General features: G+C 32.5%; 3 protein-coding genes across 5 annotated transcripts; all 3 read right to left on the reverse strand.

The window, feature by feature from the left end:
* Window positions 1-1,683: 1,683 nt before the first annotated feature.
* Window positions 1,684-22,153, reverse strand: LOC143057395 (uncharacterized). Its single transcript, XM_076230700.1, has 13 exons — window positions 22,049-22,153; window positions 19,552-21,273; window positions 18,305-18,361; window positions 17,484-17,564; window positions 16,964-17,091; window positions 16,270-16,342; window positions 14,318-14,391; window positions 9,968-10,049; window positions 9,017-9,106; window positions 7,119-7,255; window positions 3,473-3,557; window positions 2,587-2,682; window positions 1,684-1,691 (listed from the first exon to the last, which is right to left on the reverse strand). Exons 1-13 carry the CDS (start codon window positions 22,065-22,067, stop codon window positions 1,684-1,686), a joined length of 2,652 nt encoding a protein of 883 aa, XP_076086815.1. The 5' UTR covers window positions 22,068-22,153.
* Window positions 22,154-25,906: 3,753 nt separating this feature from the next.
* LOC143056381 (uncharacterized) lies at window positions 25,907-48,886 on the reverse strand. 3 transcript variants are annotated; one of them, XM_076229472.1, is made up of 8 exons: window positions 47,654-48,886; window positions 44,838-44,957; window positions 40,794-40,862; window positions 38,891-38,979; window positions 34,801-34,924; window positions 32,412-32,517; window positions 31,276-31,316; window positions 25,907-26,538 (listed from the first exon to the last, which is right to left on the reverse strand). In XM_076229472.1, exons 2-8 carry the CDS (start codon window positions 44,952-44,954, stop codon window positions 26,365-26,367), a joined length of 720 nt encoding a protein of 239 aa, XP_076085587.1. In that variant the 5' UTR covers window positions 44,955-44,957; window positions 47,654-48,886; the 3' UTR covers window positions 25,907-26,364. The 3 variants fall into 3 exon arrangements, 2 of the variants coding, with proteins under 2 accessions (XP_076085587.1, XP_076085588.1); XM_076229473.1 differs by lacking the exon at window positions 25,907-26,538 and adding an exon at window positions 29,872-30,220; XR_012972316.1 differs by lacking the exons at window positions 25,907-26,538; window positions 31,276-31,316; window positions 32,412-32,517; ... (3 more) ...; window positions 44,838-44,957; window positions 47,654-48,886 and adding exons at window positions 29,872-30,220; window positions 30,577-30,972.
* A 4,311-nt stretch (window positions 48,887-53,197) lies between these two features.
* On the reverse strand, window positions 53,198-59,241 carry LOC143057397 (N-lysine methyltransferase KMT5A-like). Its single transcript, XM_076230701.1, has 3 exons — window positions 59,089-59,241; window positions 54,672-54,873; window positions 53,198-53,278 (listed from the first exon to the last, which is right to left on the reverse strand). Exons 1-3 carry the CDS (start codon window positions 59,202-59,204, stop codon window positions 53,198-53,200), a joined length of 399 nt encoding a protein of 132 aa, XP_076086816.1. The 5' UTR covers window positions 59,205-59,241.
* Window positions 59,242-72,089: the final 12,848 nt, after the last annotated feature.

The following is a 72,089-nucleotide window of genomic DNA, read 5'->3' on the forward strand; positions in this document are numbered from 1 at the left end:
ACAAGACTGGCTGTTGGTGGAGAGATGATGATGCAGATTTAGTTAACATAAGACTGGCTGTTGGTGGAGAGGTGATGATGCAGATTCAGTTAACATAAGAAGAAAGGTGTTATCTGGAGGCATAGATGTTGGTGACAAAACTTTATCCTGTGTAACTGTCTATGTGAAGACAAATTGGAATTACATGAAGAAAGACATTATCTGGAGGCATACAGGTTGGTGAAAAAACTTTATCCTGTGCGACTGTCTGTGTGATAACAAATTGATATAACATGAAGAAAGACATTGCTTGCTGAACACTTGCTAGAGGTTTGTTTACCTGTTGTTGGTAACAAAAACATCCTGTTTGACTGTGTGCTGTAACAGCAAATTCAGCAAATTTTCAATTTATTGGCATAACTTGAGAACAACGAATGTGATGCTACTCAAATTTAAACCTGGTCTGTGTTAGGTGGTAATAAGCAATGTCTCACAAGTTTCTCTATATTTGATTAAGACCATTTTTATATGGCTGCACAAATAGGTGGCTGTAAAATGGTATTGCAATGCTGAATGAATCTCTATGAAATTGTTCTTCTCTATTCTTCCTTAATATCAAGTTCATTTCTAGAAGAAAAAGAAACACATACAAATTAATATATATATTCATATCCACTTCCTAACTAACTTAAGAATTTTAAGGATTAAGTGTGGAATCTACTTACAATTTCATGCATGCATATATCACATAGAAAATAAAACACATACATGTATTTGCTTCTCTTGGACTTACAAGTTGAGAAAAAGAACGAAAAAATTGTTGAAAAACTATAAATCCCCCCCCCACCTTTTTAAATGAATATAACCCCAAAACTTGGAATCCAAAATTAATTTAAAAAAAAAAAACTCATGTCAATAGATCTACACAATTCACTCAAATTGGTCAAAGGTATACCATAATATGTTCCCTCAACAGGCTTATAAAAAATAAGTGCAAAATATCAATCGAGAAACCCAATGTCAAAGAAATTGCAGAAATTATGTCTTTCAAAAATAAAAATTTCTCCTAAATCCCAATCTTTTGCGCCAATATACTTTCGCACCCTACACGTTCGCACCCTTCATGTTCGCGCCCGATTTGTATTTGTAGAAGATTTTAAGTGATTTGTGGTAACGAAATCCCTGACTTAATAATTTATCAGTACTTTTGCTTAGGATGCATAGCGTTCCTGAACAGGTCATGACTGGAAAATATGATTGTTTCCCCCAGCTACTTACATATTTGATCCATTTCAGTCCTTTCTCTATTTTTCTCTTCCTTTCCTTTTTCTCATTCATAATTTTAACTTTAACTTTTTTCCAGTCAAATTTTATTGATTGGTGGCTTGACAAAAACTTCTGAATATCCACTTTGCCTGAAAACATTTGCATAATTTTTGTCATATAAAATTACTGGTTATTGGCAATTGAGTAATGTTATAATAGCTTTAGGTAAGTGTTGTGCATCTGTTAATTTGGTTTACAATTTTAATCGTTATTTTTCTTCCATAAAAGCATATATTTTTTTAAACTCATGAGAAGTTTCCAAAATATCTCAGAGTATTATCGACTCTTGTTATACTGTCCCATAAAGACTCTTTGAATAATTCCATTATAGAAGGCGCACAACCTTAATAAGTTAATCTGAAAATTCTCTGTGAACTTTCAAAGATCTGGATTAAAAACAAAGATTGTACCAGTAATATGTAAATTAGTTCCAATGTCTAGAAAATAGGAGTCAAGAGCTTGCAAGCACTGACTGGTAAAGATTGCTTCAATTCAATTTATCAGTGAGAAGTAAAATTAATGTCGCATTGGTTGTACTTGATTAAACAACAATTCTAGACAATGCAAAGGAAGGCAACTCCAATTTTTAAAGATAGCTTTAACAATGATATAGTTTATTTTTCTAGAGCAGATAATAGATTCCTGTACCTTGCAAAAGTTATGTAATTTTCTTGAAAGTGTAACATCATTTTGTGCCTAGAATATCTGAGCATATATTACATTTATAAATTTCTGGAAATGTTCATGGACAGGGTGTATAGAATGTTATGATAAATGCACTATATTTTGTGTATCAAAGAGGTAGTGATAAGTCTTGGAAAATTTAGATATCAAGTCAGTCACATAAGGTTTTGATTGCATTTTATGCAATGTTTGTCTAAAAATTGTTCAAACAATTCTAAAATGGCAGTAGCAAAACTTCAATACGTGTGCAATCATTCTGTGTATTGTCATCAATCTTGATTGAAAAATATAGGAATTTTGATAAAAAATTACTTAAAGTTCCCATGTCTGAAAAAAGATAATAAAAATCTCCCACAATTCCATAATAGCACCCAAAAGGAAATGCACAACTTCAACATGTGTGAAATCTCTCAGTGAAGAATCTGGGTGGAAAACTGTTGAAGCAGTTAAATTTAAGGTATCCACTTTCCTGGTCACTTTAATAATCATTGTTGAAATTTGTTAGTACATTGTAATATCTCAAATCAAGATCTTTTAATGATCGAGGGGTTGTTGCATGAAGTATGACATTGTGAATATTATTGAAATATGACATACCAGGATATGGCTTTTCACATTTTTCTGTGATGTAATCTTTAAAATACTCCTGTACACATATTGTTTCTTCATCACTCCATCTTGAGTACTGACGTGCTAAAAGAATTAGAATGCATTTATTTTTTCAATAGAAAAGCAGGGATTTGCTCAAATATGATATTTCATTAGCACTCATTAGATTTATTAATCACTAGCACACATTCTATATTTCCTTCTTTGGTCTCTCAGGACTATTAAAATATCGTTTTACTCAAAAATCTTGCAGGTCAGACATTTATAAATAGATAGAAACTTGTGAATTAATTAAGACTTGAAGTTATTTATAATTTGTAACACAAAACAATTACATATGTTCCTTAAATAAGTGTTATCCTAATTCTTTCAAAGATGTATAAAATAACTTATTCAAGTAATAATTTGTCATTATTTTTAAAGTAACCCTTAATCTTTATTCTCCTCTTAAATCTAATAAATTCTTCATTTTATGATACAAAATGCTGTAAAAATTCACGAAAACTACAAATAATCCATGCTTCTATTGATATTTAAAATAACTCTATTAAAACAAAAATTACTTATATAAGTAACTAAGAAAAATTACTTGTTTAAGTAATGCCCCTGACTGAATATAGAATATTTAACACTTTTTATATGAAATATTGTGCAGCAAACAATATTTCAATGGGGACATTATTCATGTTACACTTACTGTTAGTTTTAAGTATGCAACACCTTTGTTATTAAAACATTCATAAGTGAATAAATTTATATCAAGTATAAGAAATGAGTCAAAATACTGATACCTTTTATAAAAAAATGCATTTTCATATAAAAAAAGTTAGATGAAAAATTCCTATAAACATAAATGTTTCCACAGAGAACTTACCTTTTGAGAATCCACTATTACCAACTTTGACGTTATCTTCATCACTTTCTACTTCCTCAACATATTTTCTTTTAACTGTAGGTATCTATATAATATTTAATTGGCACTTTTAAAATTTTGTCTAGAATCAACCCTTTTAGTCCTTAAACTTTGGAGTGAAAATATAACAAGTGAAACTGCGAGCTACTGCTCACTGATGATTATTCCCCAACCACAAGTTGACAATATATATAATAGTGTAAAATATGCAAATGTTAGGTAAACAGGAAGTTCTTGAGTGATGAATCTGAAAAAGCATCACACGGTATATAGATGACTTACATAAACCCTGAAACCAAATTTCAGAAATCCTTGTATTGTAGTTCTTGAGAAAAAACATGTACCAATTTTGTGTCAATAATGATTCATATGATTACTATATGGTTTCCTCTTGCTACTAAGTATTAGGGCATAAAAATTGGGATGAAAACACAAAAAAAAAATAATGAGCAGCTGGCTAAAATATTTTTTTGGAAGCCCTGTTTCATAGTATTAATACACCTGCTGTAAACGCTTGAGATAATTCATTAACTGAGCATATCTGGCACATAATTGGTGGTGACATGCGTGTAAGAGAGTTAAATGTTAGTTCAAAACTTCATGGATTTATCTAAATAAAGGCAACAGTAGTATACCGCTGTTTCGAAATTCATAAATCGATAGAGAAAAAACTTTGCAGAAAGGATGGCAAAGACTACATACAACAAATTCAACGCTTGATCCATGTAACGAAACATTCCACATAAATTCAGGAGAAGTGGTAAAATTGTAATCAAAATCAATGTTGAACATTATATTAAATTGAAGCTGATCCATTCTCATTTGTGTATATATCAAAATACTAATATGATGTCCTAATGTCCCCTTGTAAACAAAGCTAATTAGAAAAAAATATGCCTTATGCATGCATGCACACAAACTGACTGTTTACATTCTCGTTATTTCCCTTCTTTTCCAAGTAAATTATATATCTTTCAACTGCTTACATGAAAGGATAATAAATATTGTTATTAAATGACATGAGCAAATCAGCCCTAATACAGATAAATGCCTGTGTAATACTGATGACGTTCCACTGCCTTTATAAATCAAGAGTTCATAATTTGTTTTTTTGAACAAGGCCAATACTGAAAAAAACCTGCATTGGCCCATGACGTAATACTTGGGGTTCACTTTCAGTTTCAATTGTCTTATGTCTAACTTAACTTAAGACTTATATTTATACATAAACACATTTTGTAATGTACTTCATAACTTTAAATCATAGAATAACAAGAATGTGTCCCAAGAACACAGATGCCATACTTGCACTAACATTTTCTATGTTCAGTGGAGTGTGAAATTGGGATAAAAACTTTAATTTGGCATTCAAATTAGAAAGATCATATCATAGGGAACATGTGTACTTAGTTTCAAGTTGATTGGACTTTAAATTCATCAAAAACTACCTTGACTAAAAACTTTAACCTGAAGCGGGACGAACAAACAGACAGACAAACAAACAGAGGAACGAACGAACGAACAAACGAACAGACAGAGGAAAGGATCCACAGACCAGAAATCATAATGCCCCTCTACTATCATAAGTGGGGCATAAAAAGTTTGGAAGTCTTAAAACGGAAATATTTCTCAGCCTTTTCTGGTGAAGTACGACTTACAATTTTTGACATACTTTCATTTCCGTTGATAACTCACCATAATACACAGACTATCAAAGAGCATGAAAAGCTAAATTGTCTGATTTATTCTTCTTTGCTACTTAAAGGGGCTACGAGATATATAAAAAAATTTAAGTATGACTTTTTGTTTGTTCAATCATTAATGAATGGGAAATAGGGAAATAATAATTTGCTTTTATTAGCTAAAATGATTCAATTTTGTCAAATTAAGCTAATAAACATTGATAATACTTGCAAGTGAATAATTTGACCTCATTAAATTCATATTCATGTGAACTCCAATTTAACCCCGTAGAAAGTGATAGAATAGCGCATGCATTGTCCATGTACGGTTATTTAAAGGAAAAGAATATCAACATTGAAAGTGAAAAAAAGGTAAATAATTTGATTAACTGAATCGATCCAAAAAAAATCATTCTTATAAAGGTAAAAGCAACCATAAACACACATTTTTAATCATTAATACAAAATTTAATAGACCTATAAAAATATAATTGCAGGAGTTGCTAAATCTATTTATATCTGTGTTTATGCTTACATCCCTTATACATGGTCATAGAAGGTGAACTCCATAGTTAATTAGATGGCGTCTTGGCTTAATTTCAGACGAAATGAAGCTACATCTTATTGAGACCATGTCCTGTTAATTGTTTATTTTATACTTTCAAATTGATAATTTGGAAAAATGTTTTACATTGTTATATAATAAAATATGAGAATTTGACTCAAATCGTTGAACATGAATTTGTCAGCTAGTGCCCCTTTAATAATATTTGTGATGTAAAATATAATAAGATATGAAATTCTGTATTTTCTATAGATTCTGGATCAGCTGTGTTGGCTCTCGACTCTTCCAAGTCTTGGTTCCAATACAGCTAACCTCTAATCTATAACAGATCAAATACAGAAACAGCAAGCTAATAACACTATATTATTAAAACATCATATGTTTCAATGCTATTTATTGCGTGAACCCCTGAGGGTCTCACGCATATTTATAAGTTAGAAATATGGTCTATGGAGGAATATTCAGAAACTTTTTTTTTGTTCATTCGGAACATTTTTTCTTCTTATCTGTATAATATATAGCATCCTGCAATTAAGAGCACCTCCATACGGGGTATTCAATATATTTAAAACATGGCAATAAAGAACTTTACACTGATTGCTTACTGACTTATATGCTATATGATAATAAAATATATAGTTGAAAATCTATATAGAAAAAACCCGAAATAGCTATCCATACGTATAATTTTTAAATAATTTTCATAATGATTCAAAACATGGACACATGTACCTCAGTCTCCCAAACATTCATCAATTCATTTAGAAATAATTAATGAGGCATTGCGAACTGGTCAACTTAGTATGATACAATGTACATTAATTAATGTTCCTTATGACCGATCATCAATAGGTTTTACTCTCCTATCAGCAAGCCGGAGATTTCCCAATTTCGGCATTTAAGCAGGAGGGTTGGCAGGTATGTGCTCTAGGTTCATCATATTAAGGCTCAGTGTAAAATATCACCAAATTTAATGCATACCCATTTTTAAATGAGCATAGAGAATAACATGAAGAAATAATTTCTTAATTTAATTGTACTGTCAAATAGAAAACAATTTCCAGGCAGGTCTGAAACTTGCCATCCCATGGCACCTTAGCATTATAAAATACATGACCAAATGATTGATTTAATAAAATAATTTATTGCAAACAAGCCTCTCATAAGGCCAATTAAAATTAATTGATAGATTTTCATCCCTGCCCACCCTAATTTCTTTTTATTTGGAAAATTATGATTTCCAGATTTTGTTCATTTTGGTATTAGTGTAAGTGTTACTTGATTACTTGATCTGACATATTTCTAATGAGCATAACTTTCATTAAATTGCATAACTATAAAAAAATAATTTATTACTTACAGCATCAATATAACTGAGCTCCCTTTCAAGTTTTCTTTTTCTTTCTTTCTTTTCATTCATAACTTTCACCTTTATAACGTCAACATTACAAGTTATATCAGGATATTTTGCCTTGAAATTGTCAATTTCAGTTGCATCTGAAACCCCAAAAAAAATATTTTTTTTGCTTTCATCTAAACTTAAGCAGTAAGAGCACACTGCATAAGTGAAATTGTTAAATAGGTGAAATCTACGTTGTCAATAATCTTCAGACTAAAGGACAACTTATTGTTGGATTACTGTCAAACTTGTCTGAAAATTTCATCACAGATAGATCATGATCGACACATTTATCACTTTAAGGGAGTTCGCTTCTCAGTTTCAAAGTAATTAACTTTTCAAAGCACTAGTTTATATTGATAGGGAATTGATAAAGGAATCCAAAGAGCAAAAAAAATATATAGGTCACCGTGCTTGTTTTCGAGATATGAGCCATTGAAATTTTGGCGGGAAAAAAATCTCTCTTGACTTTTCATAGCTTTATAATTGACAAGTTGAAGTTCTCAAAAACTGTTAAAAAGTAATTAAAATTTTATAAGACTTTTACAGATGGCTTATCATTACACATGTAAAAGATTTCCAAAAAGAAAAATGGGGGTCACCGGGCAAATTTTTTAAAGGCATTCAAATGGATAAAACCAGAGGATTCCGAAAATCTGACAAAAAATCCAAAACATGACAAGCCAGCTTCCTTAACTCCCTTTCACTTTTGCTTTCACTGTTGAAGTTTTTGAGATAAAAGCCAAGGCCTTCTTTTGTCTTCTATGTTCTATTTTTAGTCATTGCAGCCCGATGATGTATGTTGGTTGATGAATCAAATCCTTCAAATACAATTTAAAAACAAAACACCATAAGGAACATCCAATTAAAGTTTGGAAGTTTTTGACCCAGTAGTTTCAGAGAAGAAGATTTTTGAAAAAGTAATAGACTTGCAAAAAGAATGAAAAATCTAAACATTTAAAGGGCAATAAATAATTAAGGAGTCAATTGACAAAGGAGTAGGTCCGGTAAGGACCGATTTTGGCCTCAAATTTCAGGTTCATCTTACGAAAGATTTTGACCACTTTTTAAACACTTAAGTGTCTATTTCATTTGAATCAATTAATTTATGTGAAAGATTTTAACTGATTTAGTCATTAAAAACGATCCGATTCAAGCTCAAATATGAAAAATCTACCAAATCTGCCGAAAAATGTCACTTTTCAGATGGTTTTTGTCAAAAATGAAAGTGGCCGCATCCGTGTTCATCCTCAACCTTTATATATGTTATGTATTATCATAAAATACAACTTACATTTCAATATTTAGGATGAACACGAAAACTGTCTAAAATTTAACTAAAATGCTAGAATTGTGAAGATTTCAATAATTTAGCATGACTTAATGGTGCTAGTACCCGATATATGTGCATTGTATTGTCAAAAACAGCCCATATTTATGTAGCAAAAGCATTCTACTGTCCAATAAATAACTAAAAGTTTACATTTTAACAATTTTGTAAAACTGCTATATTTTGGGGCCAAAAAGGGGTCTTACTGAACCTACTCCTTTGGTCATTGAAACAATTTTGAAGATCTGACTTTGCTGAACATTTCTGAACCCTGTTAGATTTGCTCTAAATGCTTTACTTTTTTCAGATATATCGTTGTCTACAATAATTATAGTCCCAATGATGGGATTTCTTTATGTGAAAACTGTTCGATTAAAGTTTCAAGATCATGTACAAATGACTTTAAATTTAGGGCTTTTCTAACCCAAATTTAGTTATCCTTTGAAATATATTCTAGATATTATCTTAACTTTTTGTAATGTAGGAATGGAAACTGCAGGAAGCAGTTTATATTGTCTATACACCTTACCTGGACTTGGCATCTGTGCAGAATCTGTTATATAATCTTGAAAATATTGTCTAACTTTTTCAGTATCCATTTGCTTCCATATGTTTCTCTCTTTAAAGAAAGCAGAAGCAAATAATTAAGTAGTTAACAATGTCACAGTTGCTTCTTGAAACTAAAAACAGTTATGTGAACGGCTTTGAGATTATCTTTTTTTTTTCAGTAAAAGATACCATGTTAATTATAACAAGGAGGTTATGTGAAAAGGAGAGGTGCTGAATGATAATTTTACACATAAAATGTTATCGCCTTGTCATGCATAATAAAGTTACAAATATTTTTTATATATAGATAAGACAGATGTTTTTTTCATTTAGAAAGGTTTTACACTAGTCATTTTTGGCACCTTTTATAGATTCCTGTTCAGCGTGAGCCAGGACTGTATCTTGATCTATAATGGATTTTTACAAATTATGACTTGGGTAAAGAGTTGTCTCATTGGCACACATACCACATCTTATTATAGCTATAAGTTTCCACTTCACAACAGACACGTTTTTTTCAAATGTCTATATAGACCTTATCATATGATTGAACCTTAAATAAATTTGTTTGAATGAGTTTTGCATGTGTAAATCTTTTAGGAAAGATTTATCATCACTTTCATTTAAAATAATGCTTAATATATCAGTCATGCTGCTCACGGGGAACCTTTCACTTTTGTTAGAATTTTATTTGTTATAATTAACTCCTTTAGCTAATTTTGGTCACTGCTATATCTAGTGCTTTTACGTTGGCCCTTTGTATCTTTTGTCTTTTTATCAGTTGTTGTTTGAGTCTAGCCCTTCTAAATCTGTTCTTATTTCGCAGTGGTGTCTTGCCTTTGGAAAGGTGAGCTAAAAACAGTTTACATCACTCAGGAGTATGAAAATAAATCACAAAATTAAAAGACTGATTAATACATTGTTTACTTACTATCTTCCATCAGCTTGTTTCTGGTCAGGCCTTCCAAATCTCTCCCATTTTTTTTATCATTTTCTTTTTTCATTATCTGCAGCTGAAATAGGCAACATATTTTGACAAAGTTATTAATGTAAAATAATAATAAAGATCTGTGCTATTAGGGCATAATACAGTCCTTTTAGCTTGTCTTTTTGTTTTTAATGATTTTTTTTCAACAATAAATTTACATATTATTTCCGAAATATAATCAGAAATTATGTAAAAAACAAAAGGGTACTTAGTTCATAAATATATAAAAAAAACTCACCATAGTTTCATCATAACCTGCTGATAGCATTTTTGATCTTTAGTAAAACTAGAGGCTCTAAAGAGCCTGTGTCGCTCACCTTGGGCTATGTGCATAATTCAACAAACAACAAAGATGGATTCATGACAAAATTGTGTTTTGGTGTTGATGATGTGTTTGTAGATCTTACTTTACTGAACAATCTTGCTACTTAAAATTATCTCTATCTATAATGCACTTGGCCCAAAAGTGACTGGAAAATATTTTGTAACAAGAATGTGTCCATAGTACACGGATGCCCCACTTGCACTATCATTTTCTGTGTTTAGTGGACCGTGAAATTGGGATAAAAACTCTAATTTGGCATTTAAATTAAAAAGATCATATCACAGGAAACATGTATACTAAGTTTCAAGTTGATCAGACTTCAACTTCATCAAAAACTACCTTGACCAAAAACTTTAACCTGAAGTTTGCACTTTCATTTTCTATGTTCAGTGAACCATGAAATTGGGGTAAAAACACTAATTTTGCATTAAAATAAGAAAGATCATATCATAGGGCACATGTGTACTTAGTTTCAAGTTGATTGGACTTCATCAACTTCATCAAAAACTAACTTGAACAAAAACTTAAACCTGAACAGACGGAAGGACGAACGGACGGAAGGATGAACGAACGAACGCACAGACCAGAAAACATAATGCCCCTCTTCTATCCTAGATGGGGCACAAAAATTAACAAACATTTACAAAATTTATGAAAATTGTTAAAAATTTACTATAAAGGGGAATAACTCCTTAGGGGATCAATTGACCACTTTCGTCATGTTGACTTATTTGTAGCTCTTACTTTAATGTGAAAAATGGTTAAAAATTGACTATAAAGGGCAATAACTCCTAAAGGGGTCAACTGACCATTTCGATCGTGTTGACTTATTTGTAAATCTTACTTTGCCGAACATTATTGCTGTTTACAATATATCTCTATCTATAATAATATTCAAGATAATAACCAAAAACAGTAAAATTTCCTTTAAATTACCAATTTAGGGGCAGCAACCCAACAACGGGTTGTCTGATTCATCTGAAAATTTCAGGACAGATAGATCTTGACCTGATAAAACAATTTTACCCCCCATGTCAGATTTGTTCTAAATGCTTTAGTTTTTGAGTTATAAGCCAAAAACTGCATTTTACCCCATGTTCTATTTTTTAGCCATGGGGGCCATCTTGGTTGGTTGGCCGGGTCACCGAACACATTTTTTAAACTAGATACCCTAATAATGATTGTGGTCAAGTTGAGTTAAATTTGGACCAGTTGTTTTAGAGGAGAAGATTTTTGTAAAAGTTAATGACGCCGGACAACGGATAGACGCTGGACGCCAAGTGAAGGGAAAAGCTCACGTGGCCCTTTGGGCCAGGTGAGCTAAAAACAGTAAAATTTCCATAAAATTACCAATTCAGGGGCAGCAACCCAACAACGGGTTGTCTGATTCATCTGAAAATTTCAGGGCAGATAGATCTGGACCTGATGAACTATTTACTCCTGTTAGATTTGATCTAAATGCTTTGGTTTTTGAGTTATAAACCAAAAACTGCATTTTACCCCTATGTTCTATTTTTAGCCATGGCGGCCAGCTTGGTTGGTTGGCCAAGTCATCGGACACATTTTTTAAACTAGATACCCCAATGATGATTGTGGACAAGTTTGATGTAATTTGGCCCAGTAGTTTCAGAGGAGAAGATTTTTGTAAAAGATTACTAAGATTTACGAACTAGAGGCTCTAAAGAGCCTGTGTCGCTCACCTAAGTATATGTGAAAATTTAAGAAAGGAAGCAGATGGATTCATGACAAAATTGTGTTTTGGTGATGGTGATGTGTTTGTACATCTTACTTTACTGAACATTCTTGCAATTTACAATGATCTCTATCTATAATGAACTTGGCCCAGTAGTTTCAGTGGAAAATGTTAGTAAAAAATTTACAAATTTTATGAAAATTGTTAAAAATTGACTATAAAGGACAATAACTCCTTAGGGGGTCAATTGACCATTTCGGTCATGTTCATCTATTTGCAAATCTTACTTTGCTGAACATTATTGCTGTTTACAGTTTATCTCTATCTATAATAATATTCAAGATAATAACCAAAAACAGCAAAATTTCCTTAAAATTACCAATTCAGGGGCAGCAACCCAGCAACGGTTGTCCGATTCATCTGAAAATTTCAGGGCAATTAAATCTTGACCTGATAAACAATTTTACCCCCCATGTCAGATTTGCTCTTAATGCTTTGGTTTTTGAATTATAAGCCAAAAACTGCATTTTACCCCTACGTTCTATTTTTACCTGTGGCGGCCATCTTGGTTAGATGGCCGGGTCACGTGACACATTTTTTAAACTAGAAACCCCAAAGATGATTGTTGTCAAGTCTGGATTAATTTGGCCCAGTAGTTTCAGAGGAGAAGATTTTTGTAAAAATTACTAAGAAGTACCAAAAATGGTTAAAAATTGACTATAAAGGGCAATAACTCCTAAAGGGGTCAACTGACCATTTCGGTCACGTTGACTTATTTGTAAATCTTACTTTGCTGAACATTATTGCTGTTTACAGTTTATCTCTATCTATAATAATATTCAAGATAATAACCAACAAGAATGTGTCCAAAGTACACGGATGCCCCACTCGCACTATCCTTTACCATGTTCCATGAAATTGGGTAATAATCTAATTTGGCATTAAAATTAAAAAGATTATACTATAGGGAACATATGTACTAAGTTTCAAGTTGATTGGACTTCAATTTTATCAAAAACTACCTTCACCAAAAACTTTAACCTGAAACTCCCACTTTCATTTTTTATGTTTAGTGGACCTTGAAATTGGGGTCAAAAGTCTAATTTGGCTTTAAAATTAAAATGATCATATCATAAGCAACAAGTTAACTAAGTGTCAAGTTGATTGGACTTCAGCTTCATCAAAAATTACCTTGACCAAAAACCTTAAACCTAAAACTCCCACTTTCATTTTCTATGTTCAGTGGACCATGAAATTGGGGTCAAAAGTCTAATTTGGCTTAAAATTAGAAAGATCATATCATAAGCAACAAGTGTACTAAGTTTCAAGTTGATTGGACTTCAGCTTCATCAAAAACTTTAACCTGAAACTCCCACTTTCATTTTCTATGTTCAGTGGACCGTGAAATTGGAGTCAAAAGTCTTATTTGGCTTTAAAATTAGAAAGATCATATCATAAGCAACAAGTGTACTAAGTTTCAAGTTGATTGGACTTCAGCTTCATCAAAAACTACCTTGACCAAAATCTTTAACCTGAAACTCCCACTTTCATTTTCTATGTTCAGTGGACCGTGAAATTGGGGTCAAAAGTCGAATTTGGCTTTAAAATTAAAAGATCATATCATAAGCAACAAGTGTACTAAGTTTCAAGTTGATTGGACTTCAGCTTCATCGAAAACCAAAAACTTAAACCTGAATGAACGAACGGACGCACAGACGGACGGAGCCACAGACCAGAAAACATAATGCCCCTCTACTATCGTAGGTGGGGCATAAAAACAGCAGAATTTCCTTAAAATTACCAATTCAGGGGCAGCAACCCAACAACAGGTTGCCCTATGTTCTATTTTTAGCCATGGCGGCCATCTTGGTTGGTTGGCTGGGTCAGCGGACACATTTTTTTAACTAGATACTCTAATGATGATTGTGGCTAAGTTTGGTTTAATTTGTCCCAGTTGTTTCAGAGGAGAAGATTTTTGTAAAAGTTAACGACGACAGACGACGGACGACAACAGATGACGACAGACGCCGGACGCAAACTGATGGGAAAAGCTCACTTGGCCCTTTGGGCCAGGAGAGCTAAAAAGGGCATAAACTATCCAACATAATGATTTCTTGTAAGCTTATAACTAATATGGTCTCATTGAGATCATAAATAGAATAGATATTGATATGAAAGAGTATTGGACTTTCATTTGTGATTTATTTTTGATTTATTTGTCACTAGCTAAATATTAAATAAATATAATTGACCCACAACTAATTAAAATACTCACTAGTTTTGTTCTTCTTGCTTCTCCATCTTTTAAAAGGATGTCTTCATTCAGTTCTATCAGAGGAATCTTTTCAACTTTTTTTTAAATAGTAAAAATGAGATAAACATGACAATAAATGGTATGTAAACCTAACATGTAAAGTAGCTTTTTTACTTTGTTAAAGTGTTCTTTGAGCTTGACACATTTAATATCCTTTTTAGAATTGTATATGCACTGAACATAATCGGGCATAATATTGTGGATTTCTTGGGACAATTCATTTTTAGATTTAATCATCCCAGTGTGTGTTTGAAGTTTTCTTTTTTTGTTAAAATAATAATAAACAAACATTTCTATAACATTCAATCAAGTCAAATCACTGTGCAGGCCAGCTCATTCTGTTAATTCTGTTCCAAGGTACAAACTCTTCGGTGGACTATGCACAATGGACAGGGGCAGTGTCATCTGTGGTGACTGTAAATTTTGATAAATTTTGTCATGATCAATACCAGGTTTTAAAATATGATTTTAAATGAATACTTTATTTCCAGCATGTCTGGTGGTCAATTGGCAACTTCATTTCAGAAGCTACTTTGAGGGCTGCGCCTCCCTGGAGGAGGGAAGAATCTCAGAAAAAACATCAAATAGCCTTGCAAGGCGTCTTAATTATTTGGACTTGGATTATAATGTATTCCCTATTTGATTTAATCTTCATATCCATTTTTAATTATTTCGATTCTGATTAGGACAATAAAGGTAATTTGTATGTCAACAAGTATAAGTGCAAAGCGTTTGTGTAGGCTCTTGTATGACCCACCTCCCTTTTTTGGCAAACGGCTGGCACTGTGGTTTTTCAGAGGGAGAACAGCCAGCATGAAAGGTTGTTGTATCTAGGTCAAATATGTCAATTTCAGAATGCAACCCATTAGTCATAATGAATGGAATTAGTAACATCATGTGCACCATTTAAGAGTTTGGAAGTGTTTTAAGTTAATGAAATATATTAAGTGCATGACAATTTGATAAAATTCACAATTCTACAGTAGTCAATATACCCATGTGCAACAATTTAAAAAAAAAATCTAGCGCATATGTTTGTTCACAAAGCAAAAGAAACACCTCATACTAAAATTTAAAACAAGAATGTGTCCAAAGAACACAAATACCCCATCTGCACTATCATTTTCTATGTTCAGTGGACCTTGAAAATGGGATAAAATCTCTAATTTGGCATTAAAATAAGAATGATCATATCATAGGAAACATGTTAAATAAGTTTCAAGTTGATTGGACTTCAACTACCTTGACCAAAAACTTTAACCTGAAATGTAATGATTCGATAGGTGAACGAAAGCAGACCAGAAAACATAATGCCCATAAATGGGACATAAAAATAGCAAATCTCCGATACAAGTGTATATTTTTACATTAACAATGTAATTAATGAGTTTTAAATTTGCTCTACCTTTGGCCTTCAGAATTTTGCTCTTTTGATCAAACCATCATGCAATTTAACACCACCTTAAAATGACTTCAAAATTTCCACTAGTTATATCAATTTCTCAGTAATTCTTCTGAATATTTCGTCTGCAAACTTTGGCTAAATTCTTCTGTTCAAACATGTGTGAACATTGAAAACAAGTTTTGTGCTCTATTGCACATGTCTGGGTTATTATAAGCATAATAGTCCCAGCACATGTTTACTGAATTATTTTGAATGCCCCCTCTGACGTGATTCTAAATAGACAAAACTCTAAACATAAATACAGAATGTTGTTTAAATTCATTTTCTTACTTTGTTTTTACTTTTTAAAACAGGACAATTTAAAAATCTTGTTGTTCTTTTTAATGTAAAAACAAAACGGTTAAGTCTTGGAAGGGAGTCAATGGTAAAAGTCTACAGATTGCCTGACAGCACTTGTATTCCAAAAACCTTTTACTACTTAATTATCATAAGGTATTACTAAACTTACTCTCATTCTCTGAATTGTCTTTTGATCCATCAACTTCTGGTTCTGTAAGTTTTTTGTTTTTAACTGGTTGCTTCTGAAATATGTACAGTAGCAATAAGGATGAAAGAGTGAAATTGTGAGCAGTACCCCATAACCACTGAAATCCTTGTAATGTAGCTCCTGAGAAAGAAGCGACAAAAAAAAACATTCATGTGACAACTGACGGATGGACAACATCATATTTTAACACATGGTATTGCCACATTGATTATGATACATATATTCAAAGAGCATATTGTTCTGAGGTTGAAGAAGAAGCATTTATATTTAACATGAATATCACATGATATCATGTGGCTTTATATACAACATTAATACCATGTGATGAAAGTTTATATCACATTGTGCTCATAACTGAATACTATGTTTCTACTCCTTTCTCATACTACTCACATGGTGTGGAGAACATTAATATCACATGATTCCTATATTAAAATCATGTTGGAAATTAATTGTCTGGCTTAAATTCAATTATTCCAAAAAAAATAAGACATTTAAGGCTTTAGAATGATTCAATTATTAATATGATGCAATCAATTAGGCAGTTAGTACCTGAGTAACAGAAGTGGAGGCAAAGTATTGAAATAGCTCACTAAATATTACAATGTTGGTGTCTTATGCTTTGCAAGACCATATACACAGCAATTATACTTACAATATCAACTAGGTCATAATCATCAAGCTCCAACTTTCTTTTACATCCTTTGTTCTTGTTCAAAACTGAATCTGAATTAAGCTCTTCGTCTGGATGTGGTTCAATGTGATATTCTAAGTCAGTATTATCTTTAAAAAAATAAAGCATAAGGTGAATTGATATTATCATGTACACTAAATAAACTGTTGACACAAAGATATGTTTCACATATGTAACGTCTGACAAAATGGGCCAAAAGCCGTTAAATGTTATTTTGACTTTGATGTTGCAAAGTTAACATCGACAAACTGAAGCACCTTCAAAGTATTCATTCTTTTTCTAAAAACAATATTACTTTATTGAAGAAGCTATTAACATAACAATGTGTTTAATAAACTGTATCATTTCAAGCCTTAAGTCATACCCATGCACTCTCCTTGTTTCATTGAAAGTCTTTATTCAAATGTTAGACTACAGTTCTTCCTTTATTTTATCATTATTCACTATATATTCAACTCTATATCTTTTTTGTAGTACCTACCTGACTCTGAAACATGATCAACCAAACTTTGAGGAATATCTAAGGAGGTATTGCTACTGTTTATACTGTCCACAGCTTCAGCTGAAAAATTAAAATATTACAACAATTTTAAAATAATTGTAACAGGTTGCTGTTTCCAAATCTCCCAAACAATGCTCCAATAATTTGTCATTATCCCATGGTTGCCTGTTATTGTCAAAAGTCCATTAAAAGTTGGTTATTATAGCTGACTATGCGGTATAGGCTTTGCTCATTGTTGAAGGCCGTAAGGTGACCTATAGTTGTTAATGTCTGTGTCATTTTGGTGTTTTGTGGATAGTTGTCTCATTGGCAATCATACCACATCTTCTTTTTTATAGTGGTCTAGTAAATTGATATGATTAAGTGACGAATAGTGATTGCTCGTATGGCATTCACTTCTTCTTCAAATGATGAACAGGAATTTATATGGCTAAGGGTGGGGATCTTGACTGTTTACAAGGTTTCAACTAGAGGCTCCATTAGGAACCTGTATCATATATAAATACACATAGACTTGTAGACAGAAATGTACCAATGACATGACAGATTCTATGACCTGTGAGCCAAGGTTATTAAACTAAGGTTTCAACTTCCTCAGGCAAAGTTGAACTTAGATAGATTTGGCTTTTATTTCGTATTTCAAATGTTTGGCTTTGAGCCTTCCTGATGAAGGTAAATCCAGAAAAGCACACTTTGGATGCATAAAAATTAATAAACATGTTGTTTTCAATTTTTTAGTATACTCCCGTCCATCAGAGTTTGAATACAAAAATCAAAGGAGAATTACAGAAAAATCTTACCTGTATAAATTTTACAGGGACTTGAACTGGTGTCTTGATGCTGTCTCAGGGCAAGTGCTGAAAATATTCAATACCATGTCTTAAATTCATCTGTGGAATTTAATTATGATAATAAAAAGAGACATCATCATGATCATAATTCTGTTCTGTAATTGAAAACAAAAAGATACCAAATTTAAACCAAAGTCCAAGGGACAATGATGTAAAATTCAAATGTCACCATATGGCCTTCAACAATAAACAAATCCATGTATAGTTAACTATAAAAGGCCTGTTGCATGGCATGCAAAAATATGAAATCATATAAAACAAGATGAAAATCATAACAGATACTTATAATATATTTGAGGCCTTATTTGTTTTAATATTGCTATGTATGCTTCGATTCCATTCAGTGGTTCTCTTAAAGGAGACATTTGTATTTATTTCCCATAGGGTCCTATGTCAAACTGTCCCCAACTGGCGGCCATCTTGGTTGATGGATCCGCTACATGGAAACAACACTTAGTCAGCACCTCATAAGAAACATTCATGCTATGTTTGGTTTATTTCATTTAGTGGTTCTCTAAAAGAAGACATTTGTATGTATTACTATTTCCCATAGGGTCCTATGTTAAACTGTCACCAACTGGCGGCCCTCTTGGATGATGGATCGGCTACATAGTAACAACACTTAGTCAGCACCTCATAAGAAACATTCATGCTATGTTTGGTTTCATTCTATTTAGTGGTTCTCTAAAAGAAGACATGTGTATGCATTTCCCATAGGGTCCTATGTTAAACTAAGTCCCCCACTGGCGGCCATCTTGGATGATGGATCAGCTACAAAGTAACAACACTTGGTCAGCACCTCATTTGGAACATTCATGCCATATTTGGTTCCATTTCACTAGGTGGTTCTCTAAAAGAAGTTCAAAATTATAACCGATTGTTGGTTGGTTGCTGTCAACCGATAGTAATAGATAATAGGTTAATAATTTCAACTGATTATCCAACACTACATATTAGGCCTTACCGAACATACTCTTTAAATCTAAATTCTTTGTCAAGTTCTGGAACATATTTGACTAGCTTCATCGTAGGGATGAAATTTTTATTTCTTTATCCTTTTTTTTCCAATCTGTTGTAGAACTTTGGAATAATAAGATTTTATACCTTTGATTAATGCTCAGTATTAATTAACAGGTATAACTGTTTAATTTAAAAAAAAGAAATGAGATATTATAATTTAAGACAAAATATTTTACCATTATCTATGTCTTTTAGGTGTTTGCCAACTTTCACAATCTCCATAACAGCTAAAGGAGCTTGGTAGGTTTGTTTGTTCATTTCCTCGGAATGACCCATATGTGTGTAGAAATAATGGCGCTCATTCTCTGGTATGTCCTTTGCAGCCATTTCAGTGCTGGTATAATGTCTAATTAAGGTGGCATTGATCTTCTTTGCCTCATCTTCTCTTATACCAGCATCACTTGCAACACGTTGCATAGCTGTGTAGCCGTTTACATATTCCAAAGAATTTTGAGTGTTAGCAAACACATACATGTTATTGGACAAAACTTCACCTTGCTGTCTAAGGTCATCATCATCTAATAAAACAGTTGCCGCCATTGTTTCTGGAGTGAACAAAACTGGTACCAGTTTATTCATCCCTTTGCCAGCCTCGTAGGCAATCTTCAATTCTTGTTGTAGCACATATGGATCATTCCTCCATTTTTTATTTACCCAATTGTCTTCAACAGCATCTTTGAATTCTGATCTTAGAAGTCTGCATGCTTCTCCACCACGCCGTCCATTAAACATTGTCAAGCGACATACCACAAGATTCCTCAACTTAACGAAGTCTGACCGTGTCCAGATTTTATATTCATTGTACATTTCTACTATTTTTTTAATGCTTTCAATGGTGTATTGTCTGATGGTAAACAATAAATCCTCATCTGGAATTCGATGTGGTTTCCTTAAATTAACCTGACGATTTTTTCTTATATTGAATAAAGCATCAGAAAAATATAAATTTTTGGTGGTTTCAAAAATATGCAAAAATTTTGTGACCTCCTCTGCTTTATCATCTGCAAATTTACTGAGATGTTCGGCCCTCAAAATCTCTGCTGACTTTTTTAAAACATAGTATAATGCATATTTTAGTCCATGTTTTAACTTGAAAGATGTCTCCCCATATTGATCACCTACTTCCGTATATTTACATACTGCCTCTTGCAGATCTTTGAAAAATATTCTATTAAACATATCAGCAGCAGTGTTTAAAAGTAAAGGATGATCCTTCTTGACTTCTTCTTTAAAAAAGTTGTATGCGTGAGCTAACCTCCTCATGTCATTCATCACACTCTTTCTGACTTGGGATAATTGGTCTACTTTTGTCCTATTTTTTAACCACAGTATACTTCCAACTTTTTTTACCAAATTATCAGATTGACAGATTTTACCAATGTCATCTTTGGTGAATTTTGTCAAGATGTTTTTGACAAAACTTTCAGATACATCATTATCTTTGTTCAAAAATTGCGCTGGAATGGCATTTATCTGTTTTGATGATCCTCCCTGGCATGTGGCTCTGTGTCTTGACATAGCTTTTTTGGTTAATATGGCATTGCAGTTATCACACATAACCTGCACAGAATCCTTTTGAGAAATTCTTTCCCTTTCAAGGACTGCATGACTATCTTTGCCAAGTTTTTCAATGTTGTTTAAATGAATTCCCTCTTTCTTAAATTGTGAAAACATTTTATTTTTTGTTCTTGGGGAAAACTTTAGGGCTGCCTTTACTCTGTCTTCTTCTTTATGTACCAGCTGTATGTGCCTACTAAGCTGAAGGCAATATTTGTCGCAAAATATGCAATACCGTGCTGGTTTAGTATTAGATTGGTTGCTTACAGTTGATGTTGCCTTGCTGTTTTTCTTATTACATAAAGTTGTTGATGCAGCTGCCTTTTTTCCTTTCTTTATTTCTGAAATTGGAGACAAGATACATAAATAATCGTTCCTGTCCTGTATTGCTTTTTGATTGCGTCAAGGCAACACAAAAATTAAAGATGATTGTAATTTAAATAAAAGAACAGAGTTTCAATTCCCAGCTTTGCATTTATGTCATATATCAAAGGGGTATAACTCTTTTGAAAAGAGTCAATCCTGAACCATTATAAAACTTGTCAAAGTATTGCTGATATTAACCTATAGTATAAGTTTTATAAAAATCTTGCAACAATTGTACTATGAGAGTGCTAATTAGACCTGACAGACGCCAGGTATTTTCATGTTCCCCACAACACCCTACACAGAAGACAATTAACATAATTTATTGACTAATACCAGATTGGTTTCATTTCATTCAATTGTTCTCTAAAAGTAAAGATGTGTATGTATTGTCTATAGGGTCCTGTGCCAAGTGAATTAAGTCCTCACTGGTTCCCATCTTGGATAAGGGACCAGCTGCAAAGGACAAACACTTGGTCAGCACCTTTTAAGGAACATTCATGCTATGTTTGGTTCCATTCCATTCAGTGGTTCTCTAGGAGAAGTTCAAAATGTAAAAAGTTTCATTCCACTTAATACTTTTCAAAATGTAAAAAGTTTCATTCCACTTAATACTTTTCAAAATGTAAAAGGTTTCATTCCACTTAATACTTTTCAAAATGTAAAAAGTTTATGATGATGTTGAAACTCTGGATTGTTGGTAAGAACATATTGAGCAGATGCAAACATACAACACTTTCATTTACTAACCTTTCAGATGTTTCTGCATATGATCAAGAAAATCTTGAAGATCTGTAAATTCATTACCACAAATAGCACATGGATATCTTACATTTCCCACATTGTCACCTGTAATTATATTTATTTGTTATGATCAATAAACATATATATTCTACATAGCTGGATATTTACAACTGTGTAATTTTTAAATATGTACTACTCAAGTTTGTACATTTTGATCAGGCTGGATTTATCTTACAGTCTACCCAACTTATTTGCACTATACCAGGGTTTCCAACAAAAATTCAAGCAAGCTGTACATTTTATATCTGATCCGTATTCAATTCTCTTAAGACTAAGTAACACAAAGGCAAATATGGTAATCAGTTGGTCAACCCAATGATTGACAATAATCAAAGCGCTGTAAGTGCTGAAGGCAATTAACCAAAAACCAATGCAAACGTAATTATGAAAAGTTGTGGCAATGTTGCTTCAACATTAAACATTCATATATAGTACAATTCATATATCAATGTATATTTTTTATGGTGAGTCTGCAGTGGTACATGTTTGCAATGACTTCAGTTGTTCTACTTGGTAGTTAACATTGGTTTTAGTTGACTGCTAGTAGTACAAATTGACCTGGTACAAACATGTAATAGTATGAATGGACTGGTTTCCCTGGAAAGAAAACTGAGTTTGTGTTCTATAGTACAAAAGTTATGAGACACGAATCAGACAAATGTTTACTACTTCAGGCCAATATAAATAATTATATAAAAGTATAGGGGGAGTCCCTGGGGTCACCCTACCCCCCCTGTTTGAGAACTTTGAAAATAATTCAGTTATGTTCAGTTACACATAGATCATGCAGCTTGGTCAATTGATTCCAAAACAAAGATTTGTATGTTTTTTTCGAGTTCTAGAAGACAAGGCTTCACTTTATATTCATGTTTTGTATTTCCTAAAATACTTTTAATAAGTATTTACGATTTCTACCGATGCAGTTATAACGTGCCCTTTTGTAATTTTCATGCCATAAATTAAAAAAGGAAACCCCATTTAAACTGGGTTGGTTTTACACCAGAAAACAGGGACGTTCCCTGTAAGCAGGGAATACATGTATCCCACACTTCCTGACTTGTGCCCAACCTGTTCAAAGACAAAGTAGATAGATTTTAAAGCACGAGTCCGACCATTTTTAATCAAAGTCTTTAAGATTTTATCCTTTAAATAGGAACAGATGTTAGACACAAAGCAAATCAAGATGCACTCAGCAGGTTGAAAGATGCTTCAGTTTTTTTTTTATTTTCAAAAAAGATCACCCTTGTACACAAACAAATCGTGTGGCAAAGCATTTTGTTTGTTTTCCTTGATTCCGAATCATGTAGACGCTTCAATGCAAACATACCTTGACTACAGCATCAGAAAGATATTACCAATAACCAACATATCAAAAAAAAATTGTGGACAAGAATGGCCAATAAAATTTTTCGGGTCGCAGTGATTTTACGGGGTCGGTCGGGTGAGGGGAAACAAACAATATTTTATTTTTGGCCTTGCAGTAATATGTTAACACTTTAAAAGCATCTCACATGCATTATCATCATTTATTACTGATAAAGAAAGTTTATACTGTGACCATGAACATATATATTGTTAGATATACTGTTCCCAGCTGTCACATTGTACTGGATTTTGAAATTAAAATTTGTCAAAAAGTAGTTTTGAGTTTCTGTATATAAAATATTTTCTGCTTTTTCTTTCTTTTACATATATCTTTTGGTTTACAATTCTAGTGTTTATATTCATTTTCCATGCATAGGTGTAAATTAGATGTATTTTTTCCCTGCTTGGATTTTTTTGTAGCTGATCGCCAAAACCCTGATTTACCTTATCGGCTTCCGGAATCGGATCCAATATTGCAAAATTTTGTCTTCACGGCAGCCATTGTTATTGTGTTTACAATGTTGTTTTTGTCAATCAGATACGATTTTACTCGAATTTACACATTATTTGTCGGCAATTTTCTGTATAATGCTAGCGGTTGAACAAAATGAACATCTCTGTCATAAATAATAATGATAAAAATAAGTTTTTATATCGTTTATTTGGAGACTTTGGTGAAAAAGTTTGCAAAGTTATTTCTTATTTTCTTACAAGTGAAAGGTGACTACGTCGGGGGTAGCTAGAAACCAACTGTGCAAGTTAAAATTACGCTTGCAAAAACGAAAGATCACTGACCTCGGACCACCACTTATTTGCACCCCTGCCTCCAAATTGAAAAGATTCCAAAATTTCGTCTTCTAATTTGAAATTGCCGCCAACAGCATAAACAGTAGAACTTATCATATAATAGACTACTGACCTAGTTATACTACGTATTGATGACAAACAATATTCCTACGACTTTTGTCATTTGGGAAATCTAAACTACTTGTCTTAAGTGATTTTCGTCGATTAAATATTTCATACAATTGTTCTTTTGACTTCTTAGCCAAAAGCATAATAAACTACACAAGAATTTCTAATGAGCACTACTTCCTATGTGTAACTTCAAAACTTTTGGATGATTTGACAATCATTTAAGGTTTTTCTGGTCATATTTTTTGTAATCCAGAATAAAAAGTATTAAAAAAGTGTTCAATTAGTTATATATAACATAGAAGCCAGCTAGATAATAACAATGGCAAGTATTTCAGCATTTATTGGGTAGAACATAAATCTAGGGTCCTCACATATTATGCAGCTTAACTGCATAAAAAACTAAAGGCTCTTAAGAGCCTGTGTTGCTCACCTTGGTCTGTGTGCACATTAAACAAAGGACACAGATGGATTCATGACAAAATTGTGTTTTGGTGATGGTGATGTGTTTGTAGATCTTACTTTACTGAACATTCTTGCTGCTTACAATTATCTCTATCTATATAAACTTGGCCAAGTAGTTACAGTGAAAATTGTTAAAAATTGACTATAAATGGCAATAACTTCTTAGGGGGTCAATTGACCATTTTGGTCTTTTGAATTATTTTTAGGTCTTTTTTTGCTGTACATTATTACTGTTTACAGTTTATCTCTATCTATAATAATATTCAAGATAATAACCAAAACAGGCCAAATTTCCTTAAAATTACCAACTCAGGGGCAGCAACCTAACAACGGGTTGTCTGATTCATCTGTAAATTTCAAGGCAGATAGATCTTGACCTTATAAATAATTTTACACCATGTCAGAATTGCTCTAAATGCTTTGGTTTTTGAGATATAAGCCAAAAACTGCATTTTACCCCTATGTTCTATTTTTAGCCATGGTGGCCATCTTTGTTGGTTGGCCGGGTCACTGGACACATTTTTTAAACTAGATACTCTAATGATGATTGTAGCGAAGTTTGATGTATTTTGGCCCAGTAGTTTCAGAGGAGAAGATTTTTGTAAAAGTTCACAAATGACGACGATGCTGGACGCAAAGTGATGAGAAAAGCTCACTTAGTTGGGCCAGGTGAGCTAAAAAGGTGAAACAATTCAAACCAGAAAACCAATACTTTTAATTGCAGTTTATTGAGCCCTGGATGTTGAGCTTTATGTATTTGATAACTACAACTAAATTTATCCAGGTTGTATCAAGTTTATATTACATCGTCAATTTTTTTCATGCTACCTAAGCTATATGTACAGGCCTCTACAATAACTTGTTTTCAACTTGTCCTGTAGGACAAGTACATACCACAATTTACTTGTCCAAATGAAATTGTTACTTGTCCAAAAAATTTCTATTAAAAATAACCCAGAATTTTATGTATTTCTTTTGAATGACGGTATTTATTATAAGCAACAGAATGAGGTAGCAAAATGAGGTACTGATTTGCCTTGGTCCCGAAATGTCTCCTGCCTTGTCAAACTGTCTATCAATCATGTCTACTAAATTTGTCTCATACGTTGCCAAATTGTCTATTAAACTTGTAGCTGAATCTTTCGAGGTGACGAACTTACTGTCCTGTAAAGTTACCTTATCTACAAAGCGCATCATTGATTCGGATTAATAAGACTGGTTTCCTAGAATAGTATACTTTTTACCTGTTAAAAAGTACTTGACTAAGAACCAGTTAAAAATTATCTACTGCAAGTAAACATGTTGAAGAAAAGGTTTTGCATTTGAATGAACAGAATCCAGAAACATGTCAAATTAATATTTGTTTTCTTGTTTTTTGTTTATAATTACTTTGTTCATCAAAATTGGATTAAATATATTTTCTGCAGAATAATTGCACTTGTCCCAACGGTCAAGCTTGATACAGCTTTTACTTGTCCGACCTTTTTTCCCTCTGGTACTGGACAATCAGACAAGCGTTATTGTCGAGGCCTGATGTATAAAACAATAGAAGTACCTAATGCAGAAGTAGTGTCTTCTAAGGTACTCTGTTCATCATCATCACAAATACTTTTGTCCACTGAAATTACGGTCTGTATATGCACATCTTCAGAGCTCCCAGTGTCAGTGGACATCTCACCAAACTGTTCCATCTTGAAAATAAATATTGTTCCTCATTCATTATGTACTAACCTTGTGTTCTGATTCTCAAAACCCTGGTAGCAAATCTCATGTTACAAATTCTGTTAATATGAATTAATAATAGTGTTCTTTATGATCCAGAAGATTAAAAGAGGGAATAAAGAATCGGCATCACTGAAAAATAGGAAATTTACAGAAAAGGTGGAGCAGCAGGCTATAAAGTTTTGTATAGACATTGGAAAAACGCAAACAGAAACACACAAAATTGTTTAAAGTCTGAAAAACATAGCAAAGTTAGTCGTTCATTGGTATTCAAGTGACACATGTTTGGGGACGGAAGAGACATTTGAAAGACAATGAGCCGGAAGGTATGCCATCTTTCAGGCAATTAAATGCCATACAAGATGAAGTTTTGAAAGTTATCAACATTGACCAGCGACTAACAGTTCGCAAAGATGCAGACAAATGTGACATTTCTTTGGACTCCAACACACCACATTTTAGCAAATGATTTAAATAATTTATGTATTGAGTATGTGACTTCTTACAGCAGAACATTAGATTAAAAAGAATGGAATTGTCAAATCAATTTATTAATTTTTTATCTCTTGAATACATACGATTTCTAGACAGCATATCAACAACCGACGAAAGCTGGTTTTATAACTACAATCCAGAATTTAAACAACAGTCACCAAGACAATGCACTGTCTGACTCTTCTCTAAAAAGTCATCAAGCAATTAATTTACTTGGATTTGAATGTCTGGAAAATCCTCTGTATATAGCCCTGACTTAGCGTCAATGGATTTTAAGGTATTCCACGCATATCTTTTCTCCGTGGACAAAGGTTCGATGATTTACCTGTACTAAGACAGGAAGTAATGAACATAATCTTTAAAATGAAAACAGAACCGTTTGAGAACATTTTTGATGACTGGTTAAAAAGATGTAATTAATATGTTGCTTTGAAAGGAGACTATATACGTAGAGAAATGTTGAAATGTTGAGGTTGTGGAAATAAATATAAATATATGTTTGGGTTCTCCAGCTGAGAGTTTCTTATGATTTTTAAATTGATGAAAATATGATTATTTAGGCAGATACTGAAATAAAATTTGTTATAGTTATTGACCAAGCAAGTCGGTATATGGGATTTAATCTGCACGGCTGTGTGACCCTATTTAACCTGAACGATGTAGTTTGGGTTAAAGGGTCACACGAGCCATGCAAATTAAATCCAATATACCGATTTGATTGGCCAATAACTGTTTAAACACATGATGCAATCAATTTACGTGAACCTTTTGGAAATGTGGACGATATTCCACAATCCATGTATCCTATGAAAGTCTCTTGAAGGGTAAAGAAAGGGAGAAATACGACTTTGGAAATTTTTAAATTAATAACTTTTTTTATATTTAGACTTATTCTAAAATTGCGATTAAAAAGTAGATTTTTTTTTTCATTTTTGTTATTAAAATTAATTCCCAATTTTTACTTAATTAGCCATGACGATTAAGACTTTAACAAATTGTGTAATTTGAAATCAGTGTATGAAAAAAAAATCATAATTGAAAGATTAATTGCTTTTGAAATTATTTCCCCGGCTCATTGATATGCTTAGAGAAAGATGAACCGAGAAAGATGTTATATCATCTGAATTTAAAATGTTACATAAACAGAAAATACGTTTCTATTTCCAATCTTTTACTCCCCTAACCCTACAAATTTCTTTTTTATCTACTGTATTAATTTTTAAGACACGTCCATCTAAATGAAGTCTAATTTTTCTCCAGCTAATCCCCCTGTTATGAAACAAACTTAAATATGATCCTCATTAATTTGTTTGAAATCACATTAAGGTTGCTCGAGTGTCTTCCTTCATCTTGGATTTTGAAGAAGCAGATAACTAAAATTGGTCTAGATATTTGATGAAATGTACAAAGGAGTAGGTCCGGTAAGGGCCGATTTTGGCCTCAAATTTTAGGTTCATCTGAAGAAAGATTTTGAACACCTTTTAAACACTTAAGTGTCTATTTCAATTGATTTAATTCGTGTATGTGAAAGATTTTGACTGATTTAGTAATTAAAAACGCTCTGATTTAAGCTTAAATATGAAAAATCTATCAAATATGCCAAAAACCGTCACTTTTCAGATGGTTTTTGTCAAAAATGATATTTGTGCATTGTATTGTCAAAAACAGCTCATATTTATGTAGCAGAAGCATTTTACTTTCCAAAATATAGCTTAAAGATTACATTTTCACAATTTTGTAAAACTGCTATATTTTGGGGACAAAAAGGGGTCTTACTGAACCTACTCCTTTTGAAAGTTGTATATAATTTAAAAGACTTTTGATATAAATATAGAAAATTGTGTGTTTTATCATAACTACAGTTGTAATTTCTCAAAAACACTTTGTTTGTGTTTGATTCGATTTTTTTCAACTTTGCCAAATAAGGGGAGATCACTCAGATAAAGTAATTTTTATAATAGAAAGTGTAATAAATTTACCTATATTGATATGTAGCAAGAAAACAAAATTGATGACCTCATTTTTTCTTTTTCTTATCTGAAAGCATGTTATAAGAGCAATCTTCTCACATTTTATCAGTTCTAATAGTACGTTTTCTTTTTATTACACACAATTTGATTTTCCATGCATAATCTATACACTATCTGACAATTTTGCACAACCTGTAGAGTGAAAAAAAGTCCGGTGACCCATACTTTTATGAGAAAGGTTTAAGCAATAATAATATATTGTTTTGTAGTTACACCAGGACATGTGGACCCCCCCCCCTTTTTTTTTTTTTTTTACAAAAAAACAATATATAATTAAAATAACATTTTGAATTAAAACCAAAAGTATACAGATCTTTAGATTAATATAACAAAGAAGTGTGTAAAGTTTAAAGCAATAATCATAAATCATTTTTGAGATACAGCACAACATGTGTAAACCCCCTCCCCCTCTTTTACAAAATACTCAATAACTCAAAAATGAAAATTTAATCATCACCAAAAAATTCAGATTTTAAGATTATTATAACTAAGAAAGTGTGTAAAGTTTTAAGCCATAATCATAAATCGTGTCTGAGATAAGGTGCAACACATACATGTCAACCTCTGACAATGGGAAATCATGTCATGACATGACATATGTCAAAAAGCGTGTGAAAACGCATGACGTAGATGCGGACTTGTTAATATGAATGTGGTAATGTTGTGAATATAAAAAACAATATATATTCTACTGTGAACTTTTATTGTATTAAACACTGGTCTGTTATGTTGCTTTTAAAGCACCACCACTAGGCACATATTCAAAACAACTGCCAGTTTCAAGTTTAGTTGCATTTATTCGATAACAGCACACAATACAAATGTAACATAGTCAAGTTCTGATCAGAATCCAGTGTCAATTTCTTTATAATTGAAAAGGCTCTCCCACAGTAGGAATTGATATTAGCTTCATCAAGATTTGAAAGAATGTCATAATGTTGGGGTTTTTTTTGGCAATGAAAATGTCATCTATTATCTCTGCCATTGCTCCCACTGCTATTGCCTAGTTAAAACTGAGTAGTTCATCAGAAGAAAGCGGGTACTATGAGAGCTGATCCAACAGTTCTGTGATATTTTTATCCCCATGGCCTGTAGAAATCTGTTGCCGTTTTGGCTAGATTTGAAACTGAAATTGAAAGAGAAAAATGTTTTATAAATTTGATTTCCATTAGATAAACATGTTAAATGCTTATTCAAATAGCTACATTGTATATCTCCTCTCACATGTATTGTTTTTTTATCATTGCAACATAGAATGCACAAATTATGCGTTACTTGTCACTTGATCATTTAAACTCGAACTCAAAAATATAATATATAAATCTTGTACCTTGCCGTACACATCGTTTTGGCTTAACAATCGGCACTTTAGACGATGGTACAGGAGGCCCTGAAAGTGACCTCTTTCTGTGCACATTTCCACTATAAAGTGAATTTGAAAGAAAGTCACAAAATCGTTAAAACTAATCACAAACTACTTACCTTTTACTGTTTGTCATATAGAAAAATAAACAATGTGGCAGCCAAACAATTACTTCGAATTTTTCGGTATTTATCGCCGAATAAGGAAAAAACCCGAGAATAGCAATATCACTAACGACCATAAAATGAAAAGAACGAAAAAGCGTGTAATTGCGTGTAAAGTGGTGAAAAGCGTGTACACGCCATGTGACAAAATCCTTGCATGTAAACCGTTGAAAAAGCGTGTATTACACTCGAATATCATGTCACTTGACATGTATGGTGCAACATGTGAAAAAAACACATCCCTGTTTTAGTTACAAAGTCCTGTAACTCAAAAAGTGTTCATCTTATTTTCACCAAAAAGTATACAGATCATTTGATCATCATAAGAAACAAGTACATCAAGTTTCATAAAATTTGGATAAATCGTTCGCAAGTTGCAGTGCAACATGTTTACGCCGGACAGACTGATAGACGGACGGATGCCAAACATTTGTATACCATAATACGTCCCATCAAAATTTTGACGGGCATATAAAAATTTGGGCAAGTATTCTGTGATATAAAAATGTCATAACTAACCAAGCAAAAGATAAAATAGAATCTAACCACTAGCAAATAAATTGTTTACAACTTTGAATATACATATTTCAAGATTTGTCTACTTATTATGCTTTAACTACACTTGTTTCATATTCTAAATTCTTTAATACTCACAGACGAATCTATAGATGTTATATCTTCTTGAAATGATGAAACTACAAAACAAATATTTTTGTTTTATTTTCAAAACATTAAAATCGAGAGTGCCCAGGCTGAAATGAAATGTCTTGCCTACTTTATGATCATAAAAAAATTAATTCTCATTAAATCTAAGAGAACAAGAATGTGTCCATTTGAACACAGATGCCCAAATCAACCTATCATTTTCTATGTTAAGTAGACCTAAAATTGGGGTCACAACTCTAATTTGGCAGTGAAATTAGAAAGATCATATCACAAGGAACATGTGTACTAAGTTTCAAGTTGATTGAACTTCAACTCATCAAGAACTACATTGTCCAAAAACTTTAAACTAAAGCGGGCATACGAACGAACAGACAAACAAACGGACATACAGACAAGAAAACATTATGCTCATAAATAGCCATTAATATTGGGCATAAAAAATGTATGTATTTAATGAAAATTATTATTGCACACCACTTGAAACATTTCCACAGAGCCATCTCCTATTAGTCAAGTTATTTAAAAAAAAAAAGATCAACAGTGCCTAATAGATATAGGAAGATGTGGTGTGAGTGCCAATGAGACAACTCTCCATCCAAATAACAATTTAAAAAAAAGTAAACCATTAGAGGTCAATGTACGGCCTTCAAAACGGAGCCTTAGCTCAAACCGAACAAGAAGCTATAAAGGGCCCAAAAATTACTAACCATTCAAACGGAAAAACCAATGGTCTAATCTATAAAAAAAAAAACCCAGAGAAACGAGAAACATGTATGGACACCATACTTAAGCTTAAAGAAGTTCTGAATTTGGATTGTAATTGAATATTTGACACAGCACTGACTTTTGAACCAAATATAGTTGATAGACCAACTGCCTAAGAAAGAACAAGGTACAATAAGGCCTGTTTTCAAACAAAATTTGAAAAATGAGAAAATAGGGGGGCCAAAAACAGGACTTATCTTACTTTGTCCTTTAAGATAGAAACTGGACAATAAAAAACTTAATTTTACCTAAATCACTAATCTATAAAATGAGATTGATAATGACAATAACAACTGTACTTTTATGAATTTCTATGCCATTTGATAGCAACATTTCTGATTATTTGTATTACAATATACCTTTTCCAGTCAGGAGACATTTTCCCACATACATTCTGAAGTCATTCAAATCTTTTTGAGACATATCAAATTCTAGCGTTGTTCCAGACAAAACATTTTCAGCCATCTGAAATAAAAGTCATGTTTAGAGCTGTTCCTTTAAAACATACATACTTTATATAAATAAGGATGTTAGTTGTCTTGTTTGAATTGCTTTACATTGTCATTTTAGGGCCTTTTATAGCTGATTATGTGGTATTGGCTTTGATAATTGTCGAAGGGCCTTACCGTGACCAATAGTTTTTAATATCTGTGTCATTTGAGCCTCTTGTGGAGAGTTGTCCCATTGACAATCATACCACATTTTTTTTATGGTACTAAGGGAAGGCACTTGGAAAAAGATGTTAAAAACCTAGAGCCATTATTTTACAATTTCACTTACCACCTTTTTATCATTACAAATTGCAACTAAGATGGCCATTGTTATAATATAGTTCGTTGTGTTACATTTTAATGTTGTGTTTCCGTTGTGACGTTTGTTTTCTCTTTTTTTTTAGTGTGAATTCACATTACTATAAGACGTGTCACGGTACTTTTCTATCCCAAATTCATGTATTTGGTTTTGATGTTATATTTGTTATTCTCATATGATTTTGTCTAAGGCTTAGTCCGTTTCTGTGTGTGTGTTTTACATTTAAATGTTGTGTCTTTGTTCTCCTCTTATATTAAATGCCTTTCCCTCAGTTTTAGTTTGTTACCCGATTTTGTTTTTTGTCCATGGATTTATGAGTTTTGAACAGCGGTATACTACTGTTGCCTTTATTTCTCATTGGCACTTATACCTAATATTTATTTAAGCTGGATAACTTGATGTGCTTTCTTTAAAAAATTGACAGGGTCATTTACACTTTCATTCGATTTAAGTAAGAATTATTTTTTTCAAAATCCTGGTAAAAACTATAATAAATCTCAGACTTTTGACAGTAATAATGTAGTTTTAACAATGATTTTTATTCTGTATTTTCCAATTTCTAGAAAAGCACAATAATTCATTGTTCCTTATATATAAATTCTATTGCTTAATAAAATATATGGTTGACAATGGCTTGTTAAATTTATCCCAATATGTGTAAAATCTTTCTATGAAATTTCAGTTATCTGAGTTGAAAGCTGTAAGAGTAGTTGATTGAACACCTCACTTTTTTGCTTTCTTTCCAGCTTTTCCCCGATTTAAGAGGTTAACTGACCACCATGTAAGACTATTTTTCTCTAAACTTCCTGTGTCAATTATAATCCAATTTGATTTTGGAGATAGAACAGTTCAGTTATGACAAAAACCTGTAAAATGTAGAAATCTGGTATTATAGATAAGTAGGGAGATATACCACCTGGAATTTTTTACAATGGTACAAGATAAACGATACCATAAAGTTCCTGTGATGGTTACCCGATCTTTATCCTATATGCTTCACATTTTGTGATCAAGATATCTATTTTAAAACTATTATAGTTTGAACATTAAATTTTACATATTCAAGTTTTTGCACTAGAATGGGAAATTAAAATCATTTTGATTTTAGTAAAGCAGGAATTCAAGTGTTTACAGATTCAAATAAATAATAAGTTGTGCCCTAATAGAAATTGTTTTTGCAATGAGCTATTAATTGACACCCGAATCTTTCCTATATATTGCTCCTTATTCTATTAAGGGACTATGTTGCAAATACTTGGATGCTTTCTCTTTTGGGGCTCGAACCAAACGCTGAAAAAATGCTGTGCAAATGAAATCATCTGTTTTACACTAATCAGAGATCAGTAAAGACATGTTAAACGATTCTTGCTTAGAAGTATAAACAGAATAAACACAGGTTTAGGACAAAGCTGTTGAACTTGGTTTTTCATTTTATATAAGCATGCACTATTTTCAATCATGAAAATGGGTCCTACTTTGTAGAATTTTATTGCAAACCAAATAAAACTTTTCCACGGATTAATCTTCTAATTTTCACTCTATTTAAACTTTTGTCCCATTCAATAGATACAAAAGCTATTCTTCTCTGTGTAGTTTTAATTCACAGGACCATTAATTCTGCTTAGAAAAATCTATCACTCTGATATCATTTAACCCCATTAAAAAATCATCTTCTAAATACATGTTTTAAATTAAAATAAACTGCATGTGATGTTTAATATTTTCAATATCAATAATATTTTCTCAATCTGTTCATACTGACAATAAATTGACCAATAGCAGATGACACTGTGGTTAAGTTTCATTTGATTCTCAATTGGACATAGCTGTGACCATTGAATCTCAAATTATATGATCTAATAATTTTAGAGAGAATTAGGTAGACATGTTGTTTAATCAAAAAAAAAAAATTCATCCAAATTTAAACATAAAACTTACTTTCAGAACGTACAAGCCACACGATATGTCATCCTCTTGTTTAGAATGGAGGAGACTGCCTATATTCCATTGTGTGGTAGCAATGTCCACTAAACCTAGTTTAGACCTCTCTTTTAAAAAAAAACTGGAAAATATAAAAAATTAACATTCAAATTACTTCTTTTCAACATCAACTTTCTTTATAATTTTAATTACAGTATGTACTAAAATAAATTGTATAAATTATCTTTCTTAAATTCTTTTTTTTGTAAATTCATTAGGGTGTAAAAGTGTTGACTGAAGTTCATTTGGTATGAAGCATATGGAAGCACTTCATTCTTAAAATGTGTACACGGTCAACACTTTTAAAACCCTATGAATAATGATGAAATTACAAAAAGAAGTTTTCAATACTTATAACTACATTTTTTCGCAATGTTCATGAAAACCAGTGCTTAGCTTTTGCGCCAATTGGCATTTCATTTGCACCACAAACCATATTTCATTTGCTCCAATAAGAAAAAAGTGAAATCACAAAAATACTGAACTTAGAGGAAAATCAATTCCAAAAGTTCATAATCACATGGCAAAATCAAATAACAAAACGTATCAAAAACGAATGGACAAGAACTGTCATATTCCTGATTTGGTAAAGGCATTTTCAAATGTAGAAAATGGTGGATTAAACCTGGTTCTTTAGCGCTAACCTTCTCACTTTAATGACAGTCTCATCAAATTCCGTTATATTTACATTGACACCTTTCATTTACGTCAATAATACAGGTAAATAGTTTTAAAAAATGATTTTTTTTCCAAAAAAGACTTTTAATGTTAAAGAAAGTTTCTGTTTGCATAATAAAACATACTAGTATTCATCAGAAATCAGTCATAATGTCAATGTATATTTGTTCCACCTAACAGAAGTTCCAATGGAAACTTTGTTATAAACAATGTCATGATATCTGTTCCTGTTGGAACAAATATTCTATACCATTTATTATCGCTATTTTGTGCATTTTTCTTTTGATCTTTTTTTGTGATAATTTTCATATCATGCTTCTCGCTTGAGATGGAAAAATTATCGCTAGAAACTAAGGAGACCACGTGGCGTTGCTAACGAAATTGACATGAAATTGACAACGTCGCCAAAGGTAAAATAGCGATAAACAGATTATCATTGGTCATCTCAACTCGATTGCTTTTCTCACTTTCGCTGTACCAGCTCAAGCGAAAAAATCAAGCTCGTTGAGATGATCAACGATAATCTATAATTACGTTAGGAACATATATATAGAATAACCATACATTGTCTCGAAATATCAATGTTATTTGTACAAGGCTTAGAAACAGGTAGAAAGCGAGGCTGTGCCGATCTTTCTACCTGTTTCGAGCCGAGTACAAATAACAGATTGATATTTCGAGACAATGTATGATTATTCTTTATATACTGCAACTCTTATAACTGTTAGGCGAGTGACATTTTCAGAAAAGACGCTTAGTGACTTTAATGCACCTCATTCTTATGAATATAGAACATGTTTAGAAAGAAAAACTATATGAAAGCTTAGTTTGGACATTTTTATAGCAATTCAAAATAATAACAGTTCCTTCAGCATGGAAATCACTATAATATACTTATACAAACTGATAAACAGATTTTGTCATAACATCATTAAAGTGGAGTTAAAGTCTTATAGGATTGTAAGTATGTTTTATTTTATCACCTTGCACTTTCACTACTTGACTGTGGTTTTCTACTGCAGTTAGTTCAAATTTCTGACCAGTTGAACAATTTGATTTTATAAAACAAATTGCAATTTGGTCAGAATTTTGAATAAGTTGCAATTGGTGGATAGCAACACTTACAGTCAAGTCACTGTAAGACATTAATACTTGCATTTTTAACTGCAAACCTTTTGACTGCACAAACGTGAGTGAAAATAAATGCAGTCCTAATAAAAAAACACGTTAAGAAATTAAAGTATACAATCCCAATTGTCAAAATAAAGGTATAAACTTTAGTTAATTCACCGCATTCTAATTTTGCATCTGGGGTCAGTTTCACAACAAATCTTTCGACTAAAGCTGGTCGTAAGTCATGAATAGTTCAGTTTACTTACGATTAATCTTGTCTTAAGTTTTTTTGTGAAACCGACTTCTGTATCTGAAGTTTGGTAAACCTTAGTGTTGCAGCTATATATATATATATGTCGCGGAAAGGATTCCATTATGGTTGGATCCATATAAAAAAAAAAAAATAACTGAAATATCCAACGGTTCAAAAGATATGGACCGGACACAAACCAGACAAAGACGAATCAAACAATGTTTGAAAACTTGACGGCTCAAATGTCAATGCCAATGTCAAAATGAACTGATTTAGTTTATGAAGAACCACATGCCATCCCATAATACATCTCTGAACTTAGTGTGTTTAACATCAGTTCTATAGTTCAAGGCAATGCATTTTATATTTGAAATCATTGGTTTTTGGATGAACTGTATACATGTATGAGTTACCCGATTTAATTTGACATGGGCCGCAAACAAGTGGGGACTGACGGACGGATAGACTTAAAATGTGGTTCATATATCCTCTTTAACTTTGCTTGTGGTCAAAATGAAGTATTTAGGTAAAAACCGTCATTCTTTAATTGTGAGAGGACAATGTAAAATTGCGTGAACCTGTATGTTTTATTGACGTCATAAATAAAACTGTACGGAAAAGCATTGTCAACGTCATAAACAAGGTGATATACGGTCAGTGACTGTATATCACATATAAATATACAGTCAATACAATTTGACTGCTCAAACAGCACAGCTGCAGTATATACTGTAATATTCATTCCTGTGGAAATAATATTCCAGAATATATGTTCCTTTTGGAACTAATATTATGAAACCATACAAGGTACATGTTTGTTGAAACTTCATTAAAACACAGTTACTTTGAACATATTGAAAAGAATGTTAATTTGTGACACAGTTCTAAGAATTATACAGTATAGTAAAGTTATAATTCTGTCCATCTCAGTTGTTATTCTGGCTTTAGAAATTTAGAAGTTATCTCAACGATTTTTTATATGATGCATATATATAAGCTATTAACCGTATGTGTGACCACAAAACATACAGACTTCTTTCCTCTGTCTTTGAACTTATAATGTCCATCTATACACCTCATACATGTGAACACTAATTGACTTTATAATTTTTAACCTCAGTTTTGTATTAGAAATGAGTACAGGAGAAATACTGAAGAAACAATTTTTATTCACAATACAACAATGAATATTTAACTTTCTCGTTATGTTACCTGTATTGCCTGTGAAATGGCGCAAATGAAGTTTTTATATTTTGGCGCACTTGAAATTTAACCTTGTGGCGCAAATGAAAGATTGGATTATTAAAAAATTGGGGCAACTACTATCAAGTTTTTCTTTTACATACCTGTGAACTTAATTGTGAAAACATGTATCGTTATATGTATGTTTAAATTCATGCAATTCATTTTGAAATGAAGAATGACGCGAGCTTGCTGTTAGCCAATCAAAATAATGTATAATAATAATACATACATCTAATGTAAATAAATGTTATCTAAAAGTATGACTCAATAAAAAGAACATTTGATACGATAATTGATTACCGGGAGTCTTCAAAGTTGTTAATGCTGCAGCAATGTTTCATAATATTTGTTAGTTTCAAGGGGGAAAAAATGAAAACTGTATCAACTATAGTGATTTAACAAAATGCTTCCACAACTATGTATAAAGTAGAACCAAAAAAAGGAATTTCAAAAGTTCAAAGAAAATGAATATAAGATTTCAATAATTAATATGATAGAATCTTTTGAGATGGTCTTAAAATTAGCAGTTCAGTTAACTTTTAAACTATGTTGTTCAAAAGGTGAAAAATTTTCATTATTGGGCTACCAGAATCAAATATAATATATCAGAGATCAATTTAAATTACAAATGTCACCATGCTTGTTAACTGAAAAATATTAATCCCCTAAAATTTTAAATCATTACTGCCTCATAGTTTTACAAAAGATGTAATTTTTTTCCTCATTCTTTACATGTACTATTCTAAAATTTTAACTTACAACCAATTCTGAAGAAGTTTTTGTTCTGAGAGAAACAGCTCACCCATTGGATTGAAATACAAGATAATTTGTTGTTGTAGTAGAATAACCTAAAATTAAATCAGACAGAGTTAAGACACAAATAATCATAAAAAAAAATTATCATCCTTATACAACCAATTGTTTTCAAATCCTCCATTTTGTTTGTAACAAGTATTTTTCTCACAACATTCTTTGAAAAAACATTGTATTTGACGCCATATTTAAGCAGAAGGTCCAAGGACACAGTTATAGTCCTTTGGTTTTCGTTGTCTACGAATATAGTCCCTAGTGTAAACAGTGTATAACTTGCATGTTTTATTTGATACACTTTCCCAATTTATTTCTTGATATTAAATGCATGAAATATTAAGTAGGGGGATGTATTTACATGTTAAAAAAATTTGGGTGCTGAATCTTTATGTTAAGTAGTGATTTGGTTCAGTTCAAAAAGGTCAAATTTTATCACGTCTGAAGCTGTCAAACTGAATTTTACACCCCCTTAACACAGAATTGTCAATATTTTGAGTTTAGAGCTGGTAGAAGTTTCTATAATTTTGAAATTACTTGTTTCACTGGAAGTACACTACACTGTAAAAATCTTTTTGAGAAAGAGCAGGTGCAATTTTTTTAATTTGAATTTATTGTCTAAAAGAAATGCACTACGAAATGATTGTGTTCTCGGGCCAGAATATAAATATACCAAATGTATTTAATTATATTATTTATGAATCAAGTGTACAAGAGGCTCGTTTGATATATTTACAATGTGACAGTCTAAATATAGAAATTTATGTATCCTCGAGGATAATTTCGCCATCAGCATGTGCACTGTAGAGCGAAAAGGATAATTTTGGCTTGTGGTGCCAAAAGGAGCATTTCCTTAAGAAAGCCTTTAAAGGGATTTATAGAGGAGGTATGGTAAGAGCCATTATTAAACAACTATACCAGGTTGTTTGTCTCTTGGTTAAATTCAAGGCAAGGATTAAATGCCATAACCCTTTGTTAATATCTAACCCTAGGTTATATTCTGTTGCCTATGTTGTGATTAAATTTAACCTTTTGTTAATAGATTACTTGATTCAGATTTGACCTTGCTTCAGACCTCAATTAAAATATTAATCAATCAATAGTTGTGTATATATAAGTATAATTCATTGTTTACACTGAAGATGAGAAAGGTCTTTAAATGTCCGATAGATATAAATTATTGGGTTTTCTACACATTTATATATCACAACATATCAGCTGTGAGCCACAGTTTAAACTTTTTGGTAAGTGAGCACAGATCAAGCTTAAGAGATTTACATTGTGTCCAGCAGCTGAAATTTTATGATATCTATATGAAGAAAAACCCAAATATCTGTTTATTGTCTACTACTGGTCTATTTCCCCTCCCTTAGACTTGAGCAAGCTGATAACTTCTCCTCACTTTGTACAATAATTACAGAGCAAATGAGTAGGGTAATGTAGGCATAGGGAAGGACCATAAATCAAATTCTTCCATTTCTTAAAACCATTAACAATCAAAAACTGAATTTTCAGATTGGAACAAAATACCAACTTTATCTGTTACTTGTCATGATTAAACAATAAACCAAATATCAAATCAATATCATCAAGCATGAAAAAAAAGTGTGGAAAACTGAATATATCTTATTAAGAAAAAATCGCAAAATCTTGGCAGCATTTACAGTTTAACATCTTATCTGTCACCGGTCCCAATATCTGTGTTTTTAGCGCTCACAGGGGAAATCTTTTATAGCTGGCTATATGGTATGTATTTTTTTCACAATGTAAGGTGACCAATTTGTTATTTGAACTCTGGTGGATAGTTGTCTCCATGCATTCATACCAGATCTCCTTTTATATATTATGTACATACCATAAGTGTCCAGTGGTTATCATTCTCATGAACAGCACCAATTATTGTATCAAACTCCTTGAAGTCATACTGTAAGATGCAAAAAACAAGAATTTACAGAAAACCAGAACAATAACTGTCCATTATTTACTCATCAAAAGGCATAGAGACTGTAACTTGAAAAGGTGTGTCTACTATTTTTGTTAAAAGTAAATGCTTGTATGGTTATATGTATGTGAAGGCCTTAAGGAAAAATAGTTTGTTGAAAAATTAACTGTGTTTACCTCATTAAAAAGAAATATCAATAAAATACTAAACTCTGAGGAAAATAAAATCGGAAAGTCCATTATCACATAACAAAATCGAATGACAAAACACATCAAAAACAAATGGACAACTGTCATATTCACAGGCACTTGTCTCAGAAAAAAATTTCCTATATACCTTAATATAACACAAGGTACTTAACTAAATTTTTTGAAAAATGACACCCAGTCCCGAATTCCCGTTATTTTTCGATTTCTCGGTTGTCAAACCTACTTAAACTTAATATGCCATAAATCTAAATTGATTTATCTACACAATGGTATATGACACGAGTATCATTGTTGTCGGGATCATTAGTAGCAGGTCTCAGAAGTTGGTCAACGGGATTTTTTTTGCATTCGTCTCAAACTTTGGCAACACTCAGTCCGCATGTAATTTTATACTGGTTTCTCATTGGTCAATCGTCTGGCTAAAAATAAATGTGGGAAATTTTGGTCAATTTATAACTCTACATTAGTGGCGTTGTGTACATGTGTGTTTCATAACAAAATGAATGTCAAACAGCTTATAGCATTGAATGAGGTAAAAAATGGTCATAAAATTTTGCTTTTGGGGCAAAGTGGAACGGGGAAGAGCCATTTGGTCTGTACTATAGAACAAGAACTAAAAAAAGGGGGGGGGGAATGGTCGGCAGTCACAGGAACAACGGGAGTGGCTTCCTTGAATATAGGTGCATACCTGCCAACTTTCACGATTTAGGCGTGTACTACACGATTTTGACCCTTTGTCACGATTGCACGATCGTGTTCCTGAAAAACCCTCTAAAACACGATTTGGTGAAAATCTACACGAAAAATATTGTTGTTCCCGATTTTGAACTGTGTCCAATGGAGGAAAATCGTGTTCAGCCAATCAAATTGTGTGTTTCTCATGATCAAATTAATCAGCTAATCAAAAACGTTTTCTCTCAAGATTATTTTAATATGCTAGATATTGAACTTGTGTTGTTAAAAAAAATTTGTTACTTCCCTTTGAATTATCCTGTTTTAAGTTATTTTGCTCTTAAATGTGTAAATTGTAAAAAGACTATAAATGAATAATATTTTAATCAAATTATCATAAAAGGATGGTAATTAAATGAATTCAAATGTTTTGGGACAAATAAAACAATAAAAATTTATAAATTATTTTAGCAATCTAGACTTCTTTTCAAGAACTAGATTAAAGTTTATATTATAAGTCTCTCTACAGTTTTTGTGTTTGTTGTTCATAACAATTACAATTCAAATTAGACTGAACATAATAAAGATAAAAAAAAAAAGGTTTAGACTGAACATAATAAAGATAATTAAAAAGTTTAAACTGCATAAATGTCCCAGTAAGGTTTAAATCTAGTAAACACTGAGACTGAGAATTGTTTAAGTCAGAATATAAGATTTAATTAATAGTGAACAAAACATAGCAAAACATTTTACACTGTCTGAGTCTTTTTTAAATGTTTTCTAGAAATATCATATGACTTTCATAAAGCTTAAAAACCTTGCAATACTGTTGTTAGTGTTTGTTATTTTTCTTATTAATTTATTTATCATGTTGCAAATATACATCATACATGTATAGCATATTTCTTTCTTATTTGTCTATACAGTTACCAATGATAAGGAGATGAAGACATGAATACATACCTATACAGATATAAAGATAAATAAATATAATGATTTATTTGCAAGCAGTGAATACTCAATTATCAAAAACAAAACCAAACAAGAAACAGAATCTTCTTTATAATATTTTATTTTCATTCAAATAGAAAGGCAATAAGGGTACTATAAACATATTACAATTTTTCTAGACTACAAAACAGCACGCGCAAAACAGTTGTCGCGAAGAATTGTAACCATTGAAATTGTTGTCGCGCGCTAAAACCCCCATGGGCATTTTCAAAAGTTGGCAGGTATGTAGGTGGGATTACTGTCCATTCCTGTTCCGGTATAGCAGATGGTCATTTTTCAAATGACGAACTATTACAAAAATTGACTATTGATGAATATTTTCGAAAATACAAGGGGTTCTGCAAGTTTAGGATTTTAAAAATGTCAATTTACCATTCAAATAAGGATTGACATATGTTTTTGTTTTGTTTTCCCTACTCAAAATAAAAATAAAATGTTTATATTAGAAATATACATACCATGAACAAATAGCATCATTAGCTAAATACATCTTTTCATGATACTTCAAAATTTCTCGCTTTTCAAACCTTTTGGAGTTATCTCAATATCTTATGTAAAGTCCAGAGAGAGTCTGAATGATGTCAATAAAATGGGAAAAATCTGAGTTCTAAAATTAGAAACTCCTGACACATTCCACAGACCTCAAAAAACACTTATTTGGGTTTGTTTGACATACTCTGTAAAGAATTTACAATAAAGATAATAATTTATAGTCAGAGGGAAGCTGACAGTTTTTATTTTAATAATTTTTATAATAATTCAATCACTGTGGGCTGGGTGTTGCCAAAGTTTGAGACGAATGCAAAAAAAATCCCGTTGACCGACTTCTGAGACCTGCTACTAATGATCCCGACAACAATGATACTCGTGTCATATACCATTGTGTAGATAAATCAATTTAGATTTACGGCATATTAAGTTTAAGTAGGTTTGACAACCGAGAAATCGAAAAATAACGGGAATTCGGGACTGGGTGTCATTTTTCAAAAAATTTAGTAAAGTACCTTGTGTTATATTAAGGTATATATAAAAAAAATATTCTGAGACATATTCCTGACTTGAAACAGGCATTTTAAAATGTAGAAAATGGGGGATTGAACCTGGTTTTATAGTGCTAAATCTATATCACTTGTACAAAAGTCTCTTCAAATTCCATTATATACTAAACTGCAAAAGAAATGTCACAGTAATTTGAGGCAAACATAATGGAAAAATTAATGCATTTTTAATTGAATGGGCGTATAAATACCCTTGTTATTTAACAAATCCGCATTATTTTAGTTCATTAATAGTTTTCCACTATCATATCCAAGATTTATTTAATTCAGGTCTGCCATTAGTGTTGAATACGTGGACGGTCATTTGTACTGTTTGTTGAATTGTGGTGTTCATGTAGACGTTGGATGGTGCCTACATTGCAGTTAAATGCATATGCAACGACTTGAGGTCGCTGTCCAGCATTCAAATGTCCTATTAGCTGTTCTCTTTATGGTGGGTTAAGTCATGGCATCAGTACTGCATCAAACAGATAATGATGACACGAAAACTTAGCACCTCTAAAATACCCTTATAGAGGCATGGACAACTTGCATCTCATAATCATGAAATGTGACTGTGAAACGTGTACAAGGACCTAAAGAGACAACTATTAGAACAACCAAATTAATGAACACAGCCAGCCATAAAGGAAATTTCAACATAATCTTAGCATCAATTGAAGAGAATTTACCTAAACAAAAAAATAGATAGATATTTTTTTTTAATACATATGAAATTGTTTTTTTTTTTTATTATTTTTAAATATTCATTTGAAAATTTAGGCTTTCGACAAATACAAAGTTTCTTTTGCGGTTTAGTATATTTACAATGATAAATTTATCATAATTATCATTATTAACCTTTTATGCAACAATTTTACAAAAATTATGTCATCTGATACAAGATTTTAGATTTTTCAGCAACTAGGGGTGTATCAGGCCTTTGAAAACATACTACTTTTGGAAATTTTCAAAAGTATATATAGTAATTAAATAAACCATATGATCATGCCTTAAAAAAAAAATACCTGATGTAATAATGAATGAATTTGTGGCTGATCATTAAATACAGCTGTCATAAGCACACTGTTGATATGGCAGACCTGGGGGAAATTTTCAGACAACATATACAAGTAGGCATTCATCACCTAAAACAAAAAATAAAAAGTTATAAATAGATAAACAAGCATGGTGTAGAAATCTAATTACTTGCAGGAATTATGCAAAAAAGGTGCATGTTCAATTTTCGTCTCACAACACACAACAGTGGCACGATGCTCAAAATATCGAGCAACTGTTGTACCATGATTGCAGATGACCTGCGATTAGACAAAATTTTATGTTGTGGCCCTGCATAAATGTATTTTGGGTTCGTTGTGACCAGGGCTTAAAGGGCCAATTAACCGTATTGGTAATGCCGACTTATTATTAGGAATTACTTTGCTGTACATTAGTGCTATTAACAGTTTATCTTTATCTATAATAATACTCAAGATAATAACCAACAGCTGCAAAATTTTCTTAAAATGACCAATTCAGGGGCAGGAACGCAACAACAGGTTGCCTGAATGAGCTGAATATTTCATGGTAGATAGATTTGGACATAAAAACAATCTTATCTTGTAAGATTTGCTCTTACTGCAAGATATAAGCCAAAAACTGCATTTTACCATGTCCTTATTTTAGCCATGTTGGCCATCTTGGTTTCACAGGCGGGGTTATCGGACACAATTTTAAAACAAGATACCCTTTTAGATAATTGTGGACAAGTTTGGTTAAATTTGTCTCAGTAGTTTCAGGGGAGAATATTTTTGTAAAAGATTACAAATATTAATGAAAAATTGTTAAAAATTGACTATAAAGGGCAATATCTCCTTAAGGGAGATTTGGCCGTGTTGACTTATTTGTAGATCTTACTTTGCTGAGCATTATTGCTGTTTACAGTTTATCTCTATCTATAATAATATTCAAGATAATAACCAAAAACCGCAAAATATCCCTAAAATTTCCAATTCAGGGGCAGCAACCTAACAACAGGTTGTCTGATTCATCTGTAAATTTCAGGGAAGATGGATCTTCATCTGATAAACACATTTATCTCATGTCAGATTTGCTCTGGTTTGGTTTCAGATATAAGCCAAAATCTACATTTTACCCTGGGCATTGTTCTATTTTTAGCTATGATGCCAGTAGTTTTAGAGGAGAAGATTTTTGTAAAAGTTGAGGATGATGGAAGAAGACGGATGACAGACGCCAAATAATGAGAAAATTTGCTTGGCCCTATGAGCCAGGTGAGCTAAAATAGGCAAAATTTCCTCAAAATTACCAATTTATGGGCTGCAACCCAACAACAGGTTCTCCAATTCATCTGAAAATTTCAGGGCAGACAAGTCTTGACCTGATAAACAATTTTACCCCGTGTCAGATTTGCTGTAAATGCTTTGGTTTTAGAGTTATAAGCCAAAATCTTCATTTTCTATTTTATCTATGGCTGCCATCTTGGTTGGTTGGCCGGATCTCCAGACACATTTTTCAAATAGATACCCTAATAATGATTGTGGCTTTGTTTTGTCAAATTTAGCCCAGTAGTTTTAGAATTGAAGATTTTTTGTAAAAGTTAGCAGATGATGGATGCAGGACGCCCAACCATGGATGCCAAGTGATGAGAAAAGCTCACTTGGCCCTATGGGCCAGGTGAGCTAATAATTTTCTTACCTAAAAACTGAATTTTAACTTGGTTTATTGACTGCATAAATTAAGAATGTTATCTGTGTTGAACTGTATTTTTTTTAAAATGCATTATTTAACATGTTATATCACTCTGTTTTGATTATAATTATAACTCTAATAACAAAACTTAGAACATTTTCTTAAGTTCTTAACTTTTCTTTTATAAAGTTTAAGTTGAGATTTACATTTATCAAGAAATGTACGGAGCCCCGCTAGGGACAAAATAATATATTGTGCGCACAATTTAAATATATTGTGCGCACAATTTAAATATATTGTGCGCACAATTTAAATATATATTGTGCGCACAACTTAAACATATTGTGCGCACAATATGATGTGGTGTGCGTCCAAAATTAGGAAAACAGTTTTCACTTGACTCATTTTACTGATCATTCAACAAAGTTAAATGTTCGTGGTTTAGACATAATCTCAGATACCAAATGCAATAGTTCTTCTATATTTGGTTGTATGAAACGATTTTAATGTCTAAATGTCAACTTGACAGGTATCATTTGACCTTGACCTCATTTTCAGGGTAAAGTGGTCCGGCAAAGTAATTTTTTGTTTTTGGTGTATTTCTCGGATACTATAAGCATTTAGCTGGATATATTTGGTGTACGGAATGCTTGTATGGTGTAATATTAATCTGAAATAAACGTAATTTATTCAGTATTCATGTCAGGAGTCGATACGAATGCACTGATGATTTTTTGCAAGAGTATTTTCATGTATCTAGCTAGCCCCATTTCAAAAGAAAACCTTATGCATTTTTCCATTCTGTCACTTTAAAAAGGACACATTGTGTAAAGTCAAAGAATTTAACGCACACTATATTATGTTGTGCGCACAATATGTTTAAGTTGTGCGCACAATATATTTAAATTGTGCGCACAATATATTATTTTGTGTTCACACTATATTATTTTGTGCGCAGTGCGCACAATATATTTTTTTTCTTTGCATGTCCCTAGCGGGGCTCCATAGAAATGTGACTTGTAGTTCATGAGAAAAATAACACTGTACTTCTTCAAAAAGCATATTTCTTTTAAAAAAAATGCAAGTACAGAGTATTATCTAATTTTTAAAACTATTTTGCCTCAGATTTGCTTACCTCATCTGAAAGCCAATGTTGGATGGTATTCAGAGCATCTATTGAGATAGAATATGGTCCTACTTTAGATATAGTGTTTGCATCTCTTGATTTAGATCTCCAAATCTCTGACAGAACTGAATAATTAAAAGATATACCATATAGTTAAAAAGATAAAATTAATCCTTCACAATAATGTCAAAAATTGAAATTCAGATGGAAAACAATAATCTTCAACCAATACAAGAAAAACAGAAACTTTTGTCGATTTAAAAAAAACTAAACTACAGGAAGTTGACTTTCCCTTCTCCTGCAGTGTGATTATCTTGGTAATCTACAGGTGTTCTGCAAACGTACTTGGACTTTTAAGAAATCCAAATTCCTTAAAATAATCATATATGTTGGCATTTTGAAATAAAACAAGAATGTGTCCATAGTACACGGATGCCCCACTCGCACTATCATTTTCTATGTTCAGTGGACCGTGAAATTGGGGTCAAAACTTTAATTTGGAATTATAATTAGAAAGATCATATCATAGGGAACATGTGTACTAAGTTTCAAGTTGATGTAACTTTAACTTCATCAAAAACTACCTTGACCAAAAACTTTAACCTGAATTTCGCATTATTATTTTCTATGTTCAGTTGACCATGAAATTGGGGTCAAAACTATAATTTGGCATTAAAATTAGAAAGATCATATCATGGGGAACATGTGTACTAAGTTTCAAGTTGATTGGACTTCAACTTCAGCAAAAACTACCTTGACCAAAAACTTTAACCTGAACTTCGCACTATCATTTTCTATGTTCAGTGGACCATGAAATTGGGGTCAAAACTATAATTTGGCATTAAAATTAGAAAGATCATATCATGGGGAAAATGTGTACTAAGTTTCAAGTTGATTGGACTTCAACTTCTTCAAAAACTACCTTGACCAAAAACTTTAACCGGACGAACGAACGAACGGAGGCACTGACCAGAAAACATAATGCCCCTCTACTATCGTAGGTGGGGCATAAAAAACCTCACATGTTAACTGTTTGAAATCATGGTTCAACAAGTGAAAGTGTGAGCTACTGCTTATTGATGATACCACTGACAAATATTTCATTAAACAAGAAGTTGTTGAGTGATGGGTAAGAAAATGCATCACACAGTGAGGCTGACTTATATAAACCCTTTATTTTTCAAGTAGTAGCTGAACCATAAAACTGAGGTCAAAGACAATGGACATGACAGATGGAAAATTTTGTAACATGAGGCATCTATATACAAAGTATAAGGATCAAAACCTTCCACCTTCTAAAATACACAGCTTAAAGGAAGTTAGCTAACGTTGCAGATAGATCTTGTTTTGATGAACATTTCTACCCCATGCAGATTTGCTCTATATACCGTAAGTTCAGAGCTATAAGCCAAAAACTGCATTTAACCCTATGTTCTATTTTAGCCATGGCTGCCATCTTTGTTGATGGGCATGATTTGATACATATTTTAGAACTTTCAAAAGTCAAAGTCTTGTACTTTTCTGAAATATTAAGCTTTAACGAATTTAGCTAAGGCTACTGCCTCTTCCAGATCACTATCTCTATCACAAAAGTCACAGGCTTGACAAAAAAGATATTTAAATAGTCAAGTGTTATGGACTATTCATGATCATATATCTATCAAATATACTGTTAATCATACACAGTATTTTGCATATATATGCAACTACAGTATACATATTTAATGCAACTAAAACTTTTTCTAGAAATGTATTAAAAACCTTCATCAGATCAAAAGCTTGTTATTTGGATAATAAAACAATTAATAGTGCATAATTTGTTAATAATACTTTTTTAAATATTTCAATATTATTTTTAAAGAAATCCACATTTAAATGTATCTCTTATTTGTTTTACCCCCATGCCTTTGTTATTATGTAATGGCTGCTATGATTATTGAAACTTCTTTTTTTCACAATTTCACAATTAAGTTGAGTAACAAATAATTAATGATCCAAGACATTGAGATTTTAAAATATTGATGTAGCAAGCAAGTTGAAGATAGACAAAAGGTAGAGCAAAGCTATAACAAGCACAAAAAATATCCATCTACAATTTTGATTTTAATTCACCAACCTTCTTCACAATCAACCTGTGACAGACTTCGTTTTTTGACATCCTCCATAGATGACATCTTTAAAGTTGTTGCAGAAGAATCTTTCAAGGGTGATACCCTGGTATGTTGTGTTGACAAAACATCATCCTCTGTGTCAGACTGGTCAGCAGCAAGTTGTGTTGACAAAACATCATCCTCTGTGACAGACTGGTCAGCAGCAAGTTGTGTTGGCAAAAACTCATCCTCTGTGACAGACTGGTCAGCAGCAAGTTGTGTTGACAAATCACCATCCTCTGTGACAGACTGGTCAGCAGCAAGTTGTGTTGACAAAACATCATCCTCTGTGTCAGACTGGTCAGCAGCAAGTTGTGTTGACAAAACATCATCCTCTGGGACAGACTGGTCAGCAGCAAGTTGTGTTGACAAAACATCATCCTCTGGGACAGACTGGTCAGCAGCAAGTTGTGTTGACAAAACATCATCCTCTGTGACAGAAGCAAGTTGTGTTGACAAAACATCATCCTCTGTGACAGACTGGTCAGCAGCAAGTTGTGTTGACAAAATATCATCCTCTATGACAGACTGGTCAGTAGCAAATTGTGTTGACAAAACATCATCCTCTGTGTCAGACTGGTCAGCAGCAAGTTGTGTTGACAAAACATCATCCTCTGTGTCAGACTGGTCAGCAGCAAGTTGTGTTGACAAAACATCATCATCTGTGATAGACTGGTCAGCAAGTTGTGTTGACAAAATATCATCCTCTGTGACAGACTGGTCAGCAGCAAGTTGTGTTGACAAAACATCATCCTCTGTGACAGACTGGTCAGCAGCAAGTTGTGTTGACAAAACATCATCATCTGTGATAGACTGGTCAGCAAGTTGTGTTGACAAAATATCATCCTCTGTGACAGACTGGTGAGCAGCAAGTTGTGTTGACAAAACATCATCCTCTGTGACAGACTGGTCAGCAGCAAGTTGTGTTGACAAAACTTCATCCTCTGTGTCAGACTGGTGAGCAGCAAGTTGTTTTGACAAAACATCATCCTTTGTGTTTGACTGGTTAGCAGCAAGTTGTGTTGACAAAACATCATCCTCTGTGTCAGACTGGTCAGCAGCAAGTTGTGTTGGCAAAATATCATCCTCTGTGACAGACTGGTCAGCAGCAAGTTGTGTTGACAAATCACCATCCTCTGTGACAGACTGGTCAGCAGCAAGTTGTGTTGACAAATCACCATCCTCTGTGACAGACTGGTCAGCAGCAAGTTGTGTTGACAAAACATCATCCTCTGTGTCAGACTGGTGAGCAGCAAGTTGTGTTGACAAAACATCATCCTCTGTGACAGACTGGTCAGCAGCAAGTTGTGTTGACAAAACATCATCCTCTGTGTCAGACTGGTCAGCAGCAAGTTGTGTTGACAAAACATCATCCTCTGTGACAGAATGGTCAGCAGCAAGTTGTGTTGACAAAACATCATCCTCTGTGTCAGACTGGTCAGCAGCAAGTTGTTTTGACAAAACATCATCCTTTGTGACAGACTGGTCAGCAGCAAGTTGTTTTGGCAAAACATCATCCTCTGGGACAGACTGGTTAGCAGCAAGTTGTGTTGACAAAACATCATCCTCTGTGTCAGACTGGTCAGCGGCAAGTTGTGTTTGCAAAATATCATCCTCTGTGACAGACTGGTCAGCAGCAAGTTGTGTTGACAAATCACCATCCTCTGTGACAGACTGGTCAGCAGCAAGTTGTGTTGACAAAACATCATCCTCTGTGTCAGACTGGTCAGCAGCAAGTTGTGTTGACAAAACATCATCCTCTGTGATAGACTGGTCAGCAGCAAGTTGTGTTGACAAAACATCATCCTCAGTGTCAGACTGGTCAGCAGCAAGTTGCGTTGACAAAACATCATCCTCTGTGTCAGACTGGTCAGCAGCAAGTTGTTTTGACAAAACATCATCCTTTATGACAGACTGGTCAGCAGCAAGTTGTATTGGCAAAACATCATCCTCTGGGACAGACTGGTCAGCAGCAAGTTGTGTTGACAAAACATCATCCTCTGTGACAGACTGGTCAGCAGCAAGTTGTGTTGACAAAACATCATCCTCTGTGACAGACTGGTCAGCAGCAAGTTGTGTTGACAAAATATCATCCTCTGTGTCAGACTGGTCAGCAGCAAGTTGTATTTGCAAAACATCATCCTCTGTGACAGACTGGTCAGCAGCAAGTTGTATTGGCAAAACATCATCTTCTGTGTCAGACTGGTCAGCAGCAAGTTGTGTTGACAAAACATCATCCTCTGTGACAGACTGGTCAGCAGCAAGTTGTGTTGGCAAAACATCATCCTCTGTGACAGACTGGTCAGCAGCAAGTTGTATTGGCAAAACATCATCCTCTAGGACAGACTGGACAGTAGCAAGTTGTGTTGACAAAACATCATCCTCTGTAACAGACTGGTCAGCAGCAAGTTGTGTTGACAAAACATCATCCTCTGTGACAGACTGGTCAGCAGTAAGTTGTGTTGACAAAACATATTCCTCTGTGTCAGACTGGTCAGCAGCAAGTTGTATTGGCAAAACATCATCCTCTGTGACAGACTGGTCAGCAGCAAGTTGTATTGGCAAAACATCATCCTCTGTGTCAGACTGGTCAGCAGCAAGTTGTGTTGACAAAACATCATCCTCTTTGACAGACTGGTCAGCAGCAACCTCTGTGACAGACTGGTCAGCAGCAAGTTGTGTTGACAAAATATCATCCTCTGTGTCAGACTGGTCAGCAGCAAGTTGTGTTGACAAAATATCATCCTCTGTGAGAGACTGGTCAGCAGCAAGTTGTGTTGACATAATATCATCTTCTGTGACAGACTGGTTAGCAGCAAGTTCTGTTGACAGAACATCATTCTCTGTTTTTTGAGAGAAAAAAAATATTATTAAATAACATTGCATTATTTTCAAATTTTCAAACAGCAATAAATAAACTTAACTTTTAAAAATCTTCAAAATTGACACTCCTCATTTCTTTTTATTTGTGTGTCAGAAATTTTCAGATATTTTTTTTATTGATGTCATGCCTATGATCTATACCAAGGCAGGAATATGACAATTGCATCAATTTGTCTGATATAATTGAGCTTTTCATTTTGTGATTTGATTAGGGATAAACAAGAAACTCAAAACCCAGAAGGTCAAAATCATATGTAATTTACAAAATTACACTCAAAGTTTAAAAATCTAAAATAAAAGGGGAAAAAAAAGAGTTAATATTGCAATGCTATATTTAGCAGCCTAAGTGAACAGCTCAAATATATGAATATTTGGTATTACCACTGCAGGACAATTTCAATTTTTTTTCTATATTTGTCTACACTTGCATTTCATGAAGTCTTTTAGTTATTTTTTTTTCTTAATTTCAGAAGTGACATATAAAGTTTTAACCTTTTTGGATGTGAAAAAAACATTTAAATTAAATACTACTAAGGTAAAATAAACCTTTAAGATCAGCTAAACACATCTTCTCCAATACTACAGAGCACCTTTGGGTTGTCTGAAAACAAATTATTGAAAACTTTTTCAATTATGTATGCATGAATAGTTTCTTGAATACCTACATTTGGTGAAAATAAGCTTGGCATTTAAAACAAATGTTTTGCTTGCATATAAAGATATAAAGGGGATAAAATAACAGAGTTCTAATTTCCTCCACATAACACTTATTTAAAATTTCTAAAGGACATAAATCATTTAAACCAGGAGCTCCGCAGGTCGCAGATTTTTACGACCGCACAGGTCAAACATTGAACAGTTGGGGCAAGTATGGACACAACATTCAAGCTTGATACATCTCTGAATTTGGATTGTGATCAAATCTTTGACACAATATGAGTTTCTGACACAAAACAAATGTCAAGATCTTACAAATCTATTGCACAGTATTGTGCAATTAAAGATTTCTTCTTCAAAAATGTGGAATTTGAGAAATTTGGGGGAAAAAATGAAAACTACTACCATCCCCCTTTTTTTGCCAATTAGTCCAAAACCTGACATTACTTTATACATATTTTACAAGTAGTGTAAATGAGGTAAATGCCAAACATACCCAACATTGTATGTTAAATGTTTTTGCTCCCTTACACTGCTTTTAAATTGTCATAATTGTCCATTGACCAGACAATCCTAGTTTCCCCCCTTTTTTGCCCCTAATTCCAAAACATTTTGAGCCATATCACTCCCCCCCCCCTGCCCAAGTCAATACTAACCATCCCTTCATGGTATGGAAGCTTATAGTATAATTTCAGAGGGATGCATACACTTAAACATTAAACACATGTTATTGTTTGAAAACTACAAAAATGCTTATTTCGGCTTCTAATTCCTAAACTATTGAAACCATAACTCCCAAAATCAATCACAACCTTTCTTTAGTGGTATTGAACCTTCATGTAAAAATTTATAGATATTCATTCACTAAAACTAAAGTTATTGTCCGGAATCTAAATGTGTCATCTGACTCTACTGTGGTTTTGAAAATCATGAAAAAATACATATACCCAAATAATGATAGAGGTCAAATTTGGTTAAACACATAGATGAAAATAATACATATACCCAAATAATGATAGAGGTCAAATTTGGTTAAACACAGGACCAATATTTTAATAAAAACACCAGGATGCTATCTTGAACAGTTAATCCCAACAAAGTACAAACACTTCATCAGCCCCTCATAAGGAACATTTATGCAATGGTTAGTTTCATTCCATTCAGTGGTTCGAATCTCTAAAAGAAGACCTCTGTATGCAGATCATTCTAAATTTTTGAAACAATGATCAGTTTGGCATTACATGTAGCTCACAAATAATGAGTCTTAGGATAGCAGAAGGGCAAAAAGTAATTGCCTTGAAAATACATGGCAAAACATATTCCTTCTAAGTACTTACTTTTGAAGTACTTTGCCTCCATGGAAGGTCATTTACACCATAATCGTACAAAATTTCAGTTCCAGGGGAAATATCCTGTACAGCATATATAGCAACCCTTGGTATGGTGTCTACAATGATCCTTCTAACTCTGGCATTTTGGCAACTTTTTATGCCATCGTTTACGTACTTTCCGATTCTTTTAGAGAATGTTGCATCAACACTACAAAAAATAAGTGCATATAAAATCAAGCAAAACTGGTGAAATATCATAAAATAAACTAGAGGCTCTTAAGAGCCTGTGTCACTTACCTTGGTCTATATGCATATCAAACAAAGAAAACAGATCGTCATATGGATTCATGAAAAAAAATTGTGTTTAGGTGATGGTGATGTGTTTGGAGATCTTGCTTTACTGAACATTCTTACTACTTACAATTTTGTCCATCTATAATGAACTTGGCCCTTAATAGTTCCAGAGCAAAATATTTTGCAAAAACTAATGAAAATTGTTAATAATTGACTATAAAGGGCAATAACTCCTTAAGAGGTCAACTGACCATTTTAGTCATGTTGACTTATTTGTAGATCTTACTTTGCTGAACATTATTGCAGTTTACAGTTAATCACTATCTATAATAGTATTCAAGATAATAACCAAAAACGGCAAAATTTCCTTAAAAATTACCAATTCAGAGGCAGCAACCAAACAACCAGCTGTTCAATTCATCTGAAATTTTCAGGGCAGATAGATCTTGACTTGATAAACAATTTTACTCCCATGTCAGATTTGCTCTAAATGCTTTGGTTTCAGAGTTATAACCCAATATCTACATTTTCTACTTTTAGCCATGGTGGCCATCTTGATCTGTTTGCCAGGTCACTGGACACATTTTTAAAACTAGATGCCCTTATGATGATTGTAGCCAAGTTTGGTTTAATTTGGCCCAGTAGTTTCAGAGAAGATTTTTGTAAAAGTTAACGATGACAGACGACGATGGAGACGACAATGACGCCAGACGCCAAGTGACAAGAAAAAGCTCACTTGGCCCTTTGGGCCTGGTGAGCTAAAAACTGCAAAAATTTTGTTAAAACTACCAATTCCGTGGGTTGTTTTATTCGTCTGATAATTTCAGTGCTGATAGATCTTGACCAATTCAAAAATCTAACCCCATGTCAGATTTGCACTAAAAGCTTTATTTTTTTAAGATATAAGCCGAAAACTACATTTGACCCCTATATTCTATTTTTAGCCATGGTTGCAGTGTTTGTCAATGGATCAAAACTTCGTGTAAAATTGTCTTTAAGGGGCAATAACTCCTTAAGGGGTCAATTGACAACTATGGTCATTTTAACTTGTTTGTAGGTCTTACTTTGCTGAACATTATTGCTGTTTATAGTTTATATCTATCTATAATAATATTAAAGATAATAACAAAAAAACTGCAAAATTTCCTTATAACTACCAATTCAGTGGCAGCAACCCAATTACGGGTTGTTTGATTCTTCTGAAAATTTCAGGGCTGATAGATCTTGACCAATTGAACACTTTTAACCCGTGTCAGATTTGTTCTAAAAGCTTTAGTTTTTGAGATATAGGCCAAAAACTGCATTTGACCCCCTATGTTCTATTTTTAGCTATGGCGGCCATGTTTGTTGATGAATAAAAACTTCAGATACAATTTAAAAACTAGATACCTTAAGGAACATTACCTTAAAGCTTGAAGGAATTTGTCCCCGTAGTTTCAGATGAGAAACTTTTTTAATAGTTTACGACGACAGACGCCGACGGACGCCAAGTGATGGCATAACCTCACATGGGACACTTCCGAGCCCTGGTGAGCTATAAATCAGCCCAATATCTGAAGGCATATACAAAAAAAGTCTGTATAACAGTGTTTTTCAACAATTTATCAAAGTCCAAAGATGACCTTGCAAGGTACGCAAAAATCAAATATACCGGTAATTATTCTATTACTTATAATAGGTGGGAATTCAACATCACAAAACCTTTTTAATCAAGTAGTCACTGAACCATGAAACTGAGGTCAAGGATATTGGTCATGTAACTGATGGAAACTTTGTAACATGAGGCAGTCTTCGTCTCACAGCGTATAATACTTTAGCTATTTGACCAAAGATGTTTTAAAAAAAAAGACAAAAAGAATTTTATGTCATCTTTTCCTATTTTTGATTGCAATTATAAGTCTGTTTTAACTGTCAAGAATACCCCTTAAGCGGACAACTTGAGCAGTTTATTCTTTAAATTGCTGTCATTGAATATCAAGAAAGGAAATAAATCCCGAAATTGATATATTTCTGGTATGTTCCAATCTGTCTTTTACTACAGATATTGACAACGAGTATATATTACATTTTCCCAAATTTACCGTTGGAAAAAATATGTAAATAGATTTTTATTTCATCAAATCTTTTTTTTTTTTTTTGGTATTATTTTTATTTTTTATAAATAATATTCTTTACATCCAAGATGTTATTTATAAACAAGTGTATGAGTTTAGTAATGACTATTAATTACCTCCACCAAAAACTTTAACCTTCAACATGACAGACAGGCAGACAAAATAAAAAACGGATGCAGACCAAACAACATAATGCCCCTAAATGGGGCAGAATAAATAGGGCATAAAAAGAAGCTGTTTGATGACTAATTTTAGGGTATTGTGGTAGAGGGTGTTTGCTTTTTTCCATCAATAAACAATAGCCATGTTTAAACAATTAAACACCCTTGGCTTGTAGGTTGAAGAGTTTATTGGGAAATCTGTGAAAGTTTTATCAATTAAACATGCCTTTAATTGCAAAAATTTGAATTGACTTAGAGTGCTATAAGTGACGAATACCAGCTATGTAATGGAATGTAGCAGTCTCTTGACAGATAGAACACTACTTATTGACAAGAAATACATAACGAACTGTAATCTTTTAAAATTTAATGCTATTATGAACCAAAAACAGAAATCTAAACTTCGAAAATTGTGCCAATTCATTTGAATTACAAGAATTAATTGTATCAGGATGCTGTTATGAAGTCTCCCAAACAAAGCTCCCATATTCATTTGATTTGTTTAATTGTCCCATACAAGAATATATATGGTTTACGGGTTGGGAAACTAGACCGTTTACAAGTTTTCAAACAAGAGAGGGTGTGGTGACCCCATATGGACTTCCCTTTAATTATTTCATTTGTTTTATTGTCCCCTACAAGAATATATATGATTTAGGGGTGGGGATCTGGACTGTTTACAAGATAATAGCACATTCTCAAATTGAATGGGGTGGGGGTGACCCCAAGGGACTTCCCTTCAATTTCATTTGATTTATTTCATTGTTCCCTACAAGAATATATATGGTTTAGGGATGGGGATCTGGATCGTTTACAAGATTATAAAACATTCTCATTTGAACGGGGTGGGGATAACCCCCATGGATTCTCTCTATATTTCATTTGATGTGTTTTATTGTTGCATACAAGGATATACATGGTTAAGGGGTGGGGATATGGACAATTTACAAGTTTTCAATAAGAGGGGGTGGGGTAACCCCCTATGGATTTCCCTTTTATTTCTTTTCATTTGTTTTATTGTCCCCTACAAGAATATATATGGTTTAGGGGTGGGGATCTGGACCATTTACAAGATAATAGCACATTCTCAAATTGAATGAGGGGGGGTGACCCCTAGGGACTTCCCTTAAATTTCATTTGATTTGTTTAATAGTCCCCTTCAAGAATTTATATGGTTTAGGGGTGGGTGATATGTACTGTTTACAAGATAATAGCACATTCTCAAATTGATCCCCCTTTATTTCATGTGATTTGTTTCATTGTCCTATGATCATTTCTGAAGACTGTGTGTGTTTATCACTTAAAGTTTTCAAGTTATATTCATTTGAAAATTTTCAAAAATAAAATATTATAGGGTTCTATAGTAAACCCCTTCCTACTTTCGGCCCCCCAAAATACCCCTTAATAGACCTCAATGCACAAACATACGATTGATGGCTCACCTAGACATATTAATCTAACATTTTATGAAACCCTAAGTAAATCTGACAAGTGGTTTTGGAGAAACGCTGCGGACAAGTTCATTTTTTTAAAGTGGTGGAAGAAAAAGAAAAAGAAAAAATTAAAGGAAAAAGAAAAAGAAAAAGAAAAAGAAGCAGAAGAAGAATAATAAAAATAATAAGAACTGAGCAAAAACAATAAGTCTCCAAACTTTGTTTGGGAGACTTAATAAATGACAAACTGGATTCTCTCTGATGTTAACCTGTCGGCTATACTGATCATACTGTTGTAAAAAAACTCATATTTAATGCTTCCTCAACAAACGTACATATATGCAATGTAATGTAAACTAATGTGTTTTTCTGTATACCTTTGTCCAACTTAGGTGATACCAGAATAAAATGATATACTTACCACATTTCTTTTTCTGCAAATCTGAAGAACATGATGTAACTTCCAACGGAATTTGGATATTGTGTGAGCCGTCTTTTACCATCATTGCCACTTATCAATTCCCCATGATATTCCATTAGAAAGTCACCTTTCTTGAAAAACTTTGAAGCAAACACTCCTTTACCTAAATCAGATAAGACAATGTTTTTTTTCTCTCTAAATTTAGTTTAAAAAAAACACACAAAATCCTGGAATAAAAATATAACTGTTAATATCTGTGTCATTTAGTCTCTTGTGGAGTTGTCTCATTGGCAATCATACCACATGTTCATGTCATATTATCAGGTGAGAAAAGAGTGAACTTAAACCGCTAACTACTAAAGCAAGTTGAAAGTTGGAACTGCATGATCTGCCCTTTTTTTTTTTAGTGAATAAATGATTTATTGTTGAAGACTGCATGCTGACCAATAAGTGAGACATTTAAAATGTATTGTGTTTTAATGTTAATAGGCTGCTGTCTTGTTGATGTTTATAAAGAGGTTCAATGGGTAACCAGATGCTCCGCAGGGCGCAGCTTTATACGGCCGCAGAGGTTGAACCCTGAACAGTTGGGGCAAGTATGGACACAACTTTTAAGCTGGATTCAGCTCTAAATTTGGAGTGTGATTAAATAGTTGACACAGCATAGGTTTCTGACACAGAATGAATGTGGTCTAATGAACTTAAAATATTTTTTTTGCCTTTGAGCAATTCACTATGCTGTTGAATATTAATCCTCTCAAAAAAATGTTTGAAGAAATTTTCTTTTTATTTATGAAATCTGAAATGAGAAAAATTTAACCCCCCTTTTTTTGTCACATCCACCTTTCCCTTTTTCCAAAACTGATCTCAATTCAAATTCCTAATGGAGTTTGCAACAATAACTACTCATTTAAATACATCATAAAATATTAAAATGTAAAATAAAGTGCTTGTTATCACTGAATGGTAAAGATTGTTTTAATTTATCAGTTGGTAGTAAAAGTGAATATACATTGTATATTGTATAAAACAATGATTTAAGTTGATTCAACTACTATTCTGGACAAAGAAAGATAACTACAATTGAAAATTTCTTGCTATTGCGCAATATTGTGCAATTAGATATTTCTTGCTACTGCGCAATACTGTGCAATTGAAAATTGCTTGCTATTGCACAATACTGTGCAATTGAAGATTTCTTGCTATTGCTGAATACTTAATATAATAATTTTGGATCCTGATTAGAACCAACTTGAAAACTGGGCCCATAATCAAAAATCTAAGTATATGTTTAAATTCAGCATATCAAAAAAGCCTAAGAATTCAATTTTTGTTAAAATCAAACTTAGTTTAATTTTGGACCCTTTCGACTTTAATGTAGACCAATTTGAAAACGGGACCAAAAATTAAGAATCTACATACACAGTTAGATTTGGCATATCAAAGAACCCCAAATATTCAATTTTTGATGAAATCAAACAAAGTTTAATTTTGGACCCGGATTTGGACCAACTTGAAAACTGGGCCAATAATAAAAAATCTAAGTACATTTTTAGATTCAGCATATCAAAGAACCCCAAGGATTCAATTTTTGTTAAAATCAAACTAAGTTTAATTTTGGACCCTTTGGACCTTAATGTAGACCAATTTGAAAACAGGACCAAAACTTAAGAATCTACATACAGTTAGATTCGGCATATCAAAGAACCCCAATTATTCAAATTTTGATGAAATCAAACAGAGTTCAATTTTGGACCCTTTGGGCCCCTTATTCCTAAACTGTTGGGACCAAACCTCCCAAAATCAAACCCAACCTTCCTTTTATGGTCATAAACCTTGTGTTTAAATTTCATAGATTTCTATTAACTTATACTAAAGTTATGGTGCGAAAACCAAGAATAATGCTTATTTGGGCCCTTTTTTGGCCCCTAACTCCTAAACTGTTGGAACCAAAACTCCCAAAATCAATCCCAACCTTCCTTTTGTGGTCATAAACCTTGTGTTAAAATTTCATAGATTTCTATTCACTTTTACTAAAGTTAGAGTGCGAAAACTAAAAGTATTCGGACGACGACGACGCAAGACGACGATCTTTGCAATACATGCAGTATATAAATTTTTGTTTCGTTAAACTCCCTCTCCCAGCAAACTGTGGCATGGAAATTTCTAGCTTTCATCTCTTATCATTTTCAAATATATATTGATGTCATGTGGAAAAGACAATTTCTAAATTAAATTAAATTTATTTAAATACCTTTAACATTATCAATTTGTCTCACAACAAATCCATCCTTATCTTGAGCCAGTTGAATATCTTGGCGAGCTTCTTCATCTGGAGTGCACTTGAATGTAGGAAATGAACAAATAATGTACAATATTGTATTTATAATATAATTAGTATGCCTTCATATATGTAAATGAGAAACATTTTGCAAGCCACTGCTTTGAAAATAAGAATGCGTCCAAAGTACATGGATGCCCCACTCGCACTATCATTTTCCATGCTCAATGGACCATTAAATTGGGTAAAAAATCTAATTTGGCATTAAAATAAGAAAGATCATACCATAGGGAACATGTGTACTAAGTTTCAAGTTTATTGGACTTCAACTTCATCAAAAACTACCTTGACCAAAATTTTTAACCTAAAACTCATACTTTCAATTTCTATGTTCAATGGACAGTGAAATTGGGGTCAAAAGTCTAATTTGGCTTTCAAATTAGAAAGACCATATCATAAACAACATGTGTACTAAGTTCCAAGTTGATTGGACCTCGGCTTCATCAAAAACTACCTTGACCAAAATCTTTAACCTGAAGCAAGACAGACAGACAGACAGACGAATGGAAGAACAGACAGACAGACGAACAGATGGATGCACAGACCAGAAAACATAATGCCCCTCTACTATTGTAGGTGGGGCATAAAAAAAAATATTTTTGCCATGTGAATTATTTGATTATTTATGAGAATAAATAAGTATATAACTTCATTTGGTATATGGATTTTTTTTCAAGGTCTTTATGTCAGTCAAACAGGATTCACCTGACCTCATTAGGTTTTGGTATGTGCCAAGTCAATATCTCATAACTAAAGCAATAGGGCACTGTAGCGTATTGAATGATTGTAGAGTTAACATGTCTGTTTGGCAGGGTTTCATATGAACTGGACCTGATTGCATATGCCTGATTGTCATGGTTAATGGATGAATGTTTTAAAGTTTTCATGGTTTTGTCCAATAATCAGATTCTATATGAAATAGGTTAGTTATAATCAGTGTATTAAATGAATGTGAGGTGTACATATCTGTCTCCCAGTGTTCATCTGACCTTGACCTTAATTTCATGGTGGGTTTGTCAAGGCTCAGTTTTCATGATTATGGTTGTTACTTATATTCTTTAAGGATATAAACTAGAAGTAATCACAAACTAATATATCGTTGAAGCAGTCATTGCAGTCACTGTTGCAGGAAACAGCTTACCTATATTTCACTTTTTTACTCAAGGCAAGACAAAAATGAAAGTTTCAAGTTAATATTAACTAATGTGGGAATGAGGATTCATTTATGGGATTTAATCTGTTTTGTTAAATGACAAGAAATCAATGTATTTCTATTTTTATATTTATAGTTACCCGTAAATGTGTTTGAATGTAATTTGTTATAGTCTTGTTTAATTTATTAATAAAATCTTTATTATAAAATCAGAATTAGTGATGGTCTTTCCTTAAAAGTTAATTACTAAGTGATCAGAATTTTTATAGAACAAAAAAATTTCTTTATAATATAAGCAATATATTAGTTTTGAGCTTAATCACTTCTGTCATAGTTAAGAACACATGTGAAAAAAAATAGGTAATAAATTATACTTACTCTTAACCTCAAATCTGAAAACAAAACTTTATTCTCTGAAGAAAAAGGAAAAAAGTGTATGCACTGATTGCTTAACTGTTGATTGCACTTACTTGTTTTTTCTGACCACTTCTTGTCTTTTTTCTAAAAAAAAATTAGGTTATATAAAAGTCACTGATCAACAACTGTCTATTGCAAATTGGAAATACAAAATCTGATATCAATGAAATGACCTAGCTGAATTATATGGTCTAACAGAAATACTGATCTACATTATGGCAATCACCCTTTCAGATTAGCTCATGTCTGGCAGATACAATCATTGCTGGACCCCTAGGTAATACTACATATATTGTATTTCTTTTTTTAAATTCATTTTTCAACTCATACTAACAGATAAAAAATAAAGGGCTGCGCTTTAGCGCATGATACGCCCGTTGCTCTTTTAACTTGTCTTTTATGCTTTAAATGAATTTATATGATCAACTAGAAATATATATATACAAATCAAAAAAGGGATGTTACATTAATATATTCACCAAAGTTTCATAAAATCCCCCTTTTTTAAGTATAAAAATTCATTACTTAAGAAAACGTAAAATCTAAAATTTATAAAAATGGAAAGGGAGCTTATATCAATAGATATAAACAATTTTTCAAATTTGCATAAAATTTTGTGAAAGTGTTAGTTATTGTCCCAATATTGGAAAATCCCCCCTTTTTTAAGCATAAAAATTAATAACACAGAAATGTAAAATCTGAAATTATAAAAATTGAAAGGGAGCTTACAACAGTAGATATAAACAATTCACTAAAGTTTCATGGACATTGGTGAAAGCCTTTTTGAGTTATTGTCCGAAGTGTTAAAAATCCCCCTTTTTTTTATAAATAAAGCCCCATAAATCCAAAACTTAAAATCTGAAATTTATAATAATTGAAAGGGAGCTTACATCAATAGATATAAACAATTCACCAAAGTTTCATGGACATTGGTGAAAGCCTTTTTGAGTTATTGTCCGAAGTGTTAAAAATCCCCCTTTTTTTATAAATAAAGCCCCATAAATCCCAAACTTAAAATCTGAAATTAAAAAAAAACGAAAGGGAGCTTACGTCAATAGATATAAACAATTCACCAAAGTTTCATGGACATTGGTGAAAGCCTTTTTGAGTTATTGTCCGAAGTGTTGAAAATCCCCCTTTTTTTATGAATAAAGCCCCATAAATCCAAAACTTAAAATCTGAAATTTATAAAAATTAAAAGGGAGCTTACATCAATAGATATAAACAATTCACCAAAGTTTCATGAACATTGGTGAAAGCCTTTTTGAGTTATTGTCCGAAGTGTTGAAAATCCCCCTTTTTTTATGAATAAAGCCCCATAAATCCAAAACTTAAAATCTGAAATTTATAAAAATTAAAAGGGAGCTTACATCAATAGATATAAACAATTCACTAAAGTTTCATGAACATTGGTGAAAGCCTTTTTGAGTTATTGTCCGAAGTGTTGAAAATCCCCCTTTTTTTATGAATAAAGCCCCATAAATCCAAAACTTAAAATCTGAAATTTATAAAAATTGAAAGGGAGCTTACATCAATAGATATAAACAATTCACCAAAGTTTCATGGACATTGGTGAAAGCCTTTTTGAGTTATTGTCCGAAGTGTTGAAAATCCCCCCTTTTTTATGAATAAAGCCCCATAAATCCAAAACTTAAAATCTGAAATTAAAAAAAAACGAAATGGAGCTTACGTCAATAGATATAAACAATTCACTTAAGTTTCATGGAAATTGGTGAAAGTGTTTTTGAGTTATTGTCCCAAGTGTGGACGACAGACGGACGGACGGACAGACGGACGGACAACGGTATACCATAATACGTCCCGTCTAAAAGACGACGGGCGTATAAAAATTGAAAAAGGATTCACTGCAGAGCTTTGAACTATGTACTATCTTACTGTTTGTATCAGGAAATTGCCTGAATATTCTTATCCGGATTTGCGGATTTATTCTTATATCCGATATTCAATTACACAATTAAATAAACATATAGGGAAGGGTTTGGTGTTTTGAAATAAAATTACAATAGCAGATATATTCTTTTAGCTGATAGCTGTTTAGGTGGAGTCTACTGTATAAAGCAGGATAAGATGTTTTTGTAAAAAAAAAAAAATTGTACAGAAAAACTATTCAATGATAGATGGTTTTTATAAAAAAAATTAAGTTCCCATTGATTCAACTCCACAAAGAACAAACTGATTCATGGAAAATAAATGATTTATATCAATATCCTGTTGACAGGTTTAATACATATTGAAAACAGGATAGTTATTTTTAAGTTTAATGAATCTGTAAACTTACTGTAAGGTTGTTATGGGAATTACTGAATATGGCCGTCTTTTCTGTCCCTCACATTTTCCATTTGTTTTCTTGTAAGGTCTTTTCCAAATGCTTTTCTTATTGAATTTGTCAATCTCCAGAGAAGGAAGCTTTACTGCTAAAAATAAAGAATATTTTTTCAAGTTCACTCTTCAAAATTTTTTAACATAAGTAAGCCATACATCTATTTCATTCAAACAGTGTATTATTTGTCCATAATGATAATGATATTGATTGGAATGATAAGAAAGGGATAATAAAAAATTTAGTTTCAGAGAAACCAACAATATTAATGCAGAAAGAATATTAAGGCAAATTTAAATGTAGGTTTTTTTCAAGAATTTATAGTAGTCTTTAGAAGACAATAAGTCTTCAAAAATAGTTTCTTTTATCAGAAATGCAAATGTTTATGAGATTCCTGCTTTTAAATAACAGCTGCAATAAAAGATGAACTAGAGGCTTTGAAAGGCATGTGTCATTCGTCTATATATACTTGCATCTTCAACTGTGGACACCAGTAAACAATTTAAACTAGAATATAAGGCCATGTTCACACCATACGCAGTGTACAGTAAACATGTTTACATTTGGTTTAATGTAATGTACACTAGTTTCACATTAAATTTGTTCACATCTATACACCTTGTTTAGCTACCTGTACATAGAATTTGTTCACACTTGTAAACTATATGTCATTTAAATGTCAAAATTTTAAAACAACTTTTCTAGAAGACCATTTGACTTGAAAACAAGAGGGTGTCACAACGACAGCAAACCGGATTTATTAATATTTATTTGTGTCCTGGCAATATCAAAAGAACCATTACTGATGAATGGTGAAAGTGAAAATCGTCAATATCAAATTTGACCTCCATTTTGTCATCAGTATCAACATCTTAAAATTTGAAAATCTTAGATTGAATGGTTCATGAGTAAATGCAACGTGAATGGAAACGCCATTTCACAATCTTTCAAGAACCATAACTCCTGAACGGTAAAAGTCAAAATCGTCATTATTGAACTTGACCTCTAATTTGCCATCAGTAACAACAAATAAAAATTTCAAAAGCTTTGGTTGAATGATTCATGAGAAAATGCACGGACACAACTGGAAACACCATTTTTCAATCTTTCAAGAACCATAACTCCTGAACGGTAAAAGTCAAAATCGTCATTATTGAACTTGACCTCTATTTTGTCATCAGTAACAACATATAAAAATTTGGGAAGCTTTGGTAGAACAGTTCATGCGTAAATGCACGGACACGACTGGAAACACCATTTTTCAATCATTCAAGAACCATAATTCCTGAACAGTAAAAGTCAAAATCGTCATTATTGAACTTGACCTCCATTTTGTCATCAGTAACAACATATTAAAATTGGGGAAGCTTAGGTAGAACAGTTCATGTGTAAATGCACGGACATGACTGGAAACTTCATTTTTCAATCTTTCAAGAACCATAACTCCTGAACGGAAAAAGTCAAAATCGCCATTATTGAACTTGACCTCCATTTTGTCATCAGTAACAACATATTAAAATTTCAAAAGCTTTGGTTGAACGGTTCATGAGTTAATGCACGGACAACATTTGATTGCCGCCCGTCGGCCCGCCCGACCGACAAACGGCCTGCCCGCCGTACATCCCCAAATTAATAACCTACATTTTTGTCACAAAAATCACGTTAAAAAGGGGGATTGATTTTTCCACAATTTGTTTTTTTTTAAATGGAGTCATGCAGATGATTATATATATAATTGGAATGAACAAATATTCTGAATCCAAAGTTTCCCCATACATTATAGCGTTAAATATTGAATAGGTACCATCGAAAAAGAACTTAATATAAAAATTAGTTTAGATCTCACGTGAAAAAAAAATCGGACTCAGAACCACCCCCCTTTTTTTTAAAGTAAAGTAGTTGTTCCTTTAAGAAAGTTATTTTGAATGACTTGCAGTAGTTAAAAGATATCTCGATTAAGCATTAAAAAAGTAGGCTGCATCAGCGTGCTTACATACGAAGGTACACAGTAATAAGAGTTATAAGTACAAATTTTATATAAAAATTGTTTTTTTTAAATATACAAGAGAAAATTATAAGTTCTGAATGCCTAGTTATTTTAATGCAATAACACCTGACAATTTCAGCAATGCTGATTAACTTGTAGAACTTGTCTTACTGCTCATTTTTAATAATATTTTGAAGTTTCTATCTATTTATATAATTGGTAAAAATCATCAGAAAAGAGTAATAACTCAAATCAAGAGTCAACTGACGATCTTGGCCATTTTAATAATTTATAGATCTAGTGCTGCTGATCATTCTTGCTATTAAATTAAATTTTCTATCCACCGATTATAGTTACCAAGATAATCAGCAAAAATGAAAAAGAAAAAAATCGTACTTTGTCATTTCAGGGTAAAAAATCCAAAAAATAAAAATATGCTGTTTTGATGTAAATGCACAGTAGGCAGATCTCAACATTTTGAAAAAATCTTACCTTTGACTATAAAAAACGTTTTTCAATAGAGTCTAATATATTCTCATTATATTCTATGAGTTCTATAATTCTAAAGTTACTAGTTATAGTTGTCACAATAACTAAGCCGTACCAATTTAACTGAGAATGTTCTTCTGCTTATAAAAAATGAGATAATTGTCCATCAGTTATGTCAGTAAAAAATGTTTAACAGCCCAGCTATATACTGATACCATGTTTACATTCACTGCACCAGTCCATTATACCCTTTTTTTTCAAAAGCACAAACAATATTTTTATTTCTATTAATCCACCATTTTCAGTGACAAACTTGCATTTATCAAGATTTTGAAATCTTCCATAATTTAACTGCAAAATTAAAACAACATTGAACATCCAAAAGATTCATCATCTGTAAATGCATTGCTACGAAATATATAAAGGAAATATAAATTTGTTGCAAATTTTGATGCTTTTTCAGATAAGCCTAACATTGTTTTACTTCACTGGATTCCTTAGACAGTCAGAAATGATATATCTTTTTTTCTTCAACTTTTTGGCCTTAGTTAAAAGTCCAATCTTTAAAATTTATTAGGTAATCAAGTCTTTTTCTATATATTTTACATAACTTTATGTATTTCAAATATATCTATATCATGTAACATATGTCCTTCTTTCCCTTTTCCCTATGAAAATTCCGATGTCTTTTTGATTGCACAATTTGATGGGTCATTACTGGTCCTTTATCTTGAACTAGCAGAGTGAATATGACTAGGCATATTCAAAATTAATATAACTTATTTAAGCCCATTTATTTAAATTTTCTCAATCATTTTTTACCTGTTGTTGGTCTGCTAGTTAAATTCTTTTTGACTACATCACTATATAGCGCTTCATTTTCTTTCTTATCTTTGATAGATTGTTTGCTTGTTCTGGCTTTCTCAATAGCTTTCACTGTAAAACAAAAGTTCTAAATTACCAGTATGGCCTGAATTTTGAACAATAATCATGATAATATGATAGATTAACTATAGTATATGATAAACACCCTTAAAATCAACAACCTGATGTTTGTTATACTTATGACATATGTTGAATTGTTCATGTTTGTTTTACTTATGACATATGTTGAATTGTTCATGTTTGTTATACTTGTGACATATGTTGAATTGTTCATGTTTGTTTTACTTATGACATATGTTGAATTGTTCATGTTTGTTTTACTTATGACATATGTTGAATTGTTCATGTTTGTTATACTTGTGACATATGTTGAATTGTTCATGTTTGTTATACTTGTGACATATATTGAATTGTTCATGTTTGTTTTACTTATGACATATGTTGAATTGTTCATGTTTGTTATACTTATGACATATGTTGAATTGTTCATGTTTGTTATACTTGTGACATATGTTGAATTGTTCATGTATGTTTTACTTATGACATATGTTGAATTGTTCATGTTTGTTATACTTATGACATATGTTGAATTGTTCATGTTTGTTATACTTATGACATATGTTGAATTGTTCATGTTTGTTATACTTATGACATATGTTGAATTGTTCATGTTTGTTTTACTTATGACATATGTTGAATTGTTCATGTTTGTTATACTTATGACATTTGTTGAATTGTTCATGTTTGTTATACTTGTGACATTTGTTGAATTGTTCATGTTTGTTATACTTATGACATTTGTTGAATTGTTCATGTTTGTTATATTTATGTTCATTATCAGGTTGTTATACTTATAACTTATGTTCATATTTTCAAGGTTACCTATTTAACACTGTAATTAGATCTTTAAATATTGTTATATTTGGTATAAATATTGATTTTGTTATCAGCAAATTAGACCAACTTGTAACTACACATAGGTACTTTCACTGTAAAACAACCAGTTGATACATATAGTTTGGCACTGCACAACGGCCTGAAAACAAGAATGTGTCCAAAGTACACAGATGCCCCACTCGCACATTATTTTCCGTATTCAATGGACCATGAAATTGGGTAAAAAATCTAATTTGGCATTAAAATTAGAAAGATCATACCATATAAGGTAACATGTGTACTAAGTTTCAAGTTGATTGAATCATCAAAAACTACCTTGACCAAAAAATTTCACCTGAAACTAGCACTTTCATTTTATATGTTCAGTGGACCGTCAAATTGAGGTTCAAAGTATAATTTGGCTTAAAAATTAGAAAGATCATATCATAAGCAACAAGTGTACTAAGTTTCAAGTTGATTGGACTTCAGCTTCACAATAGACAAAAACTACCTTGACAAATTTTTTTTTACATAAAGCAAGACAGGGACGAGTGTAGGTGGGGCATAAAAGTATTCAACACAAAAAGTACACAGAAAAGAGCTATGTTGTAGTGGGACAGTAGTAGGAACTCACACATAAAAATAGCTGAAAAATTTAAATTAGCAGTTTCAGAAAGATCGTATTTATACTTACATTCAGGTATTGTCTGGAAACTATAAAAATGCTTATTTTTGCCCTTTTTTGGCCCTTTATACATTAACTGTTGGAACCAAAACCCCCCAAATAAATCCCAGCCTTCCTTTTATGATTTCAAACCTCGTGTTAAAATTTCATATATTTCTATTTACTAATACTAAAGTTATTATCCAGTTGAACCATATATAAACTAAAGGCTCTCAAGAGCCTGTGTCGCTCCCCTGATTCTATACTTGGGATTTTGAAATAATATTAAAAAATGTAAAAAATTGTAACAGATACTTATAATGATGTTTTAGGCCAAATTTTATTTAATATTGTTATGTTTGATCAGTAGTTCTCTTAAAGAAGACATTTGTATGTATTTCCCATAGGATCCCATATTAAACTAAGTCCCCCGTTGGTGGCCATCTTGAATAATGGAACGGCTACAAAGTAACAACACTTTGTTTAGTACCTCATAAGGAACATTCATGATACATTTGGTTTCATTCCATTCAGTGGTTCTTCAAAAGAAGACATTTGTATGGATTTCTCATAGGGTCCTATGTTAAACTAGGTCCCGCCCCCTGGTGGCCATCTTGGATAATGGATCCGCTACAAAGTAAGAACACTTGGTCAGCACCTCATAAGGAACATTCATGCCATGTTTGATTTCATTCCATTCCTTGCTTCTCTAAGAAGACATTTGTATGTATTTCCCATAGGGTCCTATGTTAAACTAAGTCCCTGCTGGCCGCCATCTTATATAATGGATCGGCTACAAAGTAAGAACACTTGGTCAGCACCTCATAAGGAACATTCATGCTATGTTTGGTTTCATTCCATTTAGTGGTTCTCTAAAAGAAGACATTTGTATGTATTTCCCATAGGTAATATGTTAAACTAAGTCAGCCATCTTAGATGATGGATCAGCTACAAAGTAACAACACTTAGTCAGCATCTCATAAGGAACATTCATGCTATGTTTGGTTTCATTCCATTCAGTGGTTCTTCAAAAGAAGACATTTGTATGGATTTCCCATAGGGAACTATGTTAAACTAAATCCCCTGCTAGTGGTCATCTTGGATGATGGATCGGCTACAAAGTAGCAACACTGGGTCAGCATCTGATAAAGAACATTCATGTCATGTTTGGTTTTCTTTCCGTTCAGTGGTTCTCTAAAAGAAGACAATTGTATGTATTTCCCATAGGGTCCTATGTTAAACTTAATTCCCCCCAGGCAGCCATCTTGAATGATGGATCCGTTACAAAGTAATAACACTTGGTCAACACCTCATAAGGATCATTCATGCTATGTTTGGTTCCATTTCATTCAGTGGTTCTCTAGAAGATGTTCAAAATGTGAAAAGTTACGCCGACAATGACGAACGCCAAGTGATGAGAAAAGCTCACTTGGCCCTTTGAGCCAGGTGAGCAAAAAACAAAATTCCTAAACTTTGAATGAGAAAGTTAGAACATAATATAATATTGTTTTCCCATATTATCAACGGAGATTTTGTATTTATTGATCAAGTCATGCGAGTAAAAAAAGCTGGTATCAAGATAGTGCAAGAAAATGATAACACTGGATTAATTTAGTGTTTACGTTAATTGCACTTTTCTGATCATGTCTTTTAAAAGTTACAGATAATTCAAATTTAACTTAATCACTCAGGAACTAAAAAAATCCAATTCAGCCTTTAATTTTGAATGAACTCAGACAGAACTTCAATTTACCTGGCTTTTGATGTTGAACAACAGGAGACTCTACCTCAGCTGCTGGTCCTTTACCAACTTTGTTTTCAGCATTGACACTACATACATAATGTTTG

This window comes from Mytilus galloprovincialis, chromosome 13 (assembly GCF_965363235.1).
Source record: "Mytilus galloprovincialis chromosome 13, xbMytGall1.hap1.1, whole genome shotgun sequence".
Taxonomy (NCBI): Eukaryota; Metazoa; Mollusca; class Bivalvia; order Mytilida; family Mytilidae; genus Mytilus; species Mytilus galloprovincialis.

Bases quoted from the DNA above. Each gene is read 5' to 3' on its own strand.
- LOC143057395 (XM_076230700.1), bottom strand. The intron at 16,343-16,963 runs GTAAGTATAATT...TACATATTTCAG, and splicing joins ATTATGACCTAGTTGATATT to AAGCAACCAGTTAAAAACAA. The intron at 9,107-9,967 runs GTAAGTAAACAA...CTTTCTTTAAAG, and splicing joins AAACAAGCTGATGGAAGATA to AGAGAAACATATGGAAGCAA.
- LOC143056381 (XM_076229472.1), bottom strand. From the start codon at position 44,954: ATGAATGCCTACTTGTATATGTTGTCTGAAAATTTCCCCCAGGTCTGC. The intron at 40,863-44,837 runs GTATTTTTTTTT...TGCATCTTACAG, and splicing joins TTCATTCATTATTACATCAG to TATGACTTCAAGGAGTTTGA. The intron at 38,980-40,793 runs GTATGTACATAA...ATTTAATTTTAG, and splicing joins ATAACCACTGGACACTTATG to GTTATTCTACTACAACAACA.
- LOC143057397 (XM_076230701.1), bottom strand. From the start codon at position 59,204: ATGGAATATCATGGGGAATTGATAAGTGGCAATGATGGTAAAAGACGG. The intron at 54,874-59,088 runs GTAAGTATATCA...TATTTTTTGTAG, and splicing joins TTTGCAGAAAAAGAAATGTG to TGTTGATGCAACATTCTCTA. The intron at 53,279-54,671 runs GTAAGTACTTAG...ATTTGTTTTCAG, and splicing joins GGAGGCAAAGTACTTCAAAA to ACAACCCAAAGGTGCTCTGT.